Source organism: Monodelphis domestica, chromosome 4 (assembly GCF_027887165.1).
Source record: "Monodelphis domestica isolate mMonDom1 chromosome 4, mMonDom1.pri, whole genome shotgun sequence".
Lineage (NCBI taxonomy): Eukaryota > Metazoa > Chordata > Mammalia > Didelphimorphia > Didelphidae > Monodelphis > Monodelphis domestica.
The window spans coordinates 448589162-448645240 of record NC_077230.1 but is presented as its reverse complement, the minus strand read 5'-3'; the positions used below and the strand labels follow the sequence as shown (position 1 = coordinate 448645240).

The 56079-nt window shown below is 40.4% G+C and overlaps 2 protein-coding genes across 2 annotated transcripts; both read left to right on the top strand.

Moving 5' to 3' along the window:
* The first annotated feature begins 5823 nt into the window (after positions 1-5823).
* Positions 5824-7016, top strand: LOC130458910 (zinc finger protein ZFP2-like). Its single transcript, XM_056825930.1, has one exon. The coding sequence runs from the start codon at positions 5938-5940 to the stop codon at positions 6931-6933; it is 996 nt and encodes a 331-aa protein (XP_056681908.1). The 5' UTR covers positions 5824-5937; the 3' UTR covers positions 6934-7016.
* A 10681-nt stretch (positions 7017-17697) lies between these two features.
* On the top strand, positions 17698-44351 carry LOC107649098 (zinc finger protein 91-like; the record flags this gene model as incomplete). Its single annotated transcript, XM_056796868.1, has 4 exons — positions 17698-18832; positions 42597-43228; positions 43481-43984; positions 44153-44351. Coding segments are annotated over exons 1-4 (2145 nt in total), but the record flags the coding sequence as incomplete, so codon positions are not given.
* Positions 44352-56079: the final 11728 nt, after the last annotated feature.

Sequence of the window (56079 nt, the reverse complement as noted above, 5' to 3'; positions counted from 1 at the left end):
GAAGGGATCTTCCCTCTAATTCTGACTCTTTACAACATCCCCAAAGGGGGGTAATTCACATTCCAGATGCTAACCTTCCCCAACAACTCCTTTTGGGCAGCTCTCATATTCAGGATGGTTTCTTTCCATGTCAGAAAGATCTTCTCTTCCCTCTTTTCTTGCCAAGGCACATTCCCATGAATCTTCTACTTTCCTGGGTTAGAGGGACATCAAAGAGACTGAAAAAAATTTTTTGAGAAATTTTCATTAATTAATTTAGAATATTATTCCATGGTTACATGATTCACACTCTTTCCCTCCTCTCCTTCTACCTCCCTCCCATAGCCAACAAGCAATTCCACTGGGTTTTATATATAATGTGAAGAGTGAAATATTGAGGGAACTCATTTACTCATGAAGGGAAATCCAAAATCAGAGAACTTATGCAGAGTATGTAGAAAATGACTCCTCAATGGGGAGCAGGTTATCTGAGTTCAACCAAGAGACAGGCCTTCAGTATCATCCAGGTGTATTAAAAAGAGATGATCTGTGGAGCTATTTCTAGTTGCAGTAAATGATATACTCTGCTTCTGACTAGAGAGATACTGGGGAAAACTCAGGAAGCCCAGTTGTAATGGAGATAGAGGTATTTCTGAGAGATAGAGAGATACTATTAGAGAAAGATATTCTAGGGTTGCCTATTGATCACTACTGATGTCTAATTGATTATTTTTCCTAAGCTCCTCCTCCCTCAATCCCTCCCTTCACCACCCTATTCTGAAGCCTTTGGCTTCGCACCACCCCCCTGAGTGGAGTATAGGATTTATGAGGAAAAACTCTTTTCTCTTCCTTTTTCAATAAGGGGGGTTATTGGGAACAACAGGATGGAGAACCGAGGTAAGATGAGGTGAGAGGGATAAGGTGTTCCCTAATCTCTAAGGAAGGTTAGGAGGATTTTGGGAAATATCAGTTCTGTCACAGCTGTGACACAAGTCTGTCAAGGAGATATGAAGGACAATTGATTTTCTTCTATCTTCTTCTAATCAGCCTAGTATATAACAATCAATGACCAACATCAGCCACACCAAAGCCTCAGCCTAGGTCAGAAGCCAAGGCAGTCTCTCAGTTCATCCCCTGGCCATGCTCCACCAGACATTCCTGGGAACATTCTATTTGAAATGTTCTTTCTTGATTGACATCTGAGGTCCTTTACTCTCTGTCTTCCATGCATGAAATTATCTCTTCCTTCATGCCTCTTACACATTGGGGAAAACTCCCAAAAGTCTTTAGGGAAGCAAATGGAAAATGGGGATAGACTGAGAATCCAACTTCTCCTACCTGGCTTTAATAGATCTCTATTTCTCTTTCCTGCAGTCAGTTTCAAAGAGTCTATCACCATGAGTGCTTGTCTCCAAGAAGGAATGAAAAACACTTCTTATCTGCAAAAGTCTTCTACTGATTCTGACTTTCAGGTGGGCACAACATTGGCTTTCCAACACCAATTAGTAGAGCCACATGCAAGACAACCAAAGGACTCAGGATAAGAAGGGCCCTCTGCCTCCAGAGAAGGAGCTGATGGAGTCTGGATGCAGACTTCCTTTTTTCTTTGCTCAGATTCTCTTCCACTCAGTGATGAGTATGGGGAACAGTTTGAAAGTATTGCTTCTGTACACTCCATATCACATTGCTTGCCCACTGTTACAGGGAAATTAGCAGGAATAAGAGATCCTGCAAGGCAGAAGAGCACGGTTCCAGAACTCTGGAGAGTGACAGGCAGTTCCTTCTGAGAGGGACAGTTGAGCAGCCAGGAGTTGAGTTTCTGTCTAGTTCTTCTGGGAAGGAGGTAGAAAGCTAGATATTCTCTCTCCTGTGGCTTTCCTGGTGATCCAGTCTGTTCTTGTGGGTCCCTGCTACTGCTGAGACTGATTTCCAACAGAGATGCTCAAGACAACCAGAGGACAACTGTCAGTGAGACCTTCCTTTGAATCCTGTTCCTCCTACCTGCAATTCCATCCCATTTTTATATATTAACTAAGGGGGTTTCATTTCACTAGATGAAGCAAGTAGATTTGTAGGTACTGATGCATTAAATGGTGGAGGTAACCACTTGACTTGGGTTTTAGATAGATCATCCCAAATCCCTTCCTTCCCTTATCTGAAAATGAACTATTGTCTTAGTTAGATTTATATACATTATTTCAGTAGAGTTATTTCACAACTCAGAGAAGGGAAGGGGAAGAAGGGAGAGATGCTGTGATTCTTCCACACTCTGCCTTTCTCAGAAGGCATACTGGCTGCACTTTCCTGTCCTTTTCCTGGTCTCTCTCTTTCTCGTTGCTAGTCTCCCTAGCAGGCTAACTCTCACTCTCCAAGGCTACAATGGCCCTCAGATCCAATCACACATGGCAGCTGAAGTAGCCAGAAACAGACATGCTCCAATCAGTTTCTCCTCGAGCAGCAGGGAAGCCCCACCAGCTCATCCACGCCACTCACAAGACCCTGGTTCCACAAAGATCTGCTTCTCCTGTGTTTCACAGGCTACACTAATCCTCCCTGATCTGACTAACCCAAATTTACACTATCTAAATAAAAACTACCACTATTATCCTGATAAATCTTAACTTTGCCTTCAAATTATAAAAAAGCAAAGGATAGCTGGTTGAGTCTCAACAAGAACCAAGTCAGGACCCTGAGCCTTAGCAGACTCAGAGTCCAAACCAAAGACCAGATCTTTCTTTGGTCTTCTCAGAGTTAAACAATCTATAAAGACAGTAATTGATAGTCAATAGTACTGCACTCAGTCAAAGGACATCATTAAGTCCTGAGTCCCCCCTCACTCTGGAAAGCAAAGAACTCATTGTAATACCAAGACTGAAAGTACCACACTTGCCTTTCTCCAAGTTACACAGAAGAGATTAGCAATCACAGTTTCTCAGCTTGCTTACCTCTATAATAGCAACCCTGGTAATGCTCATGTGTGGAGTCATTTTCATAAACATTATCCTGTGGGAGAGTAGCACATCCAGCCCCCCAGGAATGTTGCTGTGCTTAGGATTTTTCTCTCTATAAAAGTCTTTCTTTTAGTCACAATAAAGGAAGTCATAGCCCCAGTCATGGTGCCATGATTCTTTCCCCCTGGTCCTTCTCAAAAGGCATGCTGGCTTCACCTTTCTGGTCCTTCTCCTTATCTCACTCTTTCTCTCTAGCTGCTAGTTTTCCTAGCTGGCTCACCCTCACTCTACATGGCTACAACAGCCCTCAGATCCAATCACTCATCACCAGTCTCCCACACATGACTCCCATAGAGAGGGGAAAACAATTTGACTCAAAAAAAATTTAAAGAAAATTTAAAAGCATTTTTTACATTTAATTAATGGAAAAAATAGAATGTGATTTTTAAAAATGTACCAGGCTGGGCCCAAAATCTGCTTCTTAGATAAAGAAATCAAAACCTTCTCAAGGTCTATGCCATCTCCCCAGGGAAGTAAATAAGCACTGAATTAAGGGAAAATTCTACCACCTGGAGGTGATCAAGATGGGGCAGGGCAGAGCTGAGGCCTGGAATAAAGGCAGAACTCCCAGAGCTTCAGAACCTTGGGAGGAAAGAGGCCAGATAAGGAAGTGAGAGGTACCAGGCCTACACTTTCTGATGGAGACTTCCTCAGGCAGCCCTCAGCCTGGATGAGTCTTTTTAGGTGGGAGCTCTTGTTCTGGTCCCACTGAACTGAACCTGAGGTTACTCTATTGAGCTTCAGGGCCTTCTGGGGTCTGTTCCTGCTGTGGGTGAGTCTGCCCCATTTTCTCCTCCTCCTCCTCAAGTCCTCCTTGCTTCAGTCCCTCCCCCCAAGCTCTCAGAGGGGTCTCCTCCTGCCTTAATGAGGACCAATGACCTAGAACAAGGTAGCTGAGGGTCACCCCTGATTGCAGAGGAAAGGAGGCCCTGGATTCCTCAGGGGCCTTAGTTCCCCAATGAAACCCTTATCTATGAAACCTCTGGTAGGTGCTACTCCCAGTTCTAGGTGATGGGGAATCAAAGGCCAAAGGCAAATAGAACCTTTCCTTTAGGAGTTTCCCATTTACCCTAATGCAAACAGATAAGAATGTAGGGAATGGGAAGGGACCTCAATACTAAGAAGGGCCAGCGAACCAGGAGATATTCCCTTGGGTATCCTGTTAATCCTATGTATAGCTTCCTTGGTATGTTTTTGTTTGAATGTTGTCTCCTGTGAGCTTCCTCAGGGAGGAGCCATTTTTTACCTCTTTTTTGGATGTCCAGCACTTAGCATAATACAAAGCTCATAATAAGCTCTCAAGACATGTCCACTGATCTATTTTTCATGTTTAGAGTGTTATCAAATCGGTTACAACTTGACATAGAAAATTTAGAAACTTCAGAAGCAGATTTAGAGATAATAGATAAATTAATGGATAAATAAAATATTGACAGCAAGTCTATTCAATGCTGGGCTGTACTGAGCACTTTATAATACTACCATCTCTTAAGATCCTCACAACAATCCTAAGAGGTAGGTTGTCACTTAACCATTGAGGAAACTGAGTCAGCAGAGGTAAAGTGACTTGGCCAGGGTCACCCAGCTAGGAAGAGTCTGAAGCCCAGATGTGAACTCAAATCTTTCTGACTTTAGGCCCTTGTGAACTCTTCCCTTCACCATCACTTCACTGCCACTAGATTAGGAGGGACCTTATCTGCAATTGGCAGATGAGTGCTGGGGGCCATCAGTCCAGGAGACAGAGTCACTCGTGGGAGCTGGGAGACCACAGAGTGTCCTTGGCGAGATGTGATTACCCACCCAACCCCCTTTTACATGACCTCTTTCATCAATTCCTCTCACCTATGAATTCACATGATTATTATTCCCCCTAGTCTCAAAAGAAATAATAAAAGAACAAAGCACAAGTGCCATAATTCTCCAAAACATCACCAAAAGAGCAGACCCTCAAACCCAATCCCAAAAATACTGTCATGGGTTAACTTTTACTTAGGGACATAATTCCCAGCAAACCTCATCTACAGGCCAAGCCCAAAACTTTTTGGAACCGATACACAGTACTGATTCTAAGAGGGAAGGGAAGGGTTTAAAAAACAAAGAATTCATGAGTCTTCCTCTGTTCAGCATTGATAGGCCTCTCGACCTCATTCCAACTTCCTTTTACACAATGTTTATTCATTACAATCATTCAGTTGTCCTTCTGATATTTCCCCTCATCTTCCTTCATCCTTGAACACTTTTGGTAGTTCTCATGGCTTGGATTCCCGAATCTCTGATCACTCCTCATTACGCACCTCCTTCAATTCCTTCCTAGCTCTGTTGCCCATGGATCATGGCCACTTTTCCCTCCTAGTTCTGTTGACCTTCTCTGCCTTTTCCCCATGAGTTCATGCTATGTTTGAGAGAACTCAAGGACATTCCGTTAAGGGCTATTGTCACTGTGGGGTATGTGCCTGGTTTTTCTCAGCTACAAGGGTCCCGTTCCCCTAGAAGAGGCCACAAAGGTAATTTGTGTTTTTCATTTCATCTCTTTCAGACTGGGAGTCCAGGTCTAAGAGCAAGAAGGAAACTCCAAAATAAGGCATTCCTGAGGAAGAAGGAAGCAAAAAGATTGGTCTTGCATTCTGCTTTGGAGAAGTAGAAATTGATGAAAACAAATTCTGTGGAGAAATCAGAGAAACCAGGAGTCACATTTGGGGCATTTCATCTTTACTCATTTCAGAAAAGTACCAACATGTATACTGGAGCGAAATTCTACAAGTGCCCCCAATGTAGGAAAGCTTTTAATAAAATCTCAAAACTCATTTTACATCAGAGAATTCATGTTGGAGAAAACCCTTGTGAATGCAATGTCTGTGGGAAAGGTTTCCATCATAGGTCAAAACTTAACATACATCGGAGGGCACATACTAGAAGAAATCCTTATCAATGCAATGACTGTGGGAAAATGTTTATTAATGACTCAAAACTTATTTTACATCAGAGGATTCATACTGGTGAGAAGCCTTTTAAATGTAATGATTGTGGGAAAGTCTTCAGTCATAGGTCAAAACTTATTATACACCAGAGAATTCATACTGGTGAGAAACCTTTTAAATGTCATGATTGTGGCAAGGCCTTTATTCGGAGTTCCCACCTCCTTCAACACCAGAGAATTCATACTGATGAGAAGCCATTTAAATGTGATGATTGTGGGAAGGCCTTTAATCAGAATTCCAACCTCCTTCAACACCAGAGAATTCATACTGGTGAGAAGCCATTTAAATGTGATGATTGTTGGAAGGCCTTTAATAGGAATTCCAACCTCCTTCAACATCAGAGAATTCATACTGGTGAGAAGCCATTTCAATGTAATGATTGTGGGAAGACCTTTAATCAGAATTCCAACCTCTCTGTTCACCAAAGAATTCATACTAGTGAGAGGCCATTTCAATGTAATGATTGTGGGAAGGCCTTTAATCGGAGTTCCCACCTCCTTCAACACCAGAGAATTCATACTGGTGAGAAGCCATTTCAATGTCATGATTGTGGGAAGGCCTTTAGTCAGAGTTCCTACCTCCTTCAACACCAGAGAATTCACACTGATGAGAAGCCATTTAAATGTGATAATTGTGGGAAGGCCTTTAATCAGAATTCCAACCTTTCTGTTCACCAAAGAATTCATACTAGTGAGAGGCCATTTCAATGTAATGATTGTGTGAAGGCCTTTAATCGGAGTTTGCACCTCCTTCAACACCAGAGAATTCATACTGGTGAGAAGCCATTTAAATGTAGTGATTGTGGGATGGCCTTTAATCAGAGTTCGACTCTCCTTACACACCAGAGAATTCATACTGGTGAGAAGCCATTTAAATGTAATGATTGTGGGAAGGTCTTTAATCAGAGTTCAAATTTAATTGTCCATCAGAGAATTCATACTGGAAAGCTTATTAAAAAATCATGAATGTGGTAAAGATTTCAATAAGAGAACAAACTTCCTGGTACATCAGAGAATTCACACTGGTGAGGAACCTTATAAATGTGAAGGCTGTGAGAAAGTCCTCAGTTTCCAGTCATATTTTCTTGACCATCAGAGGGCCCATATTGGTGAGAAACTTTAGTAATGTGATGAATATGCCAAAGGGCTCTGTAAGCATCTAGTACTCATTGAGCATCTGATCATGTTTGATATAAACCTTTTCCGTATGCTTCTTGTGAGAATGTTTTGGTACGAAATACAAAATTTTCTACATTAGAAAACTTGTGCTGGAAAAAAAACTTTCATTTGAAAAAAAAGTTTCATTTGGCTGTATGATAATCATGAAATGTGTTTCTGTTACGTAGCCCAATAATTAATTCAATTTTTTTTTCATTCTTTACCTCATTTTTGACACTCAGATAATACAAACCATTTATATTTATTATTTTTATAAATATATTTTCTCCCCTCATTTATTCCTAGTTTTATATAGGATTGATATTTATCTTTACATATTACAAACAAGGTAATGTTTTCTAGTTTGAATGTCACTTCATCTTGATATTAATATTCTAATTTCTGACGTATAATAAAATGTGATTTTTAGAATGATTGCTTATTTTAAAATTAGGGATTGTTTATCTTCAATGGTTTTTAAAACTCATAAGTGTTTTTGTTAATTGAGACATTCCACATGTCTTATTTTAATAAGAAATTCAAACTATTTCTAAAATTTTAGGAATTTCAGTTTATTTTCAATAATTTTCTTTTCATTTTTTTGTCAATTCCATCATTCATTTATTCATTTATAGCAAAAACATATAATGGGGACAGTAAATGGACAAGTTCAGTAGCAGGAATAAGGGAACATTGCTGAACAGAATATGTCCTCTGTTGGTATATCCATACAATATCTGCACATTAGGTGGATTGTCTGTAAAGGGCTGAGGAAGAAGAGATGAGTTTGGATCTGTACTACTAGGGGCAGATGCAGACTAGTAGTAAATGGGAAGCATTGGGTGTTTAAGGAAATGATAGATTTCCAGATAATGGTGGTAGATAATTTTGAGTGATGTTAAGATCAAGCATATAATCAACTTTATGGATGGCTAAGTCACCAAGACAATGTTAACTTGGATGTGGAGAGGCTAAAGAAATGGGGGGCCAGCCTATTAGAGGGGGTATCACCATGGATGCTTCAGACTCCTAGATGAGAAGGTGATTGAGTTGGAGGAAAAAATGATGTTGTCAGCACTGGAATCCAAGAGAAGGGAAAGAAGTCTCTCAGTTTTGATGGGTTTCCTCCCCTACTATATTGCAATTCTCTCCATTTGCTTTACAAGTTGCACTTGAATGGTTCCTGCTGTCCATGGATGAATACCAGTAGTGAGGAGGTGACAGTTTTGTAAAAAGTTTTCCAAATGATTTTAATTCCAGGTTTCCAAGCAGGCTTCACAGTGTCTTTTGGAGTGGGAGAACTTGGCAATATTCCAGAGAGATTTTTCCATTTTGTCCCAGAAGATGCATTTAGACAAATCGTGTAGGCTTCCTCATCTTACAAGGGCAGCCCTCATACACCTTACAGCTAATTTGGGGAGGAGGCAGAGAGCTTTTCCCAGTAGGGGCCCTACTCTCCCCACATTCTTTGTTGTCCCTATAATCCATGAAAGTGAAAGATTCATAAGACCTGGCAAGAGAAGATGGGAAGGGCGGATTTCCTCCATTGATGAAAACCATATAACATGAGAGCTGCCCACAGACGGTAGAAGTGGCTTGGTGGGATAGGGTAGAGGGAAATTGTTTCTTCACAGGTTAGTAACAGAGAAGTAACTGACCCCTCTTTGAGGATGTTGCACAGGGTCGGGAGAAGATAACTTCCAGCTCCAACTCTAGGATTCTCTGTGGTTCAGGATCTTTGGGCTAGATTCAGTCCTGGAGAATACAACTGTTTCTGTGCTTTGTGGCTGGCTGTGCATATCAATCCATTTCCTGTCCAAGAGTTTCATTTGAGGGTAGTCTAGCCCCTCTAGAGGCCAAAGGTTTCTCTCCCATCCATGGGAGGTGTTAAATTTATTTGTGCTTGTGACTGAAATATATTAATTAGGCCTTTGCCAGGGAATTAAATTCCAAATCCCAAGATGAATTACTAAAGTAAATGGAATTTATGATTTATTTATTTACAATTAGGGGAAGATTATATAGAGAGAGACAGAGTCAGAGAGACATCAGGATTGGGCTTATTCTGATATCAGTTAGAATTTCTAAGCCCCAGGGGGGTGGGGGATGGGGTCTCAAGATGATGGGCCTTTCTTAAGAGATTTAGATCTCTGCATCAGACTTTCACTCACCAAAGGAAAAGCAGTCTGAGGTCTGCTGCAGGAGTTCCTCCAGGGGTCCAGTTCCTCTAGTCCAACTCTGTGTTGGATAGAGGAGTCAGAGGATCCTCCATCCAACTCGAATCTTGAGTCAAAATATCTTCTTCTGGCCTCTGATCTTCTTAAAGATCTTTTTCTCCTGTCACGTCCAATCACAGCAGATGCTCCTCTCCAGGACTGCCCAGTCTTTAGTTCACACTGTCTTTAGTTATATTATCTATTTTTGGTTATTTTAACACCTTTTTTAAATTAGTTCACCTTTTGTAGTTACTTAACACCTTTTGTAGTTAAAATGGGTAGATCTACTTAAAATACTGAATCACCTCCTTTATGTAGATTAACATCTAAAAGTAGATTGTGAATTACAATTCAATCTTCCCAAGAAAGGAAGACCCAAGTGCCTTCATTGTTAGAATCAGGGGATGTAAAGGCGTAAATTTAGGGGTTTTGACTAATATATCATCCTTATGGTCACCAGAGATTCATTCAAATCCCAATAAAAATATTCAAGTCAGTTAGGGAATTTTTTATGTTGGTTTAAATGATAGTCCTCTTATGTGACTGCAAAGATAAATTTTAATAACAATGTTGGATTGGGGAAGTTATCAGGGAAGAAGATGGATTTCCCTAGATGAGGTTTGAGTCTCTCTCAGCTTTTGAGCTGAGGCCAGGTCTCACAGAGGGATGGAGGGTTTCTTTTATTCCTGTCTCTGCTATTCTGTGCTAGTTTTCTTAAATTCAAAGTCTTAGCAGTAGACAGCAAGAGGAAGAAAAGTTCTGATCTTCAGAGGTGGTTGGGCCTGTCTCTTCGGGCTGATGCCCCTAAATGCTGGTCTTACATTCCAAACTGTTTCCACTGAGTCCTTTTGTCTGATGAATATGATCACAGGAATCCAGGTAGAGCACACAGTTGGGAAATTTGTGAATAGAGGCACTTCTATCTAGAAACAGGAAGAGAGTGCTCCTCACAAGACCAACTTCCACTTCCAGTTGCCCCTCCCCCCACCACCTGTCATTCTTGTCAATATCTTGTCTCTAACATTCCAACTACTGTTTGTTCCACCTGACTGGCAGAATGTCCAAAACTTGCTTTAGTTTTCCTTTCCACTGTAATGGCCAGAGGCTAGGCTATCCCAGGGCTTGAGAAGAGCAGCCAAGTGGATGAAGATGAGAAGGAAGTTAGCTACAGAGCTGGAGAGGTCAGGAATGGGATGTAGGATGTTGGCAGAGGTCAGGAACTTGGTGAAGGGGTTAGAGGGCAACAGGATGCTAAGGAAAGAGATAGGGAATGGAGAGGAAGTAAGAGCAGGCAGGGGGTAGAGAGAAAAGGGAATATTAAGAAGGATAAAGCAGAGAGGGGAGAAGAGAGATTAATGAGAGTAGCTGGCATTGACATGGGACTTTAAGGCTGGCAAAAGGCTTTAGAGGAGCAGCCTCATTTGATACTCAAATGACCTCTTGCATTATTTATAATGAATTCAGAAAATAAAGAAACTGAGGCTCAGAAATGTCATGGCCTGACTAGAATCACACAGCTTCTCTTTTGGTCTCAGGTCTAGCCTCCCAATTTATGGGGAAACAAATCATTGGAGTAAAAGCCCATGTTCATATTGGAGATATTTTCTCCTCACTCAGATTAAAAATAACATTTCCTCACAAACATCAGGTGAAATATTTAGACTGAGTAACATCCACATTTACAGATATAGAAAAGCCAGGGAAGACATGGATTATTAGAAGGAGAAAGACTAAGTAATAGAAGTTCAAGGAATGGAGGAATAAAAATAAACTGTAATAGCAAAAAAAAAAGGGGGGGTGGACATAATGAAGGTGAGGCTCCAATTGACTAGTAGAAGATGTAAAAGATATAGAGTATGTGGATTACTGGAGAAGGAGCAGGACAGTTGAGGCAGGAGGCATACTCCTGTTTGTCAGTATATGAAGGAGGTTAGCTTACCATTACTAGAGAACTGCAAGGTTGTCTTAACACAAATCAGGCAGGTGATTTGATGACAAAAGGTCTATGGGAACAAACTAATGTCTGAAAGTCTGAGGCCCCCTCTCCAGGACTAGTAGACTGAGTAAAACTACACACCTAATGCTCCAAAGACTGAGGAACAGAGCTATTGACTACAATAAGTACCATCCACTTGTCTTCTCTCTTGCTTACTTGGATATGTGTTTCTTGGTACTTCTTTCTCTGCTGTCCATGATACTTCTTGTTCCAACAGGGAAATCACTTCTGCTTTGGACACCAGAAGCCTTGTTCATGAGTTTTTTAAAAAAGAAATGAAACGGAGTTGGAGAAAAGTATCAGTCTCACAATTTAATCCTAGCTAATCTTCATTAGGAGAAAGAAGGCATTATGGGAAAGCTCCAAGAGTGACAGATTTTTAAAATTTATTCTTATATTTCATTTTACAAAAAATTGGTAATTTACCAATAAGAAATTTCCAAATCATTCAAAGTTACAACATTCAAATTTTCTTCTTCCCTCCCCTTTCACAGAGCTGGCAGGCAAGCAAGCAATTCAATCTGGGTTATACACATATCATCACGTTTTCCTTTCCCAACGTAGGAAACACTCATGACCCTCTAATTGGGGTTTTTGTATATTGTTTAACTCTGGGAAGACCAAAGAAAAACCTGATCTTTGGTTTGGACTCTGAGTCTGTTAAGGTTCAGAGTCCTAACGTGATTCCTGTTGAGACTTAACCAGTAGACTGTGCTATTTTATAATTTGAAGGTGAAGTTGAGAAGTATAAGGATAATAGCAGTAGTTTTTGTTTAGATAATATAAATTTGGGTTAGTCAGATCAGAGAGGAGTAGTGTAGCCTGCAAAACACAGGAGAAGTGGTTCCTCCTGGAATCTGGGAGTTTATTTGGGTGGATTTAGAATCTCTTAGAATTAGAAGTCCTTTATTTATCCTTATATAGTTCAATAAACATTTTATGTTTATAATAAGAGTCTCTTTAGCATTCTTTAGAGATCCTTTAGAAGTCTTTAGAGAAGCAAATTGAAAATGGGGATAGACAAGAATCCAACTTCCCCTACCTGTCTTTAAGACATCTCTCTTTCTCCTTCCTGCAGTCAGTTTCAAAGAGTCTATCACCATGAGTGCTTGTCTCCAAGAAGGAATGAAAAACACTTCTTATCTGCAAAAGTCTTCTACGAATTCTGACTCTCAGGTGGGCAAAACATTGGCTTTTCAACACCAATTAGTAGAGCCCCATAAAGACAACCACAAGGACTCATGACAAGAAGGGCCCTCTGCCTCCAGAGAAGGAGCTGATGGAGTCTGGATGCAGACATCCTTTTTTCTTTGCTCAGATTCTCTTCCACTCAGTGATGAGTATGGGGAACAGTTTGACAGTATTGCTTCTGTACACTCCATATCACATTGCTTGCCCACTGTTACAGGGAAATTAGCAGGAATAAGAGATCCTGCAAGGCAGAAGAGCAAGGTTCCAGAACTCTAGAGAGTGACAGGCAGTTCCTTCTGAGAGGGACAGTTGAGCAGCCAGGAGTTGAGTTTCTGTCTAGTTCTTCTGGGAAGGATGTAGAGAGCTAGATATTCTCTCTCCTGTGGCTTTCCTGGTGATCCAGTCTGTTCTTGTGGGTCCCTGCTACTGCTGAGACTGATTTCCAACAGAGATGCTCAAGACTCCAGAGGACAACTGTCAGTGAGACCTTCCATTGAATCCTGGTCCTGCTACCTGCAATTCCTTCCCAGTTTTATATATTAACTAAGGGGGTTTCATTTCACTAGATGAAGCAAGTAGATTTGTAGGTAGTGAAGTATTAAATGGTGGAGGTAACCACTTGACTTGGGTTTTAGATAGATCATCCCAAATCCCTTCCTTCCCTTATCTGAAAATGAACTATTGTCTGAGTTAGATTTATATACATTATTTCAGTAGAGTTATTTCACCACTCCGAAAACGGAAAGGGGAAGAAGGGAGAGATGCTGTGATTCTTCCACACTCTGCCCTTCTCAGAAGGCATACTGGCTGCACTTTCCTGTCCTTTTCCTGGTCTCTCTCTTTCTCGTTGCTAGTCTCCCTAGCAGGCTAACTCTCACTCTCCAAGGCTACAATGGCCCTCAGATCCAATCACACATGGCAGCTGAAGTAGCCAGAAACAGACATGCTCCAATCAGTTTCTCCTCGAGCAGCAGGGATCCCCCACCAGCTCATCCACGCCACTCACAAGACTCCTGGCCAAGAGCAATTCTTTAGGGACACAAAAGACACAAGTGAGCAGGTGAAAAGTGGAACCAACGGATCACAGCCCCACCAAGCCAAACACCAAACCATTCCGGAGCACCGTAGGTGCCTTTCCAAAGAGTCAGCCCAGTATATTTCATTTCCAAAGAGATTGCAGGAACCAGAAACAGAATCAATTCGACACAAAAGCCAGGATGGATGTAAAAAGAACTTTGACAAGGCCTGAGGATACATCCCAATGTAAGAGAGCGCAAGTGCAGCCAGAGGAGAGATTGAAAGACCTGGAGAGATGGAAAGAAACAGCTTTAGCCAAGAGACACTCGAGGACTTTTCAACAACTCACTGCCAAGAAGGGTCTGAGCAGCAGTTAATCCCAGAACAACAATGATTTTAGAACACGATCACTCTGTGTTAAACCTGGTCTATGTTGAACCCTGTTGTTGTCCTCTGGTGTTGTCTTATCTGGTGTGCACAAACAAAAAAACCAGGATTGAGCCTAAGAGAACTCTGATCAGAATAAGTAGAGCCCCAAACAAGACAGTTGTTTGAGGTTATGGATTATATATGAATCAAATCAGAATACTAATACGAACAGGTTTTTATCTCAACTGTAATGTATAAGATTTCTGAAAAAAGGGTTTATGGAAATCACACCACTGGGATATTTTTACTTAAAATCATGAAGTGAAAGATGATTAAATACCCCCCCAAATGAATTCATATTCATACTGAGTATTTAATCATTGATAAGAACAATGTAAATGCTGCTACGAGGCATTTTCATGACTGTAAAAACAAAAGGGGGACAGTAAATCTAATATAGGCAATGGACTTGATTATTGATTAAAAATGATTTCAGATACTCTGCTTACTGTGCTCACAAAGTATCCTCAGTTTATATCAGTGAAGTGAAACTCATAAATGAACATCATTTCAGGGCCAGGCACAAGGATGCTAAAGAGACTCTGGTTATCAAAAATAAAATATATGTTGAAATATATAAGAATAAAAGGATTTCTAACTCTAAGGGATTCCAACTCCACCCAAATGAAACACCCTGGTTCCACAAAGATCTGCTTCTCCTGTGTTTCACAGACTATATTAATCCTCCCTGATCTGACTAACCCAAATTTATACTATCTAAATAAAAACTACCACTATTGTCCTGATAAATCTTATCTTTGCCTTCAAATTATAAAAAAGCAAAGGATAGCTGGTTGAGTCTCAACAAGAATCAAGTCAGGACTCTGAGCCTTAGCAGACTCAGAGTCCAAACCAAAGACTAGATTTTTCTTTGGTCTTCTCAGAGTTAAACAATCTATAAAGACAGTAATTGATAGTCAATAGTACTGCACTCAGTCAAAGGTCATCATTAAGTCCTGAGTCCCCCCTCACTCTGGAAAGCAAAGAACTCATTGTAATACCAAGACTGAAAGTACCACACTTGCCTTTCTCCAAGTTACACAGAAGAGATTAGCAATCACAGTTTCTCAGCTTGCTTACCTCTATAATAGCAACCCTGGTAATGCTCATGTGTGGAGTCATTTTCATAAACATTATCCTGTGGGAGAGTAGCACATCCAGCCTCCCAGGAATGTTGTTGTGCTTAGGATTTTTCTCTCTATAAAAGTCTTTCTTTTAGTCACAATAAAGGAAGTCATAGCCCCAGTCATGGTGCCAGGATTATTTCCCCTGGTCCTTCTCAAAAGGCATGCTGGCTTCACCTTTCTGGTCCTTCTCCTTATCTCACTCTTTCTCTCTAGCTGCTAGTTTTCCTAGCTGGCTCACTCTCACTCTCTATGGCTACAACAGCCCTCAGATCCAATCACTCATCACCAGTCTCCCACACATGACCCCCATAGAGAGGGGAAAACAATTTGACTCAAAAAAATGTTAAAGGAGGTTAAAAATCATTTTTACATTTAATTAAGGGAAAAAATAAAATGTGATTTTTAAAAATATACCAGGCTGGGCCCAAAATCTGCTCCTTAAGTAAAGAAATCAAAACCTTCTCAAGATCTATGCCATCTCCCCAGGGAAGTAAATAAGCCCTAAATTAAGGGAAAATTCCACCACCTGGAGGTGATCAAGATGGGGCAGGGCAGAGCTGAGGCCTGGAATAAAGGCAGAACTCCCAGAGCTTCAGAACCTTGGGAGGAAAGAGGCCAGATAAGGAAGTGAGAGGTACCAGGCCTACACTTTCTGATGGAGACTTCCTCAGGCAGCCCTCAGCCTTGATGAGTCTTTTTAGGTGGCAGCTCTTGTTCTGGTCCCACTGAACTGAACCTGAGGTTACTCTATTGAGCTTCAGGGCCTTCTGGGGTCTGTTCCTGCTGTGGGTGAGTCTGCCCCATTTTCTCCTCCTCCTCCTCAAGTCCTCCTTGCTTCAGTCCCTCACCCCAAGCTCTCAGAGGGGTCTCCTCCTGCCTTAATGAGGACCAATGACCTAGAACAAGGTAGCTGAGGGTCACCCCTGATTGCAGAGGAAAGGAGGCCCTGGATTCCTCAGGGGCCTTAGTTCCCCAATGAAACCCTTATCTATGAATCTCTGGTAGGTGCTACTCCCAGTTCTAGGTGATGAGGAATCAAAGGCCAAAGGCAAATAGAACCTTTCCTTTAGGAGTTTCCCATTTACCCTAAGGCAAACAGATAAGAATGTAGGGAATGGGAAGGGACCTCAATACTAAGAAAGGCCTGGGGAACCAGGAGATATTCCCTTCGGTATCCTGTTAATCCTATGTATAGCTTCCTTGGTATGTTTTTGTTTGAATGTTGTCTTCTGTGAGCTTCCTCAGGGAGGAGCCATTTTTTACCTCTTTCTTGGATGTCCAACACTTAGCATAATACAAAGCTCATAATAAGCTCTCAAGACATGTCCACTGATCTATTTTTCATATCTAGAGTGTTATCAAATCGGTTACAACCTAACATAGAAAATTTAGAAACTTCAGAAGCAGATTTAGAGATAATAGATAAATTAATGGATAAATAAAATATCGACAGCAAGTCTATTCTATGCTGGGCTGTACTGAGCACTTTATAATACTACCATCTCTTAAGATCCTCACAACAATCCTAAGAGGTAGGTTGTCACTTTACCAGTGAGGAAACTGAGTCAGCAGAGGTAAAGTGACTTGGCCAGGGTCACCCAGCTAGGAAGAGTCTGAAGCCCAGATTTGAAGTCAAATCTTTCTGACTTTGGACCCTTGTGAACTCTTCCCTTCACCATCACTTCACTGCCACTAGATTAGGAGAACCTTATCTGCAATTAGCAGGGGAAATAAGAGAAGTCAGTGATTGACCCAGTGTCTACTAAGTAGTTAGTCTAATAGTTGAAGCCAGATTTCCTGACTCCTAAACTAGGGTTCTCTTTAGGCCACAGTGCTGCTTCCTATGACTGATGGTGGAGTCTGACTTGACTCTCCTATCCCAATCAGACCATGCCATTCTCCTACTCAAGAAATGCCAGTGACTCCCATTTGCTCTGGAATTCATGGGTCCAACTATGTGACCCTGAGCAAGTCACCTAATCACCACTGTCTAGTCTTTCCTGCTCTTTTCCTTTGGAACCGATACACAGTACTGATTCTGAGAGGGAAGGGAAGGGTTTAAAAAACAAAGAATTCATGAGTCTTCCTTTGTTCAGCATTGATAGGCCTCTCTACATCATTCCAACTTCCTTTTACACAGTGTTTATTCATTACAATCATTCAGTTCTCCATTTGATATTTCCCCTCATCTTCCTTCATCCTTGAACTCTTTTGGTAGTTCTCATGGCTTGGATTCCCCAATCTATGATCACTCCTCATTACCCACCTCCTTCAATTCCTTCCTAGCTCTGTGTTGCCCATGGATCATGGCCACTTTTCCCTCCTAGTTCTGTTGACCTTCTCTGCCTTTTCCCCATGAGTTCAGGCTATGTTTGAGAGAACTCAAGGGCATTCCTTTTAGGGCTATTGTCACTGTGGGGTATGTGCCTGGTTTTTCTCAGCTACAAGGGTCCCGTTCCCCTAGAAGAGGCCACAAAGGAAATTTCTGTATTTCATTTCATCTCTTTCAGACTGGGAGTCCAGGTCTAAGAGCAAGAAGGAAACTCCAAAATAAGGCATTCCTGAGGAAGAAGGAAGCAAAAGGATTGGTCTTGCATTCTTCTTTTGGAGAAGTAGAAATTGATGAAAACAAATTCTGTGGAGAAATCAGAGAAACCAGGAGGCACATTTGGGCCATTTCATCTTTACTCAATTCAGAAAAGTACCAACATGTATACTGGAGAAAAATTCTACAGGTGCCCCAATGTAGGAAAGCTTTTAATAAAAGCTCAAAACTCATTTTACATCAGAGAATTCATGTTGGAGAAAACCCTTATGAATGCAATGACTGTGGGAAAGGTTTCCATCATAGGTCAAAACTTAGCATACATCAGAGGGCATATACTAGAAAAAATCCTCATCAATGCAATGACTGTGGGAAAATGTTTATTAATGACTCAAAACTTATTTTACATCAGAGGATTCATACTGGTGAGAAGCCTTTTAAATGTAATGATTGTGGGAAAGTCTTCAGTCATAGGTCAAAACTTATTATACACCAGAGAATTCATACTGGTGAGAAGCCTTTTAAATGTGATGATTGTGGGAAGGCCTTTAATCAGAGTTCCACCCTCCTTCAACCCCAGAGAATTCATACTGGTGAGAAGCCTTTTAAATGTCATGTTTGTGGGAAGGCCTTTAATCAGAGTTCCAACCTCATTCAACACCAGAGAATTCATACTGGTGAGAAGCCATTTAAATGTGATGATTATGGGAAGGCCTTTAATTGGATTTCCAACCTCCTTAAACATCAGAGAATTCATACTGGTGAGAAGCCATTTCAATGTAGTGATTGTGGGAAGGCCTTCAATCAGAATTCCAACTTCTTTAAACACCAGAGAATTCATACTGGTGAGAAGCCATTTCTATGTCTTGATTGTTGGAAAGCCTTTAATCAGAATTCCCACCTCCTTCAACACCAGATAATTCATACTGGTGAGAAGTCATTTCTATGTCATGATTGTGGGAAGGCCTTTAATTGGATTTCCAACCTCCTTCAACATCAGAGAATTCATACTGGTGAGAAGCCATTTAAATGTAGTGATTGTGGGAAGGCCTTTAATCAGAATTCCAACCTCATTAAACACCAGAGAATTCATACTGGTGAGAAGCCATTTAAATGTAATGATTGTGGGAAGGCCTTTAATCAGAGTTCAAATTTAATTGTCCATCAGAGAATTCATACTGGAAAGGTTATTAAAAAATCATGAATGTGGTAAAGATTTCAATGAGAGAACAAATTTCCTGGTACATCAGAGAATTCACACTGGTGAGGAACCTTATAAATGTGAAGGCTGTGAGAACGTCCTCAGTTTTCAGTCATATTTTCTTGACCGTCAGAGGGCCCATATTGGTGAGAAACTTTAGTAATGTGATGAATATGCCAAAGGGCTCTGTAAGCATCTAGTACTCATTGATCATCTGATCATGTTAGATATAAACCTTTTCCGTACGCTTCTTGTGAGAATGTTTTGGTACGAAATACAAAATTCTGTACACTAGGAAACTCATGTAGAAAAAAAAAAAACAACTTCGGTCCACAAGTTTCATTTGGCTGTATGATTATCATGAAATGTGTTTCTGTTTAGTAGCATAATAATGAATTCAATTTTTTATTTCATTCTTTACCTCATTTTTGACAATCAAATACAAACCATTTATATTTATTATTTTTATAAATATATTTCCTCCTCTCAGTTATTCCTAGTTTTACATGGGATTGATATTTATCTTTACATATTTCAAGCAAGGTAATGTGTTCTAGTTTGAATATCACTTCATCTAGATGTTAATATTGCAATTTCTGTCTTATAATAAAATATTATTTTTACAATATTTGCCTATTTTTAAACTAGGGATTTTGTGTATTATTTATCTTCAATGATTTTTAAAAATCATAAATTTTTTGTTGCATGAGACATTCTACGTGACTTATTTTAATAAAAAATTCAAACTATTTCTAAAATGTTAGGAATTTCAGTTTATTTTCGATAATTTTCTTTTCATGATTTTTGTTAATTCCATCATTCATCTACAGCAAAGCCCTTTAATGGGTAAGGTAAAAGGACAAGTTCAATAGACTTTTATTTGAGGGGAGTCTAGCCCCTCTAGAGGCCAAAGGTTGTTCTCCCATCCATGGGAGGTGTTAAATTTATTTGTGGTTGAGATGGAAATATTAATTAGGTGGTCGCCAGGGATTTAAATTCTAAATCCCAAAAAGTATTACTCAAGTAAATAGAATTTATGGTAGTTTATTTATAATAGAGGGAATATATATATATATGTATATGTATATGTATATATATATATATGTATATGTATATGTATGTATACAGAGAGAGAGAGAGGGAGAGAGAGATCTGGCTTCTTCTGATATCAGAATTTCTAAGCCCCAGCCAGGAGAAAAAAGTCTCAAAACGATGGGACTCTCTCAGAAGTTTAGACCTCTGAGAAAGGCACAGTCACTAAGTCAGCCTTTCACTCACCAATGGTGACCATCTAAAAGGAAAAGCAGTCTGAGGTCTCCAGCCTGAGTTCCTTCAGGGGTCCAGTTCCTCGGGTCCAACACCAAGTTAGAGAATCCTCCATCCAACTCGAATCTTGAATCAAAATATCTTCTTCTGGTCTCTGATCTTCTTAAAGATCTTTTTCTCTTGTGTCACCTTCCCTAAATTTCACACAAATCACAGCAGATGCTACTCTCCAGGACTGCCCACTCTTTAGTTTATACCTTCTTTGGTTTGAGTAAACCTTTTTTAGTTATTTAACACCTTTTTTGGTTAGATCACTTTTTGTAGCTACTTAACACCTTTTGTATTTAAAATGGGTAGATCTACTTAAAATACTGAGTTACCACCTTTTTGTAGATTAAAGTCTAAAACTACATTGTGTATTACAATTCAATCTTCCCAATAAAGGAAGAGCTAAGTACCTTCATTGTTACAATCAGAGGATGTAAGGGGTAAATGTAGGGGTTCTGACTAATATATTATCCTTATAGTCACCAGGGATTCATTCAAATCCCAATAAAAATATTCAAGTCAGTTTGGGAATTGTATGTTAGTTTAATTAATATAGAGGGAAGGAATGAAGAAGAACAGAGAGGGGAAAGGGTATAAGATTTCTCTGGCCTAGCCTTGAGCCAAGGGTAGTTCAGAGACCTTCCAGCCACAAGGCCTCCTCCGAGATGAGGGGCCTCCTAGGAGGATGACGTTTTTAGGAAAGGTAAAGGAAAAAAAGGAATCAGCCTAAACTCCAAGAGAGCTCAGGGAACACGCCTCACCTGACCCACAATATTAAACTTCTTCCAGTTACTGTATCAAGGACACTCATCACCAAACCGGGACAATAGCTGCAGCCATGCCATGATGCCAAGACGCCCAGCACACTGCCACAAGCCACCTCTCCACCAAAAGAGAGCTGGCAAGAGGAAGTGCCATTAATATATAGACTTTTTTTTAATATCACTTCCTGCATCTCACATGTATCAATGGTAGCTTAAGCATGACTTAGGACAGCCCAGGGGGTCTGATAGTTGTTTCTAATTTGTCACTTGATAGAACATGTTGGTCATTGGGCATCCTTCTCAACATTTGATCCATAAATAGGGGTGTAGACAACCTTGTTTTGTTAGGATTTTAAAGATTTAATCAGGGTGGCCAAAATCTAAAATTCACAGGGATTACAATTTAATCTTCACAATAAAAGAAGAGCTAAGTATCTTGATTGTAACAATCAGGGGAGAGCTAAATCCAATCTTCACAGAGGATTTTCCTGTGTCTCCTCAGAGAAGGACCCCTTTCATTCTAGCCAATAAGGCCAGCCTGGAGTGATGGCCAGGTGATCCTTCCTGAGCCTGATGTCCCAGAAAGTGCCCTCCTTTTCCAGGCAGTCACACACAGAACATAGTCCTCTTGGGAAAGGGAGAAAGGACTGCAGAGAAGCCTGATTCTTTCCTCTCTGTCTGTCTGCAGAGAGGAACGAGCTAAACTCTGAGCAGAGAGGCTGAAGGAGATGCTCCATTTCCCTCCTATACTCAGGGGCTGAGTAATGTAATATTTATAGGGAAAATGGGTGGAATATAAGGAACAGGGGATACTGAAGGTTTTGTAACAGGGAATGGAGGAGTTGAGGGGAGAGAGGAAATATGGCTGCTGGTGAGGGAAAAGGAGTGAGATGCCCGCTACTGAGAGGCTATTTTTGAAAAATGGGGTTCCCAAGAAATGGGCCACTTATGATAGCCTGAGGAGACATCTTCTCTATTGGATTGATGTGGAAGATACCCCAGAATAGGTAAACACAGATCCTCCTGAGGGAAAGCCTCCCCCCAGACGTAGTTGCCCAGAAGGGGTCCAATAAGGACCATTGATACTTGAATGACTATCTTGAGATTCAGCTCCCTCTATGTCCATTAAAATGACAGTCCTCTTATCTGACTGCGGTTATTTAAATAAAGATAAATTTTAATGACAATGTTGGATTGGGGAAGGTATCAGGGAAGAAGGAAGAGGGATTTCCCTAGATAAGGTTTGAGTCTCTCTCAGCTTTTGAGCTGAGGGCAGGTCTCACAGGCTGGTGGAGGGTTTCTTTTATTCCTGTCTATGCTATTCTGTGCTAGTTTTCTTAAATTCAAAGTCTTAGCAGTAGACAGCAAGAGGAAGAAAAGTTCTGATCTTCAGAGGTGGTTGGGCCTGTCTCTTCGGGCTGATGCCCCTAAATACTGGCCTTACAAAACAGTAGCAGCAACTAGAAATACTTCCAAATTATATCTAGCAATAGTTATTCTCTTAATGTTATTTTCTAATTCTTTTAGCTAACATATTGAGAAGTATGATAAGAATGGGAAGCTTGAGACTTCCGGTTAAGATGGCGGCTTAGAGAAAGCTAAAGTTCAGATCTCTGGAAAACCCTTCCCGACCAATCTCAAACTATAAGCTCCTAAGGCGCCGAAATTCAAAACGATCAACAGCACAGACCCTGGGAACCCTCCTCCTGGACCTGGACCCGGTTCAAAAGGTACGGCTCCCCTCAAAAGCCAGAACCCGAGATCACTCGGACCTCAGGGGTAGGAGCGCAGAGTCCGAGGCTCCGGGAAGCCGCAGCCCAGCCTGGCTCAGAGAGCAGGGTCCTCGGAAAAAAAACCCTCAGGGCCCTCTATCCGAGTCCCAGTGAAAGTTACTGCCTGGGGCTCCCGCTGCAAAGAGCGGTGGAAACAACAGCAATCCTCAGGGCTGGCAAGACAGCCTCACGGGCTGGATCCTGCTATCCAAGTCTCAGTGAAAGTCCCTGCCCTCGGAGCTTGGGGAAGCTGCAGCCCATCCCCCCGCAGGCCGACGAAACAGCCTCACGGCCAGCGATTCTGAAGGCAACTTCCGGAAAGCGAGCCGGGGGGAGAGTGTGGCCTCGTGGTCCGACCCTTCCATTCCAGTTCCAGTGAGGCATATTCAGTTTAACCCAGGGAAAGCTCATAGAACCGACAATCTGCCCAGGACTAAAGCCTCTGAACACCAGACAGAAATAAGAAAAGCTAATCCTCCACATTCAGAGATGGCAAACTCCACAGAAGCACAGAAGCCCCAAAATACCAAGAAATTTAGAAGAAAGGGGCGACTTTGGACACATTCTATGGAGCCAAAATACAAAATACAGAGCAGATAGAAGAAGATATACAAGAAAATGCTCCAAAATCCTCCAAAGGAAATGGAAACTCTCCACAAACCCATGAAGAATTTGAATCAGAAATGACCAAAAAGATGGAAGCCCTCTGGGAGGAAAAGTGGGAAATAATGCAAAAGAAATTCACGCATCTACAAAACCAGTTTGACCAAACTGTAAAAGAAAACCAGGCTTTAAAGCAAGAACTAATAAAGCAAAGCCAAAACACCAAGAAATTAGAAGAGAACATAAAATATCTCACCAACAAGGTGATAGATCTGGAAAATAGAGGGAGAAGAGATAATTTAAGAATAATTGGACTCCCAGAAAAGCCAGAAATAAACACCAAACTGGACATGGCGATACAAGATATAATCAAAGAAAATTGCCCAGAGATTCTAGAACAAGGGGGCAATACAGCCACTGACAGAGCTCACAGAACACCTTCTACACTAAACCCCCAAAAGACAACTCCCAGGAATGTAATTGCCAAATTCCAAAGCTATCAAACAAAAGAAAAAATCCTACAGGAAGCCAGAAAAAGACAATTTAGATATAAAGGAATGCCAACCAGGGTCACACAAGACCTTGCAAGTTCTACTCTGAATGATCGTAAGGCATGGAACATGATCTTCAGAAAGGCAAGAGAGCTGGGTCTCCAACCAAGAATCAGCTACCCAGCAAAACTGACTATATACTTCCAAGGGAAAGTATGGGCATTCAACAAAATAGAAGACTTCCAACTCTTTGCAAAGAAAAGACCAGAGCTCTGTGGAAAGTTTGATACCGAAAATCAAAGAGCAAGGAATACCTGAAAAGGTAAATATTAAGGAAAGGGGAAAAATGTTACCTTCTTCTTTTACTCAAACTCTCTTCTATAAGGACTACATTTATATCAATCTATGTATACTAATATGTGGGGAAAATGTAATGTATAAATAGGGGGTAAAGAAAGAACAAATAGAATAATCGTTCTCACACAAAGATTCACATGGGAAGGGGAGGGGAAGAAAACTCCTATAAGAAGGAGAAGAAGAGAGGGGGGGGGGGTACTTAAACCTCAATCTCAGGGAAATCAACTCTGAGAGGGGAAAACATCCAGATCCATTGGGATCTTGAATTCTATCTTACCCAACAAGGGTAAGGAGAAGGGAAAACCAAGGGGGGGAGGGGGAGAGGGAGAACAAAAAGGGAGGGAAAGAGAGGGGGAGGGGGAGGGAAGAAAAAGGGAGGGACTAAAAAGGGAAACATCAAGGGAGGGGACAAGGGGGACTGATTCAAAGTAAATCACTGGACTAAAAGGTAGAGCCGAAGAAGAAAACTTAGAATTAGGGAAGGCAATCAAAATGCCAGGGAGTCCACAAATGACAATCATAACTTTGAACGTGAATGGGATGAACTCACCCATAAAACGTAGACGAATACCAGAATAGATTAGAATCCAAAACCCTACCATTTGTTGATTTCAAGAAACACACATGAGGCGGGTTGACACCCACAAGGTCAGAATTAAAGGATGGAGTAAGACCTTCTGGGCCTCAACTGATAGAAAGAAGGCAGGAGTGGTAATCATGATATCTGATAAAGCCAATGCAAAAATAGACCTGATCAAAAGGGATAGGGAAGGTAATTATATTTTGTTAAAAGGGACTCTAGACAATGAGGAAATATCATTAATCAACATGTATGCACCAAATAATATAGCACCCAAATTTCTAATGGAGAAACTAGGAGAATTGAAGGAAGAAATAGACAATAAAACCATACTAGTGGGAGACTTAAACCAACCATTATCAAATTTAGATAAATCAAATCAAAAAACAAATAACAAAAAGGTAAAAGAAGTGAATGAAATCTTAGAAAAATTAGAATTAATAGACATATGGAGAAAAATAAATAGGGATAAAAAGGAATACACCTTCTTCTCAGCACCACATGAAACATTCACAAAAATTAACCATACATTAGGTCACAGAAACATAGCACACAAATGCAAAAAAGCAGAAATAATGAATGCAGCCTTCTCAGATCACAAGGCAATAAAAATAATGATTAGTAATGGTACATGGAAAACCAAATCTAAAACCAATTGGAAATTAAACAATATGATACTCCAAAACCGTTTAAAGAAGAAATCATAGAAACAATTAATAATTTCATCGAGGAAAATGACAATGGCGAAACATCCTTTCAAACCTTTTGGGATGCAGCCAAAGCGGTAATCAGAGGTAAATTCATATCCCTGAATGCTTATATTAACAAACAAGGGAGAGCAGAGATCAATCAATTGGAAATGCAAATGAAAAAACTCGAAAGTGATCAAATTAAAACCCCCCAGCAGAAAACCAAATTAGAAATCCTAAAAATTAAGGGAGAAATTAATAAAATCGAAAGTGATAGAACTATTGATTTAATAAATAAGACAAGAAGCTGGTACTTTGAAAAAACAAACAAAATAGACAAAGTACTGGTCAATCTAATTAAAAAAAGGAAGGAAGAAAAGCAAATTCACAGCATTAAAGATGAAAAGGGGGACAGCACCTCCAATGAGGAGGAAATTAAGGCAATCATTAGAAATTACTTTGCCCAATTATATGGCAATAAATACACCAATTTAGGAGAAATGGATGAATATATACAAAAATACAAACTGCCTAGACTAACAGAAGAGGAAATAGAATTCTTAAATAATCCCATATCAGAAATTGAAATCCATCAAGCCATCAAAGAACTTCCAAAGAAAAAATCCCCAGGGCTTGATGGATTCACCTGTGAATTCTATCAAACATTCAGAGAACAGTTAATCCCAATACTATACAAACTATTTGACATAACAAGCAAAGAGGGAGTTCTACCAAACTCCTTTTATGACACAAACATGGTACTGATTCCAAAACCAGGCAGGTCAAAAACAGAGAAAGAAAACTATAGGCCAATCTCCCTAATGAATATAGATGCAAAAATCTTAAATAGGATACTAGCAAAAAGACTCCAGCAAGTGATCAGAAGGATCATTCACCATGATCAAGTAGGATTCATACCAGGGATGCAGGGCTGGTTAAACATTAGGAAAACCATCCACATAATTGACCACATCAACAAGCAAACTAGCAAGAACCACATGATTATCTCAATAGATGCAGAAAAAGCCTTTGATAAAATACAACACCCATTCCTATTAAAAACACTAGAAAGCATAGGAATAGAAGGGTCATTCCTAAAAATAATAAACAGTATATATCTAAAACCAACAGCTAATATCATCTGCAATGGGGATAAACTAGATGCATTCCCAATAAGATCAGGAGTGAAACAAGGATGCCCATTATCACCTCTACTATTTGACATTGTACTAGAAACACTAGCAGTAGCAATTAGAGAAGATAAAGGAATTGAAGGCATCAAAATAGGCAAGGAGGAGACCAAGTTATCCCTCTTTGCGGATGACATGATGGTCTACTTAAAGAATCCTAGAGATTCAACCAAAAAGCTAATTGAAATAATCAACAACTTTAGCAAAGTTGCAGGATACAAAATAAACCCACATAAATCATCAGCTTTTCTATATATCTCCAACACAGCTCAGCAGCAAGAACTAGAAAGAGAAATCCCATTCAAAATCACCTTAGACAAAATAAAATACCTAGGAATCTACCTCCCAAGACAAACACAGGAACTATATGAACACAACTACAAAACACTCGCCACACAACTAAAACTAGATTTGAACAAATGGAAAAACATTAACTGCTCATGGATAGGACGAGCCAATATAATAAAAATGACCATCCTACCCAAACTTATTTATCTATTTAGTGCCATACCCATTGAACTACCAAAATACTTCTTCACTGATTTAGAAAAAACCATAACAACGTTCATTTGGAAGAACAAAAGATCAAGGATATCCAGGGAAATAATGAAAAAAAACACATATGATGGGGGCCTAGCAGTCCCTGACCTAAAACGATATTACAAAGCAGTAGTCATCAAAACAATTTGGTACTGGCTAAGAAACAGAAAGGAAGATCAGTGGAATAGACTGTGGGCAAGCGACCTCAGCAAAACAGTATATGACAAACCCAAAGATCCCAGCTTTTGGGACAAAAATCCACTATTCGATAAAAACTGCTGGGAAAATTGGAAGACAGTGTGGGAGAGACTAGGAATAGATCAACACCTCACACCCTACACCAAGATAAATTCAAAATGGGTGAGTGACTTAAACATAAAGAAGGAAACCATAAGTAAATTGGGTAAACACAGAATAGTATACATGTCAGACCTTTGGGAGGGGAAAGGCTTTAAAACCAAGCAAGATATAGAAAGAATCACAAAATGTAAAATAAATAATTTTGACTACATCAAACTAAAAAGCTTTTGTACAAACAAAACCAATATAACTAAAATCAGAAGGGAAACAACAAATTGGGGAAAAATATTCATAGAAACCTCTGACAAAGGTTTAATTACTCATATTTATAATGAGCTAAATCAATTGTACAAAAAATCAAGCCATTCTCCAATTGATAAATGGGCAAGGGAAATGGATAGGCAGTTCTCAGATAAAGAAATCAAAACTATCAACAAGCACATGAAGAAGTGTTCTACATCTCTTATAATCAGAGAGATGCAAATCAAAACAACTCTCAGGTATCACCTCACACCTAGCAGATTGGCTAACATAACAGCAAAGGAAAGTAATGAATGCTGGAGGGGATGTGGCAAAGCAGGGACATTAATTCATTGCTGGTGGAGCTGTGAACTGATCCAACCATTCTGGAGGGCAATTTGGAACTATGCCCAAAGGGCGACAAAAGAATATCTACCCTTTGACCCAGCCATACACTGCTGGGTCTGTACCCCAAAGAGATAATGGACACAAAGACTTGTACAAAAATATTCATAGCTGCGCTCTTTGTGGTGGCCCAAAAAGGAAAACGAGGGGATGCCCATCAATTGGGGAATGGCTGAACAAACTGTGGTATATGTTGGTGATGGAATACTATTGTGCTAAAAGGAATAATAAAGTGGAGAAGTTCCATGGAGACTGGAACAACCTCCAGGAAGTGATGCAGAGCGAGAGGAGCAGAACCAGGAGAACATTGTATACAGAGACTAATACACTGTGGTATAATCGAACGTAATGGACTTCTCCATTAGTGGCGGTGTAATGTCCCTGATCAACTTGCAGGGATCCAGGAGAAAAAAAAAACCATTCATAAGCAAAGGATAAACTATGGGAGTGGAAACATCGAGAAAAAGCAACTGCCTGAATACAGAGGTTGAGGGGATATGACAGAGGATAGACTCTAAATGAACACTCTAATGCAAATACTATCAACAAAGCAATGGGTTCAAATCAAGAAAACATCTAATGCCCAGTGGACTTACGCGTCGGCTATGGGGGTTGGGGGGGAGGAAAAGAAAATGATCTATGTCTTTAACGAATAATGCTTGGAAATGATCAAATAAAATATATTTAAAAAAAAAAGAACACAAAAAAAAAGAATGGGAAGCTTGAATTTCCTATTGTCCTTAGTAGGAACTCTTCTTTTCTTTTCCCCATTATAAGCAGTTCTTTTTGCATTTCCATAATCAATGTCGATTTAGAGCATTTTTTTTCACATGACTTTAGATAGTTGTGATTTCTTCTTCTGAAAAGTGCTTATTCATATCCTTTGGCCGTTTTACAATTGGGGAATGACTTACAGTCTTACAAATTTGGCTTATTTCTCTATGTATTTCAGAAATGAGGCTTTTATCAGAGAATTTTGCTGTAATATTTCTTAGTTATGATTACTATGTATTTCCCTCCATCCAATTTTCCCTATTTATCCTTCTCTCTCCTTTCACCCTATACCTACTCAAAAAATATTTTGCTTCTGAACACCTCTTCCCCTAGTTCACACTTCCTTGAGAACCTCCTTCTATTTTATTCCCTTCCTACTTTCATGAAGACCAAGATCAAGATTTCTAAATCCAGCTAAGTATGCATATTATTCCCTCTTTGAGCCAATTCTCTTGAGAGTGAGGTTCGGGCATTGCCCACTAACCCCAATCTTCCTCTCTACTTTATATATAGTAATAAAATATGGCACTAGTGGTTCAGAGTCAGTTTTCCCTGGCAGGCTTTCGCTCCTGAAGGGCTGTGCTCAAGCTGGCTGCCCAGCAAACTTCTATATCCTAGAGCCAGGGTCTCCATGGCTTTGGAAAGAAAGGGAAGGTATAAGGGTGGTCATGACACAAATGTCTAGAGTGCCCTTGGGTCTGTTAGTACAAACTTGCTGCCAGGAGCTTGTAATGGAGCTGGAATCAGTAAGCATCAGTTCCTGGTTGTCCCTAACCTTTTGGATGTCCCAATTATAAAGCCAGCTGTCATTGCTTTATGTCTCATATAAAATACTTTTGAGAGATTAAAGGGGTTGTAGAGAAAGAAAAGATCTGTTTGTCATGTTGTTCATATGACCCTCTTTGCTTCTTCATAAAAGGCTCTCTATACTTGTTCTCTGTCCATGGTAGTTTGATCAATCCCATGAAATCAATTATCTTTAATGTAGAAACATTGCACATAAAGATGCTTTTCTTCATAGCCCATCTCTTCTTCCAAATTTGCTGTTTCTCTTGAGCAACATTATTCTTTACCTTGATTAGAATTTCTTTTATCAGTTAAAATCTTACCTTATGCCAGAGTTCTTTCCTAGTTCCAATCAAAACCAGTGCCTCCACTTGCCCTCTATATCTTGGATGAGCATCACTGGAATGTGAGCTCCTTCCGTGAGGTGACTGTTTTTGTCTATAGAAGCCTAGTCCTTCACCAGTTCTGGGCACACCTACAAATAATTTTTGATGTGCTGACCATCCTAATAATATATGAAAATGTAACGGTGTCCCTACATCTCTATGGCACAAGGAAGCGTGCTGGTATTTTCTACATGACCTTCACTATTTCTCCAATTACTTTAACTTCTGTTTAATGTTCTCTTTATTTAAGATAGACAGATAGACAGACAGATATATAGATAGATGGACAGACAGACATAGATAGACAGATAGATAGAAAGAGAGAGAGAGAGAGAAAGAGAGAGAGAGAGAGAGAGAGAGAGAGAGAGAGAGAGAGAGAGAGAGAGAGAGAGAGAGATCCAACTAACAAATCTAACAGACATTTATTAGGCATCTTCTGCAAGGCACTCAATTAGATACAAAGAGAAAAACAAGTCTCCACCATCAAGGAGCTTCCATACAAAATTCTATTTCCTCACCTGAATCTATCTATGAAAAGTCGCCTCCAAGAAAGGCTGCACATTTCTATATTCACACTTACTACTGCCAAGGAATGAGAAATGTGTGGTTGCCTCCAATCCCAGGAAAAGTGGCTTTGCTCTTTCAAATACATCTTGAAAGCTTGAGGGGGTAAAAGCTGACACAATCACTAATCCTAGAGCAAATTAAACAGCAAGAGGCATTCTCCTTGGACTCTATGACTTTAAGGATAAACTTTTTAATAGACCTCATTGTTCATGACCAAAGTTCCTGTGTCTAGATGAGGAGAATGAATGAAAGAGCATTTATTAAGCACTTAGATGCTATGTGCTGGCAACACAAATAAAAAAGTGAAATGTCTCTGATCTCAGAAATTCACATTCTAATCAGGGAGACACCATATCAAAAGTTTGAGCTACAAGTTCCATGTTCCTCAGGGTACAACAGTAAAACAAGATGGTACGGCACATTCTCTAATGTGATTTCCATGGATGAAACCACATTCATTTCTAATGTTAAATCATTTGACCATGTCAAGGACTCTGGTGGTGAGAACCTGCTTTTCTGAATCCTCAGTAGTGGTTGTTATAGTTGCAAAAGCAGTTTGCCAGGTGGCATCTCCCCAAGGATTGCTATCTTGGTTAACAGGGAACAAGGGCTAAGCTAGAAGTGGTGGTCTGCGTGGCAGTGCTATTTCCAGAAATCTAGGGCCGGGAATCCTGGGCAATATGCATTCTCACAGGAGTGAGGATGGTGATCCAAGAGGTGGTGGCATGACTCCCCTGACATGTGATCTCCTGTCTTCTCTTCAGGGTGCTTTGCCACTTCCGCTAAATTGGCTTTCTTGCCCCATAGGTACCAATTGGTGGAGGCCACTGGCCCCCTTTGATTAGTTCTGCTACAGTGGATGACAGCTATGGGGCTGGGCTAGAAGCAGAGTCTGTGGAGGCCTCCTAGTGCTAGGGCTCTAGCTGCCTGATACTGATAAATGGGGTTGTTCCTTCATTGATGGGGACTAAAGTATTGAAAGAACTGGGTCTCTATGCAATCTATTTATTTCACCATAAGATGAATAAACAATTGGGAAGAACTTTCAGTAATTCACTCAACATTCTTTTTAATACCTACAATCTTGTAAGCCCTCTCCTCACTTTGCATTACACTGTGTTGATTCTTTAATATGCCCGCATGTAACTCATACTTTTTGCTCTATGGCATGACAGTTTCCATTGAATTGAAGTACTGGTTTGCGTAACCATTTCCCAATCTGGGGTCCTTACACTATTTCCAGATGTGGGCTTTTAAAAAATACTATACATAAGACTTCTGGAAACAACTTTGTATAGAGTTTTCTTTTCCCCCAAGGATATATTTTAGTCAGAATTACCTCTTCAGAGAAGAAAGCTCTTACAGCTATTCTCTATTGTCAGATTGTACAAATTCTATCAATAGCAGAAACATTTTTCTCCCCACAGTCCTGCCAATATTTGATTGGATTGTTTTTCTTTGTGTCCCCAGAGACTTGTTACTGTTCTCAGCCCTGAACCCCTTGGACTTTGGTCCTCGGGATTTTCTCCGCAAGGTACTGGAGTGGTGCGCCATTTTCCCCCCAATGGGTTCCCATTTGAGAAATGAAGAAGTGACTTGCTCAAGGTCACACAACTCCCAGGAGTCCAAGGCTAGATTTTAACCCAGACCTTCCAGACTCCAGGCCTGAGTGCTCCATCTACTGAACCATCTAGCAGCCCCTCCAGGCAGATAGTAGCTCCACCTTCCTGAGCCCTCCTTTCTCAAATCCATTCAGATGCCAAATCCTAACCCAAGTTAATGGGACAAAGGCCCTGGGAGTGGCACCCTGGTGGATTGACTGTCTTTTTTTCTTGGAAACAATGGAAAGGAAGGCAAGGACAGTGGGGTGGGGAAGGGAGGAAGAAGGAGAGCATTATTGGGAAATGTAATCCCACTAAATGAGAACTCTATACAAATCTGGAGGATCCCAAGAAACAAGCCTCACCCTCATCCCAATTTGTGAAAGGAGGGAAGAATCCACATTAAATAGAAATACCTTTCCCAGGGCCCTGGAGGGAGAACCAGGCATATAGATGATCCTGGGTTCAAATGTGAACTCAGACACTTCCCAGCTTTAACTCCCTTAAACCCAATTGTCAACCCTTATCATTCTTCTGCCTTGGAACTAATCCTTAATATTGATTTTTAAATGGAAAGGAAGGGTTAAAAAGCCCCCAAAGTATCAGTCTGGTAGCTAAGACAGACACATCCTAACTAAGACCAAAGATACGGGCTAAAAAATGACAAGAAGAAATCGATTTCACTCGGGGAAATCGAGGGAAGAGGGGAGAAGAGGGAACTAGAAAAGGGTACATTAAAGGCAGAGAGTAGACTGAAGCCAAACAAAAAAGGCACCAAGAAAGTACAAAAAAGACCCCAAGAAAGTAGAAAAATGTTCTTGGGTCTTCTTGGAGAGCCAAAGAATTGGGCGCCATTCAATGGGGGATTGGCTGAACCAGTTATGACATAGAAATTGGGACGGAACTTTTAATTTCAATTTAGAATTTGTTCTAAAAAACAAAGAAGGGAATGATTTCTGGCAAACTTGGAGAGACTTGTATGAACTGAGAGAGAGAGAAGGGAGTAAAACCAGGAGAACAATTCACACAATGGCAAGGAGATCTTAAAGGCGAACAGTTTTGAAGGACTTAAGGAGAAAAACAAGACTCATGATTTGAAATCAGTTACCTGCTTCCTGTCGGAAGTGCAGAATGAGCCTTTGTTTTGGACTTGGCCGATGCAGAAATTTCTTTGCTTGACCATGTCTGTGTGTGTGTGTGTGTCTGTTTTTCTTTTTCAATGGGGAATAGGGAGGTGGAAGAAGAGAGGGTAGATTTCTTTCTGATTAAAATAATACAATTTCATTCTAAAACATTTTACGGACCACATCTCCATACAAATGTGACAGTTCATTGTACTGTAAGAAATTATGAGGGGCAGCTAAGTGGCCCAGGGGGTAGAGTGCTGGGCCTGGACTCATCTTGCTTAATTAAAATCTGGCCTCAGACACTTATAAGCTATGTGACCCTGGACAAGTCACTTTTCGCCTCTGTAAAGTGAGCTGGAGAAGGAAAAGGCAAAGTGCTTCATATTTCTGCCACAAGAATCCCAAATGGGGTCATGAAGAGTAAGACACGACTGAAAATTACTGAACAGTAGCTCAGTGGATTGAGAGCCAGGCCTAGAGATGGGAGGTCCTGGGTTCAAATATGACCTCATACACTTCCTAGCTGGGCAAGTCACTTGACCCCCATTGCCTAGCCCTTATGCTCTTCTGCCTTGGAACCAATACACAGCATTGACTCCAAGGCAGAAGGTAATGGTTTATTTTAAAAAACAAAAACAAAAACTGAGGCGGCTAGATGGTAAAGGGAATAGAACACAGGACCTGAAGTTCAAAAGTCCAGAGTTTAAAAGTCACTGAACTTCATCTGTAAAATGGGGATAATAATAGGCACCTACCCCGACTAGGGCTGTAGTAAGGATCAAATGAAATGATACTTGTAAAATGCTTTGGAAGCCTCATGAATCCCTCATCTCCCTAATTTCTACCTGAATCCTTTAATAAATAGCCATATAAAGACTAGCTCTAATCAGTACAGCTCACTAGAACAATCTCCATTGGTTCCAAAGCCCCTGCAAGAAATCTCCCAGAGGCTTGATTTTCTGGACATGCTGAACCAGGCTCCTTGGTCTTCCTCAAAATGACTTTGTTCTCGTGCCCTAAGAGCCATGGAGGTCTTTCCATCTGACTTACAACTGAAAGACCCTCCATAGATTGTCTTGGCACAGGAGCTCCTTGAGGGCAGCCTTGCTTTTCTAGCGTTTTCCCAGTGCTTAAACAGTTCTTTTCATATAATAAATATTTCTCATTCCTTGTTCATTCATTCATTCATTCATTCATTCAGTTAAACAAACAGGAAAATAAATACATGGAATAAATCAAGACGCTTCAAGAAAAAGAAGGCACTATTTTAGGAACCAGAGGGGAAAGGGATCTGAGTTCAAACTGTAATGACTAATCTTTGACCAAGAAAATAGGTAATTAAAACGCCTTCCCCTTGTCTAGTTGTAGGTACATAGTCAAGTATTTGTGTTGAAATGTTCTTAGTCCTGGATGGGCCAAGAACCAACCCCTAAATAACCCGTCCTGTCATGCCAAAGGGCAAGGGTCCCGGAGTAGGGGTAGGGGTAATGCAAGAAGGATTCAGAATTGGATGGATGGTAGCGTTGGGGGCTGGGAGTGAAGAGATGCTCCCCTGGGGTTCTGGAAGGATATCTTTCTACAAGGATGTAAGACTCCAAGACTTGGCTCCAAAGCACGACTCAAAGATTCTTTAATGGCTCAAGGTCAACAAAGCATGAGCTCCCTATTGGCATACTCTACCAGTGTAGGCATCATTATCCATAGCTTGGATAAAGGCATAGATAGTTTATTCACCAAGTTGGACAGTTTCAGCAAGATGGAGTGACAAGTCAATGGATGCTAATGGCAGGATCCAAAAGAATCTCAATAGGTTAGAGAGAGGTTGGGCTGAATATCATATGATTAAATTTAGTATTGAAAAATGGAAAGTTTTATGGTTGGATACAAAAATTGAACTTCATGAGTCTAAACTTAGATGGCAATCGTTCTCAAAAAAAACCATCCTTGCACCTAGGTCTGACGGGAAGTTAACATTTGAGCTTCACTTGATCACTGAGGATACTTTTGATTACATCTATCAAAAGTATTGGAACAGTTTTAAAAAGTTTTGAACCTATATAGAAACAGTTTTTCCAGCTAAATATTTTCTTTATTTTTACACTGGCTTTCAAGTGGAAGTCTAACAGCATTAAGGGTAACAATCCTTCCGTCTAGATGGTCTAGATTCTCCTCTAATTAAACTCCTGAACAGAAAACAGACTCATATGCACATATACCCTTGTGGCACATTCATACCCAAAGGCATAGAATTCTAGTCCAAGGATTCTAAACCACAGAGGATCCCAGAATCAGAGGTGGAAGGGACCTTCCCTCTAATTCTGACTCTTTACAACATCCCCAAAGGGGGGTAATTCACATTCCAGATGCTAACCTTCCCCAACAACTCCTTTTGGGCAGCTCTCATATTCAGGATGGTTTCTTTCCATGTCAGAAAGATCTTCCCTTCCCTCTTTCCTTGCCAAAGCACATTCCCATGAACCTTCTACTTTCCTGGGTTAGAGGGACATCAAAGAGACTGAAAAAAATTTTTTGAGAAATTTTCATTAATTAATTTAGAATATTATTCCATGGTTACATGAATCACACTCTTTCCCTCCTCTCCTTCTACCTCCCTCCCATAGCCAACAAGCAATTCCACTGGGTTTTATATATAATGTGAAGAGTGAAATATTGAGGGAACTCATTTACTCATGAAGGGAAATCCAAAATCAGAGAACTTATGCAGAGTATGTAGAAAATGACTCCTCAAAGGGGAGCAAGTTATCTGAGTTCAACCAAGAGACAGGCCTTCAGTATCATGCAGGTGTATTAAAAATAGATGATGTGTGGAGCTACTTCTAGTTGCGGTAAATGATATGCTCTGCTTCTGACGAGAGAGATACTGGGGAAAACTCAGGAAGCCCAGTTGTAATGGAGATAGAGGTACTTCTGAGAGATAGAGAGATACTATTAGAGAGAGATATTCTAGGGTTGCCTATTGATCACTACTGATGTCTAATTGATTATTTTTCCTAAGCTCCTCCTTCTTCAATCCCTCCCTTCACCACCCTATTCTGAAGCCTTTGGCTTCGCAACACCCCCCTGAGTAGACTATATGATTTATGAGGAAAAACTCTTTTCTCTTCCTTTTCCAAGTAAGGGGGTTTATTGGGAACAACAGGATGGAGAACTGAGGTAAGATGAGGTGAGAGGGATAAGGTGTTCCCTAATCTCTAAGGAAGGTTAGGAGGATTTTTTGGAAATGTCAGTTCTGTCACAGCTGTGACACAAGTCTTTCAAGGAGATATGAAGGACAATTGATTTTCTTCTGTCTTCTTCTAATCAGGCCAGTATATAACAATCAATGACCAACATCAGCCACACCAAAGCCTCAGCCTAGGTCAGAAGCCAAGGCAGTCTCTCAGTTCATCCCCTGGCCATGCTCCACCTGACATTCCTGGGAACATCCTATTTGAAATGTTCTTTCTTGATTGACATCTGAGGTCCTTTACTCTCTGTCTTCCATGCATGGAATTATCTCGTCCTTCATGCCTCTTCCACATTACATAAAACTCCCAGAAGTCTTTAGGGAAGCAAATGGAAAATGGGGATAGACTCAGAATCCAACTTCCCCTACCTGGCTTTAATAGATCTCTCTCTCTCCTTCATGCAGTCAGTTTCAAAGAGTCTATCACCATGAGTGCTTGTCTCCAAGAAGGAATGAAAAACACTTCTTATCTGCAAAAGTCTTCTACTGATTCTGACTCTCAGGTGGGCGCAACATTGGCTTTTCAACACCAATTAGTAGAGCCACATGAAGACAACCACAAGGACTCATGAGAAGAAGGGCCCTCTGCCTCCAGAGAAGGAGCTGATGGAGTCTGGATGCAGACTTCCTTTTTTCTTTGCTCAGATTCTCTTCCACTCAGTGATGAGTATGGGGAACAGTTTGACAGTACTGCTTCAGTACACTCCATATCAGATTGCTTGCCCACTGTTACAGGGAAATTAGCAGGAATAAGAGATCCTGCAAGGCAGAAGAGCAAGGTTCCAGAACTCTGGAGAGTGACAGGCAGTTCCTTCTGAGAGGGACAGTAGAGCAGCCAGGAGTTGAGTTTCTGTCTAGTTCTTCTGGGAAGGATGTAGAGAGCTAGATATTCTCTCTCCTGTGGCTTTCCTGGTGATCCAGTCTGTTCTTGTGGGTCCCTGCTACTGCTGAGACTGATTTCCAACAGAGATGCTCAAGACTCCAGAGGACAACTGTCAGTGAGACCTTCCTTTGAATCCTGTTCCTGCTACCTGCAATTCCTTCCCACTTTTATATATTAACTAAGGTGGTTTCATTTCACTAGATGAAGCAAGTAGATTTGTAGGTAGTGAAGTATTAAATGGTGGAGGTAACCACTTGACTTGGGTTTTAGATAGATCATCCCAAATCCCTTCCTTCCCTTATCTGAAAATGAACTATTGTCTCAGTTAGATTTATATGCATTATTTCAGTAGAGTTATTTCACCACTCAGAGAAGGGAAGGGGAAGAAGGGAGGGATGCTGTGATTCTTCCACACTCTGCCCTTCTCAGAAGGCATACTGGCTGCACTTTCCTGTCCTTTTCCTGGTCTCTCTCTTTCTCGTTGCTAGTCTCCCTAGCAGGCTAACTCTCACTCTCCAAGGCTACAATGGCCCTCAGATCCAATCACACATGGCAGCTGAAGTAGCCACAAACAGACATGCTCCAATCAGATTCTCCTCCAGCAGCAGGGATCCCCCACCAGCTCATCCACGCCACTCACAAGACTCCTGGCCAAGAGCAATTCTTTAGGGACACAAAAGACACAAGTGAGCAGGTGAAAAGTGGAACCAACGGATCACAGCCCCACCAAGCCAAACACCAAACCATTCCGGAGCACCGTAGGTGCCTTTCCAAAGAGACAGCCCAGTATACTTCATTTCCAAAAAGATTGCAGGAACCAGAAACAGAATCAATTCGACACAAAAGCCAGGATGGATGTAAAAAGAACTTTGACAAGGCCTGAGGATACATCCCAATGTAAGAGAGCGCAAGTGCAGCCAGAGGAGAGATTGAAAGACCTGGAGAGATGGAAAGAAACAGCTTTAGCCAAGAGACACTCGAGGACTTTTCAACAACTCACTGCCAAGAAGGGTCTGAGCAGCAGTTTATCCCAGAACAACAATGATTTTAGAACACGATCACTCTGTGTTAAATCTGGTCTATGTTGAACCCTGTGGTTGTCCTCTGGTGTTGTCTTATCTGGTGTGCACAAACAAAAAAACGAGGATTGAGCCTAAGAGAACTCTGATCAGAATAAGTAGAGCCCCAAACAAGAAAGTTGTTTGAGGTTATGGATTATATATGAATGAAATCAGAATGCTAATAAGAACAGGTTTTTATCTCAACTGTAATGTATAAGATTTCTGATAAAAGGGTTTATGGAAATCACACCACTGGGATATTTTTACTTAAAATCATGAAGTGAAAGATGATTAAATACCCCCCAAATGATTTCATATTCACACCGAGAATTTAATCATTGATGAGAACAATCTAAATGCTGCTACGAGGCATTTTCATGACTGTAAAAAAAAAGGGGGGACAGTAAATCTAATGTAGGCAATGGACTTGATTATTGATTAAAACTGATTTCAGATACTCTGCTTACTGTGCTCACAAAGTATCCTCAGTTTATATCAGTGAAGTGAAACTCATAAATGAACACCATTTCAGGGCCAGGCACAAGGATGCTAAAGAGACTCTGGTTATCAAAAATAAAATATATGTTGAAATATATAAGAATAAAAGGATTTCTAACTCTAAGGGATTCCAACTCCACCCAAATAAAACTCCCTGGTTCCACAAAGATCTGCTTCTCCTGTGTTTCACAGGCTACACTAATCCTCCCTGATCTGACTAACCCAAATTTATACTATCTAAATAAAAACTACCACTATTATCCTGATAAATCTTAACTGTGCCTTCAAATTATAAAAAAGCAAAGGATAGCTGGTTGAATCTCAACAAGAACCAAGTCAGGACTCTGAGCCTTAGCAGACTCAGAGTCCAAACCAAAGACCAGATTTTTCTTTGGTCTTCTCAGAGTTAAACAATCTATAAAGGCAGTAATTGATAGTCAATAGTACTGCACTCAGTCAAAGGTCATCATGAAGTCCTGAGTCCCCCCTCACTCTGGAAAGCAAAGAAGTCATTGTAATACCAAGACTGAAAGTACCACACTTGCCTTTCTCCAAGTTACACAGAAGAGATTAGCAATCACAGTTTCTCAGCTTGCTTACCTCTATAATAGCAACCCTGGTAATGCTCATGTGTGGAGTCATTTTCATAAACATTATCCTGTGGGAGAGTAGCACATCCAGCCCCCCAGAAATGCTGTTGTGCTTAGGATTTTTCTCTCTATAAAAGTCTTTCTTTTAGTCACAATAAAGGAAGTCATAGCCCCAGTCATGGTGCCATGATTCTTCCCCTGGTCCTTCTCAAAAGGCATGCTGGCTTCACCTTTCTGGTCCTTCTCCTTATCTCACTCTTTCTCTCTAGCTGCTAGTTTTCCTAGCTGACTCACCCTCACTCTCCATGGCTACAACAGCCCTCAGATCCAATCACTCATCACCAGTCTCCCACACATGACCCCCATAGAGAGGGGAAAATAATTTGACTCAAAAAAATTTTAAAGGTGGTTAAAAATCAGGCTGGGCCCAAAATCTGCTCCTTAGATAAAGAAATCAAAACCTTCTCAAGGTCTATGCCATCTCCCCAGGGAAGTAAATAAGCCCTGAATTAAGGGGAAATTCCACCACATGGAGGTGATCAAGATGGGGCAGGGCAGAGCTGAGGCCTGGAATAAAGGCAGAACTCCCAGAGCTTCAGAACCTTGGGAGGAAAGAGGCCAGATAAGGAAGTGAGAGGTACCAGGCCTACACTTTCTGATGGAGACTTCCTCAGGCAGCCCTCAGCCTGGATGAGTCTTTTTAGGTGGGAGCTCTTGTTCTGGTCCCAGTGACCTGAACCTGAGGTTACTCTATTGAGCTTCAGGGCCTTCTGGGGTCTGTTCCTGCTCTGGGTGAGTCTGCCCCATTTTCTCCTCCTCCTCCTCAAGTCCTCCTTGCTTCAGTCCCTCACCCCAAGCTCTCAGAGGGGTCTCCTCCTGCCTTAATGAGGACCAATGACCTAGAACAAGGTAGCTGAGGGTCACCCCTGATTGCAGAGGAAAGGAGGCCCTGGATTCCTCAGGGGCCTTAGTTCCCCAATGAAACCCTTATCTATGAAACCTCTGGTAGGTGCTACTCCCAGTTCTAGGTCATGGGCAATCAAAGGCCAAAGGCAAATAGAACCTTTCCTTTAGGAGTTTCCCATTACCCTAAGGCAAACAGATAAGAATGTAGGGAATGGGAAGGGACCTCAATACTAAGAAGGGCCAGGGGAACCAGGAGATATTCCCTTGGGTATCCTGTTAATCCTATGTATAGCTTCCTTGGTATGTTTTTGTTTGAATGTTGTCTCCTGTGAGCTTCCTCAGGGAGGAGCCATTTTTTACCTCTTTCTTGGATGTCCAGCACTTAGCATAATACAAAGCTCATAATAAGCTCGCAAGAGATGTCCATTGATCTATTTTTTCATGTTTAGAGTGTTATCAAATCGGCTACAACTTGACATAGAAAATTTAGAAACTTCAGAAGCAGATTTAGAGATAATAGATAAATTAATGGATAAATAAAATATCGACAGCAAGTCTATTCTATGCTGGGCTGTACTGAGCACTTTATAATACTAGTATCCCTTAAGAGCCTCACAACAATCCTAAGAGGTAGGTTGTCACTTTACCATTGAAGAAACTGAGTCAGCAGAGGTAAAGTGACTTGGCCAGGGTCACCCAGCTAGGAAGAGTCTGAAGCCCAGATTTGATCTCAAATCTTTCTGACTTTGGGCCCTTGTGAACTCTTCCCTTCACCATCACTTCACTGCCACTAGATTAGGAGGGACCTTATCTGCAATTAGCAGATGAGGAAATAAGAGAAGTCAGTGATTGACCCAGTGTCTACTAAGTAGTTAGTCTAATAGTTGAAGCCAGATTTCCTGACTCCTAAACTAGGGTTCTCTTTAGGCCACAGTGCTGCTTCCTATGACTGATGGTGGAGTCTGACTTGACTCTCCTATCCCAATCAGACCATGCCATTCTCCTACTCAAGAAATGCCAGTGACTCCCATTTGCTCTGGAATTCATGGGTCCAACTATGTGACCCTGAGCAAGTCACCTAATCACCACAGTCTACTCTTTCCTGCTCTTTTCCTTTGGAACCGATACACAGTACTGATTCTGAGAGGGAAGGGAAGGGTTTTAAAAACAAAGAATTCATGAGTCTTCCTCTGTTCAGCATTGATAGGCCTCTCTATCTCATTCCAACTTCATTTAAAAAAGTGTTTATTCATTACAATCATTCAGTTGTCCTTTTGATATTTCCCCTCATCGTCCTTCATCCTTGAACTCTTTTGGTAATTCTCATGGCTTGGATTCCCGAATCTCTGATCATTCCTCATTACCCACCTCCTTCAATTCCTTCCTAGCTCTGTGTTGCCCATGGATCATGGCCACTTTTCCCTCCTAGTTCTGTTGACCTTCTCTGCCTTTTACCCATGAGTTCAGGCTATGTTTGAGAGAACTCAAGGACATTCCTTTTAAGGCTATTGTCACTGTGGGGTATGTGCCTGGTTTTTCTCAGCTACAAGGGTCCCGTTCCCCTAGAAGAGGCCACAAAGGAAATTTGTGTATTTCATTTCATCTCTTTCAGACTGGGAGTCCAGGTGTAAGAGCAAGAAGGAAACTCCAAAATAAGGCCTTCCTGAGGAAGAAGGAAGCAAAAGGATTGGTCTTGCATTCTGCTTTTGGAGAAGTAGAAATTGATGAAAACAAATTCTGTGGAGAAATCAGAGAAACCAGGAGTCACATTTGGGGCATTTCATCTTTACTCATTTCAGAAAAGTACCAACATGTATACTGGAGAGAAATTCTACAAGTGCCCCCAATGTAGGAAAGCTTTTAATAAAAGCTCAAAACTCATTTTACATCAGAGAATTCATGTTGGAGAAAACCCTTATGAATGCAATGACTGTGGGAAAGGTTTCCATCATAGGTCAAAACTTAACATACATCGGAGGGCACATACTAGAAAAAATCCTTATCAATGCAATGACTGTGGGAAAATGTTTATTAATGACTCAAAACATATTTTACATCAGAGGATTCATACTGGTGAGAAGCCTTTTAAATGTAATGATTGTGGGAAAGTCTTCAGTCATAGGTCAAAACTTATTATACACCAGAGAATTCATACTGGTGAGAAGCCATTTAAATGTGATGATTGTGGGAAGGCCTTTAATCAGAATTCCCAACTCCTTAAACACCAGAGAATTCATACTGGTGAGAAGCCATTTAAATGTAATGATTGTGGGAAGACCTTTAATCAGAATTTCAACCTCTCTGTTCACCAAAGAATTCATACTGGTGAGAAGCCATTTAAATGTGATGATTGTCGGAAGGCCTTTAATCAGAGTTCCCACCTCCTTCAACACCAGAGGATTCATACTGGTGAGAAGCCTTTTAAATGTCATGATTGTGGGAAGGCCTTTATTCGGAGTTCCACCCTCCTTCAACACCAGAGAATTCATACTGATGAGAAGCCATTTAAATGTGATGATTGTGGGAAGGCCTTTTATCAGAATTCCCACCTCCTTAAACACCACAGAATTCATACTGGTGAGAAGCCATTTAAATGTAATGATTGTGGGAAGACCTTTAATCAGAGTTCCCACCTCCTTCAACACCAGAGAATTCATATTGGTGAGAAGCCTTTTAAATGTAATGATTGTGGTAAGGCCTTCAGTCAAAGGTCAAAACTTATTATACATCAGAGAATTCACACTGGTGAGAAGCCTTTTAAATGTAATGATTGTGGGAAGGCCTTTAATCAGAGTTCCCACCTCCTTCAACACCAAAGAATTCATACTGGTGAGAAGCCATTTCAATGTCATGGTACTGGGACGTCCTTTAATCAGAATTCCAACATCTCTGTTCAGCAAAGAATTCATACTAGTGAGAGGGCATTTCAATGTAATGATTGTGAGAAGGCCTTTAATCAGAGTTCCCACCTCCTTCAACACCAGAGAGTTCATACTGGTGAGAAGCCTTTTAAATGTAATGATTGTGGGAAAGTCTTCAGTCATAGGTCAAAACTTATTATACACCAGAGAATTCATACTGGTGAGAAGCCTTTTAAATGTCATGATTGTGGGAAGGCCTTTATTCGGAGTTCCAGCCTCCTTCAACACCAGAGAATTCATACTGATGAGAAGCCATTTAAATGTGATGATTGTGGGAAGGCCTTTAATCATGATTCCAACCTCTTTCAACACCAGAGAATTCATACTGGTGAGAAGCCATTTAAATGTGATGATTGTGGGAAGGCCTTTAATCAGAATTCCCACCTCCTTCAACACCAGAGAATTCATACTGGTGAGAAGCCATTTCAATGTCATGATTGTGGGAAGGCCTTTAATCAGAGGTCCCACCTCCTTCAACATCAGAGAATTCATACTGGTGAGAAGCCTTTTAAATGTAATGATTGTGGTAAGGCCTTCAGTCAAAGGTCAAAACGTAATGTACATCAGAGTATTCATACTGGTGAGAAGCCATTTCAATGTCATGGTACTGGGACGGCCTTTAATCAGAATTCCAACATCTCTGTTCAGCAAAGAATTCATACTAGTGAGAGGGCATTTCAATGTAATGATTGTGAGAAGGCCTTTAATCAGAGTTCCCACCTCCTTCAACACCAGAGAGTTCATACTGGTGAGAAGCCTTTTAAATGTAATGATTGTGGTAAGGCCTTCAGTCAAAGGTCAAAACTTATTATACATCAGAGAATTCACACTGGTGAGAAGCCTTTTAAATGTAATGATTGTGGGAAGGCCTTTAATCAGAGTTCAAATTTAATTGTCCATCAGAGAATTCATACTGGAAAGGTCATTAAAAAATCATGAATGTGGTAAAGATTTCAATAAGAGAACAAACTCTCGGTACATCAGAGAATTCACACTGGTGAGGAACCTTATAAATGTGAAGGCTGTGAGAAAGTCCTCAGTTTTCAGTCATATTTTCTTGACCATCAGAGGGCCCATATTGGTGAGAAACTTTAGTAATATGATGAATATGCCAAAGGGCTCTGTAAGCATCTAGTACTCATTGATCATCTGATCATGTTAGATATAAACCTTTTTTGTACACTTCCTCTGAGAATGTTTTGGTACGAAATACAAAATTTTCTACATTAGAAAACTGGTGCTGAAAAAACTTTCATTTGAAAAAAAAGTTTCATTTGGCTGTATGATAATCATGAAATGTGTTTCTGTTATGTAGCACAATAATGAATTCAATTTTTTATTTCATTCTTTACCTCATTTTTGACACTCAGATAATACAAACCATTTATACTTATTATTTTTATTAATATATTTTCTCCTCTCATTTATTCCCACTTTTATATAGGATTGATATTTATCTTTACATATTACAAACAAGGTAATGTTTTCTAGTTTGAATGTCACTTCATCTTGATATTAATATTCAACTTTCTGACGTATAATAAAATGTGATTTTTAGAATAATTGCTTATTTTAAAACTAGGGATTGTTTATCTTCAATGGTTTTTAAAACTCATAAGTGTTTTTGTTAATTGAGACATTCCACATGTCTTATTTTAATGAGAAATTCAAACTATTTCTAAAATTTCAAGAATTTAAGCTTATTTTCAATAATTTTCTTTTTATTCTTTTTGTCAATTCCATCATTCATTTATTCATTTATAGCAAAAACATATAATGGGGACAGTAAATGAACAAGTTCAGTAGCAGGAATAAGGGAACATTGCTGAACAGAATGTCCTCTGTTGGTATATCCATACAATATCTGCACATTAGGTGGATTGTCTGTAAAGGGCTGAGGAAGAAGAGATGAGTTTGGATCTGTACTACTAGGGGCAGATGCAGACTAGTAGTAAATGGGAAGAATTGGGTGTTTAAGGAAATGATAGATTTCCAGATAATGGAGGTAGATAGTTTTGAGTGATGTTAAATCAAGCATATAATCAACTTTATGGATGGCTAATTCACCAAGACAATGTTAACTTGGATGTGGAGAGGCTAAAGAAATGGGCGGCCAGCCTACTAGAGGGGGTATCACAATGGATGCTTCAGACTCGTAGATGAGAAGGCGATTGAGTTGGAGGAAAAAATGATGTTGTGAGCACTAGAATCCAAGAGAAGGGAAAGAAGTCTCTCAGTTTTGATGGGTTTTCCCCCCTACTATATTGCAATTCTCTCCATTTGCTTTACAAGTTGCACTTCAATGGTTCCTGCTGTCCATGGATGAATACCAGTAGTGAGGAGGTGCCAGTTTTGTAAAAAGTTTTCCAAATGATTTTAAGTCCAGGTTTCCAAGCAGGCTTCACAGTGTCTTTTGGAGTGGGAGAACGTGGCAATATTCCAGAGAGATTTTTCCATTTTGTCCCAGAAGATGCATTTAGACAAATCGTGTAGACTTCCTCATCTTACAAGGGCAGCCCTCATACACCTTACAGCTAATTTGGGGAGGAGGCAGAAAACTTTTCCCAGAAGGGGCCCTACTCTCCCCACATTCTTTGTTGTCCCTATAATCCATGAAAGTGAAACATTCATAAGACCTGGCAAGAGAAGATGGGAAGGGCAGATTTCCTCCATTGATGAAAACCATATAACATGAGAGCTGCCCACAGAGGGTAGAAGTGGCTTGGTGGGATAGGGTAGAGGGAAGTTGTTTCTTCACAGGTTAGTAACAGAGAAGTAACTGACCCCTCTTTGGGGATGTTGCACAGGGTCGGGAGAAGATAACTTCCAGCTCCAACTCTAGGATTCTCTGTGGTTCAGGATCTTTTGTCTAGATTCAGTCCTGGGGAGTATAACTGTTTCTGTGCTATGTGGCTGGCTGTGCATATGAATCCATTTCCTGTCCAAGAATTTCATTTGAGGGTAGTCTAGCCTCTCTAGAGGCCAAAGGTTGTTCTCCCATCCATGGGAGGTGTTAAATTTATTTGTGCTTGTGACTGAAATATATTAATTAGGCCATTGCCAGGGAATTAAATTCTAAATCCCAAGATGAATTACTAAAGTAAATGGAATTTATGATTTATTTATTTACAATTAAGGGAAGATTATATAGAGAGAGACAGAGACAGAGAGACATCAGGATTGGGTTTATTCGGATATCAGTTAGAATTTCTAAGCCCCAGGGGGGTGGGTCTCAAGATGATGGGCCTTTCTTAAGAGATTTAGATCTCTGCATCAGACTTTCACTCACCAAAGGAAAAGCAGTCTGAGATCTCCTGCAGGAGTTCCTCCAGAGGTCCAGTTCCTCTAGTCCAACTCTGTGTTGGATAGAGGAGTCAGAGAATCCTCCATCCAACTCGAATCTTGAGTCAAAATATCTTCTTCTGGCCTCTGATCTTTTTAAAGATCTTTTTCTCGTGTCACGTCCAATCACAGCAGATGCTCCTCTCCAGGACTGCCCACTCTTTAGTTCACACTGTCTTTAATTATATTATCTATTTTTGGTTATTTTAACACCTTTTTTAAATTAGTTCACCTTTTGTAGTTACTTAACACCTTTTGTAGTTAAAATGAGTAGATCGACTTAAAATACTAAATCACCACCTTTTTGTAGATTAACATCTAAAAGTAGATTGTGAATTACAATTCAATCTTCCCAAGAAAGGAAGACCCAAGTGCCTTCATTGGTAGAATCAGGGGATGTAAAGGGGTCAATTTAGGGGTTTTGACTAATATATCATCCTTATGGTCACCAGAGATTCATTCAAATTCCAATAAAAATATTCAAGTCAGTTAGGGAATTTTTTATGTTGGTTTAATTAATATAGAGGAAAGGAATTAAGAAGAGAAAGGGAAAAGGGTATAAGATTTCTCCAGCCAAGCCTGAGCCAAGCTCTTCAGAGATCTTGCAATCATGAGGCCTCCTCCCATGATGAGGGACCTCCTAGGAGGAAAAAAAGGAATCAGCCTAAACTCCAAGAGAGCTCAGGAAACAGGCCTCACCTGACCTACAATATTAAGCTTCTCCCAGTTACTGTATCAAGGACACTCATCACCAAACCGGGACAATAGCTGCAGCCATGCCAAGATGCCCAGCACACTGCCACAAGCCACCTCTCCACCAAAAGAGAGCTGGCAAGAGGAAGTGCCGTGAATATATAGACTTTTTTTAATATCACTTCCTGCATCTCACATGTACCAATGGTAGCTTAAGCTTGACTTAGGACAGCCTAGGGCATCTGTCAGTTGTTTCCGATTTGTCACTTGATGGCACATATCAAAGAAGGGGTGTAGACATTCCCATTTTGTTAGGATTTCCCAGAAAGTGCCCTCCTACTCCAGGCAGTCACACACAGCAGAATGTGGGCCTCTTGGCAAAGGGAGAAAGAAGTACAGAGAAGGCCCAGAGATTCTTCCCTCTCTGACTGTCCGGCAGAAGCTGAAGGACCCTTTTCCCTCCTATACTATTAAGGTTTTGGACCTGAGTAATGTAATATTTATAGAGGAAATGGGTGGGATATGAAGAACAGGAGATGCTACAGGTTTTGGAACAGGGAATGGAGGAGTTGAGGGGAGAGAGGAAATATGGCTGCTGATGAGGGAATAGGAGATACCCCCTGCTGAGGCTATTTTTGAAAATGATAGCCTGAGGGGACATCTTCTCTATTTGGATTGATGTGGGAGATACCCCAGAGCAGGAAGGCATGGGACACTCCTGAGGGACAAGGCTCCCTCCAGTCTTAGTTGCCCAGCAGGGGTCAAGGACTATTGATTGTTGAGTAACTGTCCTGAGATTCAGCTCCCTCTATGTCCCCTGAAATGACAGTCCTCTTATCTGACTGCAAAGATAAATTTTAATAACAATGTTGGATTGGGGAAGGTATCAGGGAAGAAGAGGGATTTCCCTAGATGAGGTTTCAGTCTCTCTCAGCTTTTGAGCTGAGGCCAGGTCTCACAGAGGGATGGAGGGTTTCTTTTATTCCAGTCTATGTAATTCTGTGCTAGTTTTCTTAAATTCAAAGTCGTAGCAGTAGACAGCAAGAGGAAGAAAAGTTCTGATCTTCAGACGTGGTTGGGCCTGTCTCTTCGGGCTGATGCCCCTAAATACTGGCCTTACAATCCAAACTGTTTCCACTGAGTCCTTTTGTCCGATGAATATGATCACAGGGATCCAGGTAGAGCACACAGTTGGGAAATTTGTGAATAGAGGCACTTCTATCTAGAAACAGGAAGAGAGTGCTCCTCACACTCAACCATCTGAGCCTTTCCCACTAAATCCTTGCTACAAAAAGGCTGTCACCAATAGTGAATATTGAGGAAATCTATTTACTCAACCAAACCCAAACCACAAAATAGATGAATTGCAAAAATTAGAGTATGGAAAACATGGCTCCCCAACTGGGATCAAGCTATTTAAGTTCAACCAACAGTCAAGTTTTCCATATCATCCTGGGGAAAATTCTCAGAAAGTCTTTAGAGAAGCCAATGGAAATCAGTGGAAATCAGTGGATATACAGAGGAGCTAGCTATCTCTACATATCTGTAAGAGATCTCTCTTTCTCCTTTCTGGTGACATTTTATGAGAAAGAACAAAGAGGGAACAGCCAGGTGATTTAGTGGATTGAGAGCCAGGTTCAAATCTGGCCTCAGACATTTCTAAGCTGTGTGACCCTGGGCATGTCCTAACCCATCCCAGTTGGGCCCCTGGGCACCTGCTGACCCAGGCAGGCTGTCTCTGGTGTTCATCCTCTGCAGGGACTGCCTGGTCTTCATTGCTCAGCCTGACATGGCCTTCAATGCTTGGTTCAAGCCCTGCCTTTCCCCTGCCACCTTCCCCAACCAGCCAACCACACCTTCTGCAAGACTCCCTCTCAGATGATCCCAGACTCTCCTGCTCATAGCTCCTGGCTGCCTGTCGTCTCACTTCTTTCTGATGGCTAGTAGCAATTTGTTTCCTTCTTTGAAAACTTCCAATTGTTTAGAGATAGTATCATTATAGATGTTGATCATAAGGTTGTTTTGGATTTCTTCATGCACTGCTTTTCCTTCTTATAGAAACAAATTAATCTTCTTTCACAGTTTCATGTTATGTCTCATTAAGACGTTTCCCCATCATATGTGTAAAAGATTTAATATCATCTTTTATATTTTTGATGAGGATTTTCTAAAACTCTTTATGAATCCATTTGGACATTATGGCTCTGCTATGAAAGGATCATCTGCTTCCTTTTCTCACCAAACTGCTTTCCAGTTTTCCAACAGTTTATTTTTAATCAAAACCTTCTCCCATGTTTTGTGAGTTTGGGTCTATCCAACACCAGAATAATACCCAATATGGCAAGTGTCATAGTTCTATCTCATCATTATCTAGTCAGATTTCAGATCTTTTCCTATACTTTGTCAATATTTGCCAATTTTGCCTTACTGTTCTCACTTTCTTACATGTTTACATACTATCTTCTTACATTTTTATCTAGTTTAATGAAGCTTACGTGCTATTTTGATTGGATAAAACTCTCTAGATTGATCCATTTGAGTACCATCATCATCTTTATCATGTGTATGCAGTATTTTTATCTTTTACTGCACCTCTGATTTAATGTGTACTGAGCTCCTGGTAAGGAATTTTCTTTACCGTTGAGGCACCTTCTTTGCAATTTTTAGTCTTAGAGCTTTGGAGGGACTGAGTTATTAAGTGATTTACCCAGGATCATTCAAATTTGTCAGAAGTAGAACTTGAACTCAGATCTTTAGGACTAGAAGACCAACTTTTTACCAATTTTGACATGCTGCCTAATGGTATTCTTGAATATATTTTACATATTTAAATTTTAAAAATATTTCATGTCCCCAATTATATGTAACAACAATATTCAATGTTTCCTCAAAATTATAAGGTCCAAGTTGTCTCCCTTCTTCCCTTCCCTCTCCCCTCCCCAGAGGGTGAGCAATTTGATCTGGGTTATACATACATGTATTGTCATGCAAATCATACTTCCCATATTGGTCACTGTTGTAAGAGAATAGTCATATAAAACCACATCCCCAAAATAAAAACACAAAGAAAGTGAAAAATAGAATGCTTTGATCTGTATTCCAACTCCCACAGTTGTTTCTCTGGAGGTGGATAGCATTCTTTATCATAAGTCCTTCAGCATTGTCCTGCATTATTACATGGCTGGGAATAGCTAAATCTCTCACAGTTAATCACCATGAGTTATTCTTGTTACTGTGTACAATATTCTGCTGGTTCAATTTATTTCACTCTACATCAGTTCATTTTTGTATAATTCTTTCTGAAGTCATGCTGCTCATCATTTCTTATAGCACAATAGTATTCCATTAAAATCATACCCCACTGTCTGTTCAGCCATTCCCCAATTGATGGATATCCCATCAATTTTCACTTCTTTGCTATCATAAAGAGTTGTAAATATTTTTGTACAAGTAGGTCCTTTTTGCTGGGGTCCATCAGTCCATGACGCCTTGACAGAATCACTCATGGTAGCTGGGGAGATCACAGAGTGTCCTTGGAGAGATGTGACTGCCCACTCTATCCCTCTTGCATGACTTCTTCCATCAATGCCCCTTACCTATGAATTGACATGATTATTATTCCCCCTAGTTCAAGAGAAATAATGCAAGAGCAAAGCACCTGTCCCCTAATTCTCCTAAACATCACCAAAAGATCAGACCCTCAAACCCAATCCCAAAAGACTATCGTGGCTTAACTTTTACTTAGGTACATAATTCTCAGCAAAAACCGCAGCTACAGACTAAACCAAAAACTCTCCCACCTACAGAAGCCTCTTCTCATGAAGGCAGCACACAAATCAGTCATAGAGGCCCAAGCGATAAGTACAAGTACATGAAGCTTCAGTATGCCTCAGTGACTCGATCCCACAAATCAGTAACTCCCTAGAAGCCACCAGTCTAAATTTGAATTGTGTTCCCAGACCCCTCAGCCTCCATGATATGATTGTTGAATTGTCTTCTATGAACTGCTGATTAATTATTCCATTTTATTAAAAGCAATCCATAATTTTTCTTGATTGCTTGTAAGCTCAAAACTTCTCACAAGGTAATGAGAAAATTAAGCCACCTGTGACAGAAATCATTGATCTTGTGTGCAACCTTTATTCTGTCTGTAATCACAATACAAGAATATAGAATGTTAATCAAGGGATTTGTTAAAAGTTGATGTATCACTTTTCCAGTTATCTCTCTTTGATTTTGTGTGTCTGCATGCCGAGAATATGGATATAAAAATAATCCCAAGCCTGGACATGTTGGAGCAGCTGAGATGCAAAGCAGTCCCATGGCCATAATGATTAAGCTGTCTAATGTTTGTTATTTATTTTATTTTATTTATTTTGACCGATCGTTCGCCACCTCTCGGGAACCCTGGAGTTTTTCTCTGCCCTTTTTTTATATCACTGGAACAGACCTAGTAATGGTATTAAGGGATCAAAGACTGCCCAGTTTTATAGTGCATTGGGCATGTAATTGGGAAAAGAGCAAAAACAGCAGCAACAACTAGAAATATTTCCAAATTATATCTAGCAATAGTTATTCTCTTAATGTTATTTTCTAATTCCTTTAGCTAACATATTGAGAAGTATGATAACAATGGGAAGCTTGAATTTCCTATTGTCCTTACTAGGAACTCTTCTTTTCTTTTCCCCATTATAAGCAGTTCTTTTTGCATTTCTATAATCAATGTCGATTTAGAGAATTTTTTTTTCCACATGACTTTAGATAGTTGTGATTTCTTCTTCTGAAAAGTGCTTATTCATATCCTTTGGCCATTTTTCAATTGGGGAATGCCTTACAGTCTTACAAATTTGGCTTATTTCTCTATGTATTTCAGAAATGAGGCTTTTATCAGAGAATTTTGCTGTAATATTTTTTAGTTATGATTCCTATGTATTTCCCTCCATCCAATTTTCCCTATTTATCCTTCTCTCTCCTTTCACCCTATCCCTACTCAAAAAATATTTTGCTTCTGAACACCTCCTCCCCTAGTTCACACTTCCTGTAGAACCTCCTTCTATTTTCTTCCCTTCCTACTTTCATGTAGAGCAAGATTAAGATTTCTAAATCCAGCTAAGTATGCATATTATTCCCTCTTTGAGCCAATTCTCTTAAGAGTAAGGGTCGAGCATTGCCCACTAACCCCAATCTTCCTCTCTACTTTATATATAGTAATAAAATATGGCACTAGTGGTTCAGAGTCAGTTTTGCCTGGCAGGCTTTCGCTCCAGAAAGGCTGTGGTCAAGCTGGCTGCCCAGCAAACTTCCATATCCTAGAGCCAGGGTCTCCATGGCTTTGGAAAGAAAGGGAAGGTATAAGGGTGGTCATGACACAAATGTCTAGAGTGCCCTTGGGTCTGTTAGTACAAACTTGCTGCCAGCAGCATGTAATGGAGCTGCAATCAGTGAGCATCAGTTCCTGGTTGTCCCTAAACTTTTGGATGTCCAAATTATAAAGCCAGCTGTCATTGCTTTATGTCTTATATAAAATACTTTTGAGAAATTAAAGGGGTTGTAGAGAAAGAAAAGATCTGTTTGTCACGTTGTTCATATGACCATCTTTGCTTCTTCATAAAAGGCTCTCTATACTTGTTCTCTGTCCATGGTAGTTTGATCAGTCCCATGAGTTCAATTATCTTTAATGTAGAAACATAGCATATAAAGATGCTTTTCTCCATAGCCCAACTCTTCTTCCAAATTTGCTGTTTCTCTTGAGCAACATTATCCTTTACCTTGATTAGAATTTCTTTTATCAGTTAAAATCTTACCTTATGCCAGAGTTCTTTCCTAGTTCCAATCAAAACCAGTGCCTCCACTTGCCCTCTATGTCTTGGATGAGCATCATTGGAATGTGAGCTCTTTCTGTGAGGTGACTGTTTTTGTCTTTAGAAGCCTAGTCCTTCACCAGTTCTGGGCACACTTACTAATAATTGTTGATGTGCTGACCATCCTAATAATATATGAAAATATAGTGGTGTCCCTACGTCTCTATGCCACAAGGAAGTGTGTTGGTATTTTCTACATGACCTTCACTATTTCTCCAATTACTTTAATTTATGTTTAATGTTCTCTTTATTTAAGATAGACAGATAGACAGACAGATATATAGATAGATGGACAGACAGACATAGATAGATAGACAGACAGATATAGATAGACTGACAGAGAGAGAGAGAGAGAGAGAGAGAGAGAGAGAGAGAGAGAGAGAGAGAGAGAGAGAGAGAGAGATATCCAAATAACAAATCTAACAGACATTTATTAGGCATCCTATGCAAGGCACTCAATTAGATACAAAGAGAAAAACAAGTCTCCACCATCAAGGAGCTTCCATACAAAATTCTATTTCCTCACCTGAATCTACGTATGAAAAGTCACCTCCAAGAAAAGCTGCACATTTCTATATTCACACTTACTACTGCCAAGGAATGAGAAATGTGTGGTTGCCCTCCAATCCCGGGAAAAGTGGCTTCCCTCTTTCAAATACATCTTGAAAGCTTGAGGGGGTAAAAGCTGGGACAATCACTAATCCTAGAGCAAATTAAACAGCAAGAGGCATTCTCCTTGGACTCTATGACTTTAAGGATAAACTTTTTAATAGACCTCATTGTTCATGACCAAAGTTCCTGTGTCTAGATGAGGAGAATGAATGAAAGAGCATTTATTAAGCACTTAAATGCTATGTGCTGGCAACACAAATAAAAAAGTGGAATGTCTCTGATCTCAGAAATTCACATTCTAATCAGGGAGACACCATATCAAAAGTTTGAGCTACAAGTCCCATGTTCCTCAGGGTACAACAGTAAAACAAGATGGTACGGCACATTCTCTAATGTGATTTCCATGGATGAAACCACATTCATTTCTAATGTTAAATCATTTGACCATGTCAAGGACTCTGGTGGTGAGAACCTGCTTTTCTGAATCCTCAGTAGTGGTTGTTATAGTTGCAAAAGCAGTTTGCCAGGTGGCATCTCCCCAAGGATTGCTATCTTGGTTAACAGGGAACAAGGGCTAAGCTAGAAGTGGTGGTCTGCGTGGCAGTGCTATTTCCAGAAATCTAGGGCCCGGAATCCTGGGCAATCTGCATTCTCACAGGAGTGAGGATGGTGATCCAAGTGGTGGTGGCATGACTCCCCTGACATGTGATCTCCTGCCTTCTCTTCAGGGTGCTTTGCCACTTCCGCTAAATTGGCTTTCTTGCCACATAGGTACCAATTGGTGGAGGTCACTGGCTCCTTTTGATTTGTCCTGCTACACTGGATGACAGCTATGGGGCTGGGCTAGAAGCAGAGTCTGTGGAGGCCTCCTAGTGGTAGGGCTCTCGCTGCCTGATACTGATAAACGACGCGTAAGTCCACTGGGCATTACATGTTTTCTTGATTTGAACCCATTGCTTTGTTGATAGTATTTGCATTCGAGTGTCCATTTAGAGTCTATCCTCTGTCATGTCCCCTCACCCGCTGTATTCAGGCAGTTGCTTTTTTTCGTTGTTTCCAATTCCATAGTTTATCCTTTGCTTATGAATGGTGTTTTTTTCTCCTGGATCCCTGCAAGTTGTTCAGGGACATTACACCGCCACTAATGGAGAAGTCCATTACGTTCGGTTATACCACCGTGTATCAGTCTCTGTGTACAATGTTCTCCTGGTTCTGCTCCTCTCGCTCTGCATCACTTCCTGGAGGTCATTCCAGTCTCCATGGAACTTCTCCACTTTATTATTCCTTTTAGCACAATAGTATTCCATCACCAACATATACCACACTTTGTTCAGCCATTCCCCAATTGATGGGCATCCCCTCGTTTTCCAGTTTTGGGCCACCACAAAGAGCGCAGCTATGAATATTTTTGTACAAGTCTTTGTGTCCATTATCTCTTTGGGGTACAGACCCAGCAGTGCTATGGCTGGGTAAAAGGGTAGATATTCTTTTGTCGCCCTTTGGGCATAGTTCCAAATTGCCCTCCAGAATGGTTGGATCAGTTCACAGCTCCACCAGCAATGAATTAATGTCCCTACTTTGCCACATCCCCTCCAGCATTCATTACTTTCCTTTGCTGTTATGTTAGCCAATCTGCTAGGTGTGAGGTGATACCTCAGAGTTGTTTTGATTTGCATGTCTCTGATTATAAGAGATGTAGAACACTTCTTCATGTGCTTGTTAATAGTTTTGATTTCTTTATCTGAGAACTGCCTATCCATTTCCCTTGCCCATTTATCAATTGGAGAATGGCTTGATTTTTTGTACAATTAATTTAGCTCATTATAAATATGAGTAATTAAACCTTTGTCAGAGGTTTCTATGAAGATTTTTTCCCAATTTGTTGTTTCCCTTCTGATTTTAGTTATATTGGTTTTGTTTGTACAAAAGCTTTTTAGTTTGATGTAGTCAAAATTATTTATTTTACATTTTGTGATTCTTTCTATATCTTGCTTGGTTTTAAAGCCTTTCCCCTCCCAAAGGTCTGACATGTATACTATTCTGTGTTTACCCAATTTACTTATGGTTTCCTTTTTTATGTTTAAGTCACTCACCCATTTTGAATTTATCTTGGTGTAGGGTGTGAGGTGTTG

Excerpts from the sequence above, each read along its gene's own strand:
- LOC130458910 (XM_056825930.1), top strand. The coding sequence starts at position 5,938 with ATGTTTATTAATGACTCAAAACTTATTTTACATCAGAGGATTCATACT.